The 71,339-nt window shown below is 35.7% G+C and overlaps 3 protein-coding genes across 7 annotated transcripts; 2 read left to right on the top strand and 1 right to left on the bottom strand.

Moving 5' to 3' along the window:
* Positions 1-728: 728 nt before the first annotated feature.
* On the bottom strand, positions 729-10,676 carry LOC123873102. Of its 3 annotated transcripts, XM_045917814.1 has the most exons (6): positions 10,464-10,676; positions 10,275-10,277; positions 4,366-4,456; positions 3,488-3,721; positions 2,637-2,766; positions 729-1,753 (listed from the first exon to the last, which is right to left on the bottom strand). In XM_045917814.1, the coding sequence occupies exons 3-6, from the start codon at positions 4,432-4,434 to the stop codon at positions 1,653-1,655; spliced, it is 534 nt and encodes a 177-aa protein (XP_045773770.1). In that variant the 5' UTR covers positions 4,435-4,456; positions 10,275-10,277; positions 10,464-10,676; the 3' UTR covers positions 729-1,652. The 3 variants fall into 3 exon arrangements, with proteins under 3 accessions (XP_045773770.1, XP_045773769.1, XP_045773771.1); XM_045917813.1 differs by lacking the exon at positions 10,275-10,277; XM_045917815.1 differs by lacking the exons at positions 10,275-10,277; positions 10,464-10,676 and adding an exon at positions 10,357-10,375.
* A 9,662-nt stretch (positions 10,677-20,338) lies between these two features.
* LOC123873434 lies at positions 20,339-21,535 on the top strand. The gene has a single exon (XM_045918279.1). It carries the CDS (start codon positions 20,339-20,341, stop codon positions 21,533-21,535), a length of 1,197 nt encoding a protein of 398 aa, XP_045774235.1.
* Positions 21,536-41,505: 19,970 nt separating this feature from the next.
* Positions 41,506-71,085, top strand: LOC123873087 (transmembrane protein 151B-like). Of its 3 annotated transcripts, XM_045917783.1 has the most exons (9): positions 41,506-41,943; positions 58,578-58,726; positions 59,710-59,766; positions 60,524-60,727; positions 63,355-63,439; positions 66,674-66,839; positions 67,590-67,713; positions 67,792-67,912; positions 68,218-71,085. In XM_045917783.1, exons 1-9 carry the CDS (start codon positions 41,893-41,895, stop codon positions 69,115-69,117), a joined length of 1,857 nt encoding a protein of 618 aa, XP_045773739.1. In that variant the 5' UTR covers positions 41,506-41,892; the 3' UTR covers positions 69,118-71,085. The 3 variants fall into 3 exon arrangements, with proteins under 3 accessions (XP_045773739.1, XP_045773741.1, XP_045773740.1); XM_045917785.1 differs by lacking the exon at positions 59,710-59,766; XM_045917784.1 differs by lacking the exon at positions 59,710-59,766 and having other exon boundaries at positions 60,509-60,727.
* The last annotated feature ends 254 nt before the right edge of the window (positions 71,086-71,339 follow it).

Here is a 71,339-nt window from a genome sequence, read left to right as displayed (position 1 = left end):
AACAAAAATGAAAAAATAAATTGGAATTCGGACATAATTCAGATCTACGGACGTTACGTTGTTCTGTTAACTATATATTTTATTAACAATAATTAATTAAACAGATCAAGTTTAATTTTTGACTTATATTATTTTGATAAATATACAACATTTACTCTAAAAAATTACTTACAGTTATTAGTTAAGTTATTAATGATATAACTAGTTTACTTGACACGATTTCTGTCTAGTTACAGTCAAAATGAACCAACTTGTTTATTTTACATCAACTGCAGCAAGCAAATCACCTGAAGGTACCTATTTACCTAATAGTACTTTTCTTAACTCCGGTTTGCCTTATAAGTACTCAGTTAGTATTCGCATTAAGAGGGGTCTCTCCGTCACTCGCTTCATACAAACGTAGTTCCAATTTCATTTAAATATTAAGCAACCAAAGTCCATGAAATTTTCCAGACATATTCTAGAAACTAATATCTGTGCCTGCGGTGTTTTAGATTTTTCAAAAAAAATGTAGTTTTAAAATTACGGTTGCTCAAAGATTTGTATGTGAATTTTTAAGACCGCGTAACTTTGAAACCGAATATATTAACAGAAATCTGGAAAACCACAGACATAGATATTAGTTTTTAGAATATGTGTGCAAAATTTCATGGACTTTGGTTGCTTAATATTCAAATGAAATTGGAACTACGTTTGTATGAAGCGAGTGACGGAGAGAGCCCTGTTAACCACACAATGGAACCATCAGTTTTCAAATGTACAGCAAGATCAAAAATATTTTCGCTTAAAATATTTTCTCCTTACAAATTTTTAATCAAAAAACTTCGTATTTAACTTGATATATACACATTTGCTTCACTGAAAAGCAAACCTGGTCGTTCGATTATGTCATCAGGTTTTTTCTAAGGGGTGCAAAAAAACGCGGGTATAACGCTTTTTGTCAATGTTTTTCTCCCTCAATATCGCACCTCCGTGGTTTCTACATTTATAAATTTAGTTATTAGCAACTACGTCTTTAAAGGTAGGTACCTAATATTTTATTTAAATAAAAAATGCGTACCTAATGTCGTTCTGTCATTGAGTTAGGTATTTTCAGTCTTTCAGTGTTTCAATTCATAAAAATGAAGACTAAAATGGATTATGCTGCTAATTTGGTTGCCCATAACCTAATATTTAATTAACAAATTAAGGATATCACTACATTTGGACCTAACAATTTCGTTCCATATCGCGGGCGTCAAACCATAGTAAGTAGCATATTATAAATAAAAAAGCAGTTTTCGATTCCAGTATTACCAAGAGACAGTCTCTTTATGATAAAATGATAATGTCGAGTGAACTACTTTTCAAGAAAATTGTGAAATGTTTTTGACGTATTAATAATTGTAACAACAGCAAAAGTTTATATATTATCCTGATATGTAAGAGTACAATGCGGATACACCCTTATGCAATGGTTTGAACTTTTGAAGCCCGCGATACGTTTAGAATGCATAAACACCATTGTCGATTTACTAATCCATTGGATATTTCTAATAATATTTCCCTTCAGTTCACTGAAAGCTCTTTGAGCTCAAAGGACTTGTAACTTTCAATGTAATGCATGTGTTTCAGTTTCATCTATGTACAAAAATGTCTATCTTGTGTTTGTGTCAATATTTGTCCAACACTTCTCCGGGCCGGTGGTAGATGTTGCCAGATCTTATGGCCTCCATCAGGTACTTGACGCTGAACAGGCAAACCAGGAGGAACACTGCAAACAACAAACAGACGAATGTTAATACGTTTATGTATATTTAATCTAAAATGAACTTACAATGAAACTTAAAGTTAGCCTTATCTAATTGCTGTACAAATCAAGCCCGCGTGGAATGGTGCTAAAAATACTGGCTGCATTTCCGCGCTGGACAGCCAGGCTGATCCGTTGCGCATAAAATGCACCAGCCCTCATTATAATACGTAACTATTATTATTGTATCTTAAATTCCGAAGGATAATTTAGATGGATCGTTAGACCATATCATCTAATCTAAGTCGTTTCGTCAAAACTGCTTAACTTTTTATCTTTTCTTTTAGATTTTCAGTTTAAAATGATAGCAGGCTACCTTGAAAGGTGTATGGCAGTTTTATTAAGCCCATATTTACCTACTCCTTAACCGGTTTATACATGGCATCGTACCGGAACGCTAAATGGCTAAAGTTGCCTTTGAAAAATCTACAAATGGAATTTTATCTTTCCTAAATTAATTATTATAGCCTACTAAAGCCGTGGGAACTCTTTGATTTTCCGGGATAAAAAGTATACATAGTGTTATGTGACTGACTGCCACGTGCAGCAAAAATCTGAGATTTTACATATTACGAGTACCTATGTAAGTAGGTTTTGTTTATAACTTAGACAAGAAAGAATATGTAGAAACTCTTTCCGGGTGAAGCCGAGGTGGGTTAGCTAGTTGTTAATATTCGTAAGTTGCACAACCTCTCTATGCAATTCATTCTTATCATACAGATATAGCTTGTAAGAGGTCACCAAGTGATAAGGCCGCCTTTACACCCTAATCTACTGTGTATTCTGAGTATTTTTTTCTTGTGTAATTTGTGTGTAATAAAGAGTTTATAAATAAATAAATACCTACCATCTGATACAACAATCAGGCCTAGTTGAATCCAGCCCGCCGTGAGCGCTTCCCACACGATCAGAACAATAGAGAAGAAAATGTGGACGAAGCTGTACATGAAGAACGTCGTGATTGCGCAGTCGTTAACCTGTAAACAAGATACATCAGCATTTAACCTGTAAACAAGATACATCAGCATTTAACCTGTAAACAAAATACATCAGCATTTAACCTGTAAACAAGATACATCAGCATTTAACCTGTAAACAAGATACATCAGCATTTAACCTGTAAACAAAATACATCATCAGATACATCATCATGACAGCTGCAGGGGACCGGACCACCAAAGCTCATGGGATTTAGAAACTGTCGGTTATAAATTGATATTGAAAGTACCAAGTAAAGACTTTGTCATTGACCTTGAGGATCCAACTCCTCAACCTAATTTTGAATAAGGAATTGCATTCCTAATCCTGGTGATCCCTCGGGATTTTTAAAGGATCGTCCGTTTAAATGTTTTCCCGGGGACGGACTATTACGGTCCTGGGAATCAAAAGTTCCAACGAGATTTCTATAAACCTAAATCCGCGGACGAAGCTGCGGGCATCAGCTAGTCATCATTATAATCATGATCAACCCCTCGTCGGGTCACTACTGAGCACGGATCTCTTTACAGAACAAGAAGGATTTTTCATTATATAGGTATATCGAAAGACTCCTCATTATAACGTGGATTTAAAAAAAAAAACAACAAATAAACAGATAAAATAGGGGTTGAAAATTTGCGTAGTTCACGTGGACAAAGTCGCGGGCATTAACTAGTAAAACCATAAAGAGGAAGTAAATAAGTAGTTCATACTTCAAACCTTGTAAGCACCACAGGTGAATATAGCCGAGAAGATAAACATCAGCAATCCAATAATGACATACGTTAAGTAATATATTATTACAATTAACGTGACTAGATCCTCCTTCTGAGTCCCAAAAATGGTCTCCAATTTTTCGAAATTTCCGAATCTCCTCTCACAGTCTTCGTCTTTAGAAACTAGACTTAACCCCAGTTGGTATAGATGAACTGCTGCCACTGCTAAACTAATTATCTGAAAGGAAAAATTACTTAATTAATACTTAAGTCACTTAAGGGTCCTTAGCAAACAAGGAACCCTTAGATCTATCCGGGGCTTAGATTAGACACTATTAGTAATCTAGTAGGTAGTACCTAGTAGTAGTAGAGAGCTGGAATTTGGTATCTATGAGTATACCGTCATGTTATTAATCTGGCGAACAATGTGGTAAAATAAACTTGTCTATCTATTCTATCTCATGGCGTGGGGGGGGGGGGGGGGGGAGTTTAGTCATACCATTAGTTCCGAAGTTAACCCCTACATACAAAATCACAAAAAATAAAAAGTGTTATGCTATGGCACGGAACCCTTCTTTTATTATTTGTTGTTTTAGAGCGGCAAAAGAAAATATGGTATATACTCCGAAAATTTCACCTACCTCTACTACTCACTCTACCTATGACGGTAATATCATGAGATACAGCCCGCTGACAGACAGACGGACAGACAGACACGGACGAACAGCGTAGGCTTAGTAATAGGGTCTAGTTGGCACCTTTCAGGTACGGAACTCTAAAAAATCGTGTCAATTGCTAGCGCCCGACAAAATAACCATAGCATTTCTCAGAGTTTTAACATACACGAGTACAGTAACGAAGGCGGCAAAAAAAAGTGCTTACAATCACAATGTACCCGAACACAATGTTTCCCAGCCGCAGTGGGAAACAGAAGAGAAATTTTCTTGTCATTTTGCGTCATTCGTTCGTAGTCCTGAAATTAGATAAAACAGTAAATTAAAAAGTGTTTTTAGGGTTTAGGGTCTCCTCTCAGAATGAGAAGGGCCATTGTCCATTACGCTGGCCAAGTTCGCATTGGCAGACTTCATTTAAGTTTGTTGTGGGCTCTTCTCAGACTTGGGCGCGTTTGGAACCCTCGTAGCTTTAGTCTTAAGTTAAGTAATTAATTATCACCACTATCGTATAAATTTTACAATTTCGACCATCAAATGGAGTACAGTTGTACCTACTTTGAATAAATGATTTTGACTTTGACTTTGAACATTATGGAGAACTTTAAGGCATACATTTTTTCACGATGTTTTCCTTCAACATTAAAGCAAATAATATTTTATTGCTTAAAATGTACCTACATAACTCCGAAAAGTTAGTGGTACGTGCCGGGATCAAATCCCCGATCTCCCGAATAAGAGGCGAACGAACCATTAGACTATCACAGCTCCTTAAAATAAGTACATACATATTACGAAATGTTTATTTTGCTACCGCAAATATTGTTATAGTTTTATATTCCATCCACTCATGCATTATCTCATAATGATTAGAACGAATGGGCTGGATAGATAGAAATCACATTCACTCACAAGTAAAACAAAAACAACTATGTTTCACACACCTACATAATAAACAAACAATAAAATACCACACATTCGGTAAGTGGTGTACCACAAAATGTTCAACACCCAATTTGTTTATCAATTTTATTGATTCTATTTATACCACAAATACGATTCAATTTGTATAACTCTTGCTATAAATTCAATGCGCTTTTTGTATACGTATTTAAATAATAATTATTGTATAAAACTTTAAGTTAACTTTTAAACACAACCGATAAGCTCGGGGACAGGCCACGGTGTGCTATTTTAGGGTTAATTAGCTGTACATGTTTGATGCTCATTCACAGCTTCAGAGGATAATGTCTGTTGAACCGGGAGACAAGCTTTAAACACTTCTATCCTATAGGATATTATAAGTACATCAAAGTAATAAAACTCAGTCAAGTGCGTATGGGACTCGCACGTGAAGTTACTGTACCATTGTACAAAAATAACGCTTTAATTTTTTGAATTTTCATGATTTTTCAATATTATAATATAACAGAAATATACATTATGTGGAAAATTCAACTGTCTACCTATTACGGTTCACGAGATACAGCCCGCTGACAGACAAAATGGACAGACAGATAGACGGGCAGACGGACAGCGCAGGCTTAGTAATAGGGTCCCTTTGATACCCTTCAGGTACGAAGCCCTAAAAAGTAATAAAAATCATACTTGAGAAAAATAAACTCGTCACATGTCGAACCTATCGAGATAATATTAAAATGGTCCACTAGGGATGCTGCAAAGCTCGTGGGAAATTTTGAAGAGGTGTTTGATTTAATTTTCCGAAAGTGGACCTTCATCGTAATTCTTCGGCGTTGCCAATTTTATTGATCGTTGGTTTTTTTTGAGCGTTTCGCGTTTTTACATGTATAAGTTATGAAGTCATGAGAAAAGTATCCAATGATCGAATACGAGAAATCACGAGAAAATAAAATTGAGACGTAATAATATGTATCGAGCAAGAGTATTGTAATTTTATATCGAGTTTCAGATGAAAGGTTCTGTTCAGAAAATATTTAATTTTTATCCAGGTAAAGTACTGTTATTAAAATATTAGGTAATAATATAGCGAACGGTTGGCACAGGTCAATGTATGATGGCTTTAAGCCACGGTTCGGCGAACACCTTTGTCAAGGTGCGGAGAGGGTCCCTATAATGCTTTTGAAGCCAAAGTCGGTGTAAAAGAAATAACAAGACGCGTATGTAGGACGCCTATACGGCTTTATACATTTATTATAATGTTTGCATGAATATTTTTCCTAGCAGCTATTGGATTCGTAGGAGGAAGGAAGAATATTAAAGTCTGATTGCTTCGTTGATCTTGTAGATCATTCGAGTCCCGAAAAAATTTATTGAGTAGGTTTATCAAGAAATTCTTAGTACCTAAGTAGGTACTTACGCTAGTCTAAGATTGATGAACATCTGTATGATCCTAGTTTCTGAAATTAGCTAGAATAAACACGAACTCAGGGGACTCGAGGGGACTTTAATTTATAATATCTCTGTAGTGAAGATAACCTAATTTTACTTGATGGAGCGCCTTTCTTCCATGAATACAACAAGACTAGTGTTATTCACTAAATACTAATTTATATGCATGCGTATGCGGGCGTAACACTCCGGGGCATACGAGTATGAAAGAGGAGCGTTGTGATATTAATATAGCATAATAATAATAGTCAGTAGGTATTTGTGCTGCAAACCTAGTTCTCGATGTTTTCTAGGAATTCAGAAAAAAACCGGCCAAGTGCGAGTCAGACACTGACTCTCGTGAGAGTGAGAGTCACTGAGGGTTCCGTACTCGGGTATTTTTTCCAACATTTTGCACGATAAATTAAAAACTATAATGCATAAAAATAAATAAAAATCTGTTTAGAATGAATGTACAGGTAAAGCCCTTTCATATGATACCCCACTTGGTATAGACATCTTACTTTAAAAATTGAAACACATTTTTTTTTAAATGATGTAACCATAAATTCGCGGTTTTCGGATTTATTCCTGTATTTGTGCTATAAGCCAAATTTTATGATTCTAGGTCAACGGGAAGTACCCTATAGGTTTCTTGAGAGACACGACGGATGGACGGAGGAATAGACAGACGGACAGACAGACAACAAAGTGATCCTATAAGGGTTCCATTTTCCTTTTGAGGTACGGAACCCTAAAAATAAGTAAATGCATAGATATATTACTTATCGCTACATAGCTGTTGTAGATACATATAAGTTGTATGTACCAACCTACTGAAGAGGTACTTAATACCTTCAGGTTCGAGGATATACCTAGTGCCCTACCTATAGATATGAGATATATGGAGCTTCGAGCTATAGAACTAACAAATTTTATAAATCCATATTCAATCTATCAATAAAAATTAGTAAGAAAACACAGACATAACTTTTATGGTTATCTACGCACAGCGCACTAATAATAATACATTATTTATATTTATCTACCTAACGGATCAACACGATGATAAACCATAGGAAATAAGTATTACAGCCCATAAAAATATCAAGAAAAACGCATCAAATCGAGTTATAATAATTCAACTCCAGTTACAGACGAGTGAATCGAGCATTATCCGAGACAGCTACAAGAAAGTGGTCCAAAGAAACCATCGAGTATTGGATTCCATCGATAGGTGGGTACATCTTATGCGGGTTCTTTAGCTAGTATCACTTACGTGTAATTTTAAGTCATGTCTACCAAAGTAATTATATCTTTAGAGTGTTTTATCTGATCATTTGAGGCATAAAGAAATTTTTCGGAAATACGGGAAAACCATCAGATGAAATCTTAGTAGTAGAAAACCCCAGATAAGCAAGGCTCATATTTATGTTTCAAAAAGTGAAGACTTTGTACAGTTCACGCACCTTTGGATAAAACGTCACCTACAAGCATGCTTCAAAAAAATGTATAGTAATTATTCAATAATCATTATTATAATATATAAACTAATTATTGTAAAATGGAATCCAACTATCCCATAAAAATTTAATTATAAACAAAAAAATAATTGCACTTTTTAAATATTACTAAATTCTAAGTACATATTTGTTATAATACAGACAGGCAGGTGTAGGTTGCCTTAAGTTATTAACTATACCTACCTATTATATAACGCATGGTATGTGGCAGGTGCGTACTGCGTAGTAACTATTTACGTATGTTATTGGCATATTATGCTGCAATAATTTTGCATCGTAGGACAGACATGGAATTTTAAATGAGTAGCTAATTATTTATTATTATAGCAGGCTCGAGGTACCTTGGTAGAAGACAATTGAGAATAAATATGATTATCTTTAATTCACTTAGCAGGCAGTCGAGAGAAGTATAATACGAGTTTCCCTATGTGTAATCCATAGAAGCATAAAAAAAGCAAAAATAAAGAATTATATAGCTCAAGTAGCAACGTGATACGAAGCTGAAGTGGTAATGGTCGGGGCAAACAGTTTTAAGAACTGATAGACATTGGGGATCCAAGGTGCTGAAATGGCGACCTTGCACTAGAAACCAGAATGTTGGCAGACCCTAAGTGCTTAGACGATACTAAACGAGTCACATTGAGACGCTGTATAGTGTATACGCAGCTTAAGACGTGGAGTACGAAAGCCTCTAAAACAGACCTAAATCTAGCAATGGACATCTAGATATCGGATGATGACGACAAAAAATAATATCTATGGTACACTCTCTCTGTGATAATTTGCAGTTGGTTAAAAATCTCTAATAATGGTTAAATATCACTTGCCTTAACGGTGAAGAAATTCCACATCATCGTGAGGAAACCTGCATGCCCCAGAATTCTTTATAAAGTTCTCAAAGGTGTGTGAGGTCTGCCAATCCTTGCTGGGCCAGCTTGGCAGACTAAGGCCTAAGCGATTTTCATTCTGATGGAGACCTGTGCTCAGTAGTGCTCAGTAGTATGAGTGTGTGTGATCATGAGTTACATTGGAGACAGGTTTTCCTCTTCATCGTCTAATAGGGCTATAATGGACGTCCATATTCAGAGGTGAAATACTAAAAAGAAAGTCAGCTGAGGCCATTAGTGAAGTGGCTCCAACGATGCGCGTCTAAATAAAGGGCTAAGCTCCTTTTAGGGTCGATAAACACCTGTCCGTTTTTATGGTCACTAGCAAAGCAGGTCGCCTCGTCCCTGTTTAAAAGGTTAATGACTATGAAAATGCTATTTATATCCTTAAACTAAAGGCTACAGGACATATTAGGAATATGTAGTTTTCTCATTGTCTGTGTCATTGAGAAACTGCTAATAGTCATTTAAACCTATTGCAAAAGTACCTAACTACGGACTATTCTGAAAAAGGAAACCTAAGGTTCTGTTTGGATTCATTAGATTTGTCTTGACATAATTTTATGTTATGGCTTGAATAAAAGCTTGTTTAAAAAAGATTTTATTCTTAAATTGAGGACTTTATAAGATTAAGCTGCGGAATTATTTTAATCTCTAGAAGCGTAGAAGCTGTTAAATAGGTAGTTTTTAACCTTGTTAAATACTTTGAATAAGGTCGGTTCAAGTTATTTCAATTGAAATTATTATTTTAACAACTAATATATAATTCTATACTATTGACCTCATATTAAACCTTAACTCATTATGACGAGTTATTAAATCGGTTCCGGTTATTATTGTATTGTATGCATATTAATTTGTCGCCCTAATGTTAACACAAGTTTGACAAGCTACTACTGCATACCTATTTAGTTTTTTGTCTAAATGATTGTTTGTTTCCAGAACATTCCATTTTATTGGATGGATTCGTCACGATTCACTAGGTATTTGGATATTTAATTAACTAACTCCTACGACTACATAGCATTTCTGTAGGTACAAGTAGGTATTGTAAGTAGTACTTAATAGTGTTTATGAAAAACTCCTATTTTCAGCAAAATGGTGATGATTTTTGGCAAAAAAAACATTCGGAAACACCGATGTGAGCACTGAGCACTGACAAAACATATTTATATTCATAACAAAGGGTTCGAATTGAGAACCTCTTTCTTTTGAATCAATAACAAGTAGGTAGCCGATGTCCGTTTTCGTCTCCAGAATGCCAGGTATGTTGTATCTTTCTTCTAAATCGGTTCAAGGCTTAGCCGTAAAAAGATAACAGACAGACAGACGCATGTTGCATTTATAATATTCCTACCCACATACTCGTGAGTGTAGGTGTAGATTACTTTAAACGAATGTGTTTCGAAACAACTTTCGACTGTGGAAAACAAAATTACTTACATGCGGGTGCAGCCACAAAATAAATATTGTCCTTTACAAACAGCAAAAACGGTATCACAAACGTTTAAAAAACTTAAAATAGGCAACAACCTTAATACTTAACTTACATTTAATTAAATAAGTAATCCATCATGTTTACTCAACGGTATGGAAAATATCTCACTCAAAACATTGTTACACTTTGTAGCCACTTTATTTTTCCAAATATAACAATGAATTAACGATTCTTCTTTTAAAATTTTTGAATTTCGAATGTTTATTTACGACGCGCCCGCGCACACTACGCTTTCTGACGGTATGAGAAGGCAAACGCGTTACGTCAGAGACGCAACCTATTGACTTGACTTGGAAACGTCAGCCAAGGTCACTAAGGGACAACGACTTTTTTAGTCTTTCGAAATTAATTTTCGGATCACGGCTTGCTGTGAGAAATTTTGGAGACCGTGGGAATTATTTGGGTACCTATTCCATTCTAATTGATGCACTTGTAATTTTTAATTTATAAAAAAAAACGGGCAAGTGCGTCTCGGTCTCGCTCTTTTGGGGTTCCATACATAATATAATGAACATCATATTTTGGATGTATGAAAATTATTTCTTTTCCGAGCTAGAACATCGCAATAAACCATGATAGGAAAAACCTAAAAAATGTTCGTTTGTTTTGGTCACAGCTTACAAACTATTTTATACTAGCTGATGCCCGCGACTAGGTTTGTGTGGATATAGGTTTTTAAATTATTTTGATCTATCTCGTAGGGTTCAGCCAGCGTTTGCAATGTGAGCGCAAAAAAGGGTTTATTCACAGCATCATATTAGAAGCCTCTAAAATTATCATGTTTCTCTACTATATTATGCATGTATTATTTATATATTATATAAACTTTCCTGTTTAATCACTCTATCTATTAATAAAAACCGCATCAAAATCCGTTGCGTACTTTTAAAGACCTAAGCATACTTATGGGCAGACAGCGGGAAGCGACTTTCTTTTATACTACGAGTATGTAGTGATGATTATAAAATATTTGAAAAGAGCAAGCGCCAAGTTCCTTGCTGGTTCTTCTCGGTAGGAAAGGCATGCCGAACCAGTTGTAGATGCATTTGACGATTCAAAAGTACTTGTAAAAGTTTAATTGAATTAAAAAAAAAATTTATCTCATAGGGTAGTATTAGGTGATTTGCTTGGGATGACAATGCCAAATATTATTGTATTATTAAAGTCATTAAAGTATTATCTTATCATTCGGCATATGAAACTAAATTAAAATAGAAATAGAAAGATTTTTCTTCAAAAGAAAACTTTTACAAGTGCTTTTGAATGGTCACTACTTACCTACAGACCTCTTAGCTCAAAAATATTTTTGTACCATTTGTTACTCGTACTGGCTGATGTTAAACAGGCGTAACAATTATTGTAAACATTGGTCAACCTTGATTGTGCTATCTAAAGTCTGTGAGGAGATAACAAGCATTTTTAGTTGATAAGTCATAAGACATCTCAAATATAGATAACACTTATGACTCACAGGGTCACAGGTCGATGAAATCTATTAAGGTTTAAAAGTAAAATAAATAAATAAAAACATTTTTTAAACAAAAGCGCGAGGGCTGTACGGGAAGAAAGGATTTTCAGAAATTGTTATGGTTGTATTTTACAACCTGTATGTTTGTGTGTGTTTATATCTCACGAACGTTGATAGAATTTAAGCGCTGAAACACTTAAATTAAAGTACAAGTGTGAATTAAAAATTTATAACACCCCCGCCAAGTGAAGGTTATAGTAACTAGAAAAGAGCTGATAACTTTCAAACGGCTGAACCGATTTTTTTGGATTATAGCTAAGAACACTCTCGATCAAGCCACCTTTCAAACAAAAAAAACTAAATTAAAATCAGTTCATTAGTTTTGGAGCTACGATGCCACAGACAGATACACAGATACACACGTCAAACTTATAACACCCCTCTTTTTGGGTCGGGGGTTAAAAATGGCCGTTAACTACCTTTAATTAAAGTGCAAAGTCCATACATCTACAACCAGCGCTACACGCGGGAAGCTTGCGGAATTAAAATGGGCGGATTTTTGACTAGCTGTAGGTCCATTTTACTTTGACGTTAGTGTGTTTCGATTCTCGAATTCTATCAACGTTAGGTACACTGATATGTGAGATTTCATACTAAGCATTTTTACTGGTGAGGACTGGGATCGCTTGATTGACTGCGATCGACAAGGCTTGATTGACTGCGATTTGATTTGAATGACTGAAGATTTGTTTCATTTTTGATGACTTAGTTCTTGATTGTCAAGGGCTAAGTCATCAAATAAAAAAATCTTATCCTTAAAAAGGGATCGACAGACACCATAAAAAGAAAACCTGAAAATTTACCCTTTTCTCGCTGACTAAGCTATTTTATCAAAATGTGAAAAAGCAGATAGAAAATTCCAAACGTAAGTAAAAGGCTCTCCATAACATTTTCCCTTAGGAGCGATGCTAGGCACCTGCCCTCGCTAACCCATTTCAAATTACCTTCCGCCTTGTGAAGATGAGTAATGAAGTTCCAAAGGTAAAGTTACCAAAATAGCTCTTGCCAGCTCACTACTAAGAACGAGTCTCCTCTCAAAATGAGATGGGTTCAGTGCCACTTTTAAGAACATTACTTACGGAGAATTCATGACATGCAGTTTTCATTAATCGCTAAAGCAAATGGTTGGTGGTACATGCACATAACTTCGAAAAATTAGAAATGCGCGCCCGTAATCAAACCCTTGACCTCCCGAAAAGAAGACTAACGTCCTAACCACTAGCCTATCACAGTTCTTTAAAGTACAGTACCAAAATATCTCTGGATTAGCTCTGGTTAACCGAAGCTAGTTTGATACCTTTATCCGTACCTACCTAGCAACTTTAGATTTTGAGGATCGGTGGTGGTGACTTCGCATATGAAATGTTAATCAATCGTGTCAGTTAAGCAACATTGACCTAAGTCGGTAATTGGATAGGTGAACGGTTTTGCTTACTGGTTTACTCCGGTAGCAATAGAAAATACGACGAGATGCAATGACACGTACCTAGCAATATTCCCCGTACCATAGCAAAACTCTTCGCACATTTCACAGAATAGACTTTAAACTCCACTTTGACTCGACTTACAGTAAACATGGAAATGTGAGCTTCAGAATATGATGTTACTCAAGGTAGAATTTTCAACAAGCTTACGACGCGTGGACCATCGTGCTTGCATGTTACACTTCCAAGTCTTAAAGTTCCACTGTAAGGAACATGATATAAAATTCACATTTCCATGATTTACTGTGACTAAAATGGAAGTGTAGTCGTCAGCGAGTCTATGTGATGTGTGAAGACCTTAACTTTGCTCGGTAATGTTAAGCTACATTTTTTCTCGAAGCTGTCTGTGGGTACATTCTATAATTTTCTTCACGAAGTGTCATCAGCGTTATGGTTGTTATGAGGTAGCCTAACGACCCCTTATTGCGTTTCATGAGGCTCCAAGGGTGACGGAAATTACCAGGCAGCCATTATTTGTAATGAAAATTGAGCTGTTGAGGATACTAGAGGAAAAATTCTAGGAAACAAGTAGGTACTGGGTTGATACTTCAGCTGGATAATGTTACAGAAACATCTATTACTTAACTAAGCTATTAGGTACGTACGTAGGTAATATTATATACATTGTAAAAGTATTACGCGCTTGCATTTCAACGCTGAACAGCCTGGCTGATTCTTTTCGGAAATCTTGCGGAATCTAAATTACACGTGGTAAATTAAAGCAGAATTCGATTGTACTCAGTTTTTGTAGCCTGTAGTATTTTCCTACCTGGTAGAACGGTACTAATTATGTTAATTTTTCTGACAAAAGCTTTGAGAACATTATGGAGAACTCTCATTGGGTCAAAAATAACCGATAAATCAGTTAGGTACCAATTTAAACGGAATGATAACTTACGAACAACTCAACCTAATAAAAGCTTTTACAAATCCCATTGTCAGACGCTTTAAAATTTTAATACACAACAAAATGTACAAAATAAAAGCATTTAAGAGGCTCTAATAAGCTTAACAAAACAAAAGCTCACTTAGAACAAGAAATAGACAAGGTTGAGGGTTTAAGAGGGTAAGAGGCTAAACGAGGACGCTTCAAAACTTCTCAGGTTCTTATATCGCCTCTCAGACCGCTTCTGTCGAATATAAAAGACATGGCTTATTAATTTTCTTAATAAAATAAAAAAAGTCATAAGATTAGAATCCCCCGCCATAGAAAGAGCTAGAAAATAATACGTTATCAATTCAATTTCAATCCAGAAACTAATTATGGAGTAGGTGACTTCCAACTTAATATTACATGATGGACTGATGAGTAAGAGGATATAGAAGGCTCGAGAGTGGAAGACTCAAACAAAATATGTGACCCAAATGTCGTAGTATTAAGCTTTCACTTTAGATAAATACGTGTGCATTGTATCTACTAGTTACTTAATGAATATCTATGACAAACAATAATAATCTATGGTTATAATCTAGGACAAAGAAATACAGGATATAGACTTAAAAACAAAGGGCGACCTTAGCACTACACTTCTTTTTTATTTATATATTTACCTACTTAATAATCATCGAGTTATTTTTACAGTTGAAAGAATTCTTTATTCAAATACCGGATAAATAACTTTTTGTGCGATGACGAAGGTAATAAACACAGTATAAAATCTATTCATTGATTCACCGAAATTAGATAAAGTAAGCATCCGACTGCGAAGTCAGGAAATTGGAAGACGTCTGTCTGCCTTTTTAGAATTATTGGCAATCGTACAAGCTATCGACGTTGCTAGGAAAAGAATCGAATGGATGCGACATCAAAAAACACTTGGATGAATGATCCAGCATCTTGATATTTAATATTTCATCTTACCTTCGACTTTCACAAAAGAATTTATTTATTCAAAAAAAAAAAATTAAAAATGAATTAGGAAAAGATTCGCAATTCGATGCGTATTTTTTAAATCTAACCTATTCCTTTGATGAGGAAAATGTCCCGATAAAATCTTTATAGCTTATAACTGAAGCACTTTTGCCAGTCTAGGAGTATTTTCCCTTATTTTCCTTGATTATAAAAATTAAGCTTACGTATACCGACCACTCCTACCACGTTATCTTTACTAATATTACAAATACGGAAGTGGCAGGTACTCTCTGCTATCTGTCTGTCTGCTAATTTGCCCATACGTTAACCAATTTTGAAGTTTGGTTCCAATTTGGAAAAGATTTCCTAGAAATGGACTACTTAGCCTACTTTTGGCGGGCGGCAAGGAATTTCTAAAAACCTGATTTCACGGACGGGAATGAAGTCGTGGACATCAAAATATATTTGGTACAGGAATAGTTTGCATCCCGAATACAAATAAAGGCTACTTTTCATCCGGGATAAAAAGTATCGAAAAGTTCTCTTGGGATTCTATGAAACCTAAACCCATGCAGACTAAGTTGCAGTAAAGTTTTAAAATATTATAATACTTTTGTTTTATACTTAAACATTGTAAATTCTGTAACCCATATTTTCATCAGAAATGTATTTTAGGCAAAATCCTACAGGCGTCCCTATAGGCCCAAATTAGTTTACATTTTTACAGGGCCGAATTGATTTTAAGGGCTATCAAAACGATGAGTTGGCTACTCTTCACATCTGGGCTAAATAAGCAACAATTTTTTTCGGAAGTTGCCTGATATTTTCTTAGAGCAATATACTTTAATTGGGTACTTACTACTTACTTTGTCTTACTCAGTGGCTTAAGAAAAATTTTGGCTACGACACTCGCGCAGTTTACAATTAAATGAATAATTTTCACCCAACTGCGGCAAAGCCAAAAAGAAGCGTTATGATTTTAGCAGTCTATGTATTTATGTATGTATTTAGTTCAAGTCGTTTCTCGGTGATTGTTGGCGGTCGTACAATTTGCCTTAGTGTTCCTTTTTCCTTTTGTAGCATGGAACTTTAAAAAGTGCGCGTACAAGAAATAACCCTTTTAATTTTTTTTATTCGCATAGCGGTAATTTTTAAATTTTCATTAGGTATTTGTTAAAATACACACTCTGTGAACATTTCAACTCTCTACCTTTTACAGTTTTTGAGATATATAGCCCGCTAATAGACAGACAGACGGATGGACAGGTAGACGGACAGGCGGACGGACAGGCGGACGGACAGGCGGACGGACAGGCGGACGGATAGCGAAGGCTTAATAATAGGGCTTAATAATAACCCTGAAAAGGATGTATTCGGTCCACAGTCGAAAGGAAATGAAATATTTACCCCGTAACCCGTGGAATATTTCTACGTGACCAATTTCGTTTTACAGCCCATTAGTTCATTCATGCCCGTTCCACCTCAGCAAGCCCTTTGGTTTGATTGAAAAACAAGCTCTTTGATTTGTCACCGTTACGTGATCTCATTTAATTAATTCATGATCGTCATCAACAATAAGTAGACGTCTACGGCTGGAGATGGTCTCTTGTGGAGGCATCTACACGCCACGGTCTTGCGCCGCCTGAATCCAGCGGCTCCCTGCGACTCGTCTGGCGTCGTCCTTCCACCTAGTGAAGGATCGTTCAACGCTGCTCTTTCCGGTGCAAGGTGGCTATTCCAGCACCTTGGGACATATACCAAGCGTAGCTCTCTCCATCGCTCACTGAGAAATGGAGAGAGCTCTCTCCATTGCTCACTGAGAAATGGAGAGAGCTATACTTACTCTATGTGATCAAATCAGTAATGAGGAGATCCGTAGGAGAACTAGAGTATGCGGGTGTTGAAGCTGAAGTGGCAATGGGCAGAGCACATAGAAAAACCAGTCTTCAAATATATCCATGCTAAAAATACCTCGATCTAATGGTCCGTTGTGGCATGATTGAAGGACAAATTTCGCATTATTATAATATTAGTAGGATACAATATAGAGTCATTTACCTAATACTAGCAGGTAAGACCCTAATGAAGCTCGTACTTTTAATAATAATGAAAAACTTAAAAAGACAAGTCATCCGACGAAAGTAGGTAGGTAAGTATCCATAAATTTTTTCCTTGTTCCGTCTTGAACAGCCTTGGTCGCGTTTTTCCTGTTACCTTTTTCGTTTCATTTTGCCATCTCATTCCCGAAGTATTGTGACTTCGTGCGTAAAAAGAATGTGTTTGGATAGGGCATAAAACAAAAGAAGAGTTCACAAAAGCCAGAAAAAATATATTGATTTTGATTGGTCTTCATGTATTGCATGATGACGGTAGGTATTATTGAGTATTATTTTATTTTAAGACTATGGCTATTTGACAAATCGCAAAAATGCTGTACTTTGAAGTGAATTGTTTATTTTTCTAAAGCATTAACAGCTATTAAATACATGCAATTAAAAACTTCAGTTTGTGAAGATTATAAGTACTTCTTTTAATTTTGTATACATTATCCCAATAAATAAAAAAAAACAAGTTGAAAACATTGCTGTTCGCAACTTGTTCTGTAAAAATTTTCTTTAACATCTTGACACTTTGAAGCCAACCTCCAGAAAATGATATGTTTAGGTTTAGCAATCAATTTTAATTGTTAGTTTTATACTAAATGTTTTTCATTTCTTAAATAATCTAAAACTAACCAAAAAACTTCCTGTGCTATTTATTTTCTTGCAGGCGCTCTATGGGATTCAGTGTCCACTGGACTCTCATGACGGGCGGACTGCGCGCGTCATTTCGTCGCAAAATATTATTTAAAATGAATTTAAGCTTATTATTTTTGAATGAAAGTTGTGTTTATAATCGTTGAAAAATAAAATAGGGATTTTTTCATTTCTAAATGAAGCCTGCTTATATACTAAATTTGATTCTAAAGTTACGGTTTTACCAGGTAAATACTCGGAGGTTGTCATAGATTATGATGACAGATAGTAAGTGTTCTAAATAGGTATTATACCTATGTTTTCTAGGAGATAGCGCGCCTCGTCCCGGGTGCCGTGTTCCGAAATGGATTTCGTAGTAGTGCAAGTTTGGTGCAAGCCCCACATGACGGAGGGGTATGCGTCAGGCATTTCCTGTGTACAAAAAAAAGACCTATATTTCGGATCCATATTTCATCACTGACAATATGCACTATTCAAAGACTGGTCTTCAAGCATTGAGGAATTTTGGACGAGAGACATCTCGAAGATTCCCGAAGGCTGCCTGAGTTAGATTTGTCGGCTAGCTAGCTTTTTTCGAAATTGGACTTACTTAGCTGGATTGTGTGTTAGAGCTTTCTTATGAGATATTATATGTACATAATATAACCATGGGTCTCATAAGAAAGCTCAGATTCATGCTGCGGGCAATGGGGAGAGCCTAAAGGTTGGAACGCCATTTCGGGGGCCGTGTTTCCTGCCATATATACCTTAGATACCTGAAAGCCAAGAGTGAATAGGCATCTTCTAGGTAAGCGTGCTCCTACTTGGACCTCATCACTGCTTTCTTTAAAGCATGATTGTCGTCAAGCGCAAGCGCAAAGATTCAGGCGGCGCAAACCCGTAGCATGTGGAAGACCCTATTAAAGACCTATATTCACTGTGGACGTCTGTCGGTTGATGTTGATGATTATGTCTTTAGTGCAAGTAGTTCAGTAGTTTCAGAGTTTATCGATAACAAATAAACAAACCTTTCCTCTTCATAATATATGTACTTAGTAGCGCAACCTTGGAAAAAATCTCGTGGAAACTCTTTGATTTTCTGAGATAAATGTCATTTTACCTGGCAGCGCTAATAAATTTTATCACTGATAATAATTCATAACCGTTAAACCTAAGAGTCAAAATCTCGTTTTTCTAGTCGAGTTCCGTAGGCTCTTTGAATCCACCACATTATTATCCCAAGAAAACCTACCATTAGATGTAGGAATAATGGTAAGAGGTCACAACCCTCAGCAATAAAGAATACGATGCGGAGAGAGATGTCAGTCTCTAGGTCTTTAAATGTATCCATGCAAAAAAACCACGTCGACTGGTTGCTCCGTTGCAGTGTGATTAAATATTAAACCAACAAACACACTTTCGCATTTGAAATATGGCCAGTGATTATAAGAAACAGTTTAAATCTCTCTCTGCTCTCTGAGAGACGTTAGGCAAAGTGAACACGAATTATGACACTTCTGTGTTCTTATACAAGCTTAGGTCTCTCAATTTTGTCAATTAATGTCAAATTTCTTTCTCAGATCAAAACCTAGTAAGTGGTTTAAATTCAAGAGAAGTTTAGGAACACACCTTTGAGAACATGGAAAACTTGCAGGTATGCAGGTTTCCTCACGATGTTTTCCTTCGCCGTTAAAGCAAGTGATATTAAATTGCTTAAAACGCACATAACTGAAAAGTTAGTAGAACGTGATTCCAGGATCGAACCCCCGACCTTCGATTAGGAGGCGGACGTTCTAACCACTAGGCTATGACAGTTTTTAAATTAAAGGGGTTTAAATATTTTAGTGTGAAGACTTGCCTACACATTTATTCATTACATTGCATCATTTTCTTTTTTAGGGTTCCGTACCTCAAAATGAAAAACGGAGCTCTTAAAGGATCACTTTGTTGTCTGTCCGTTTGTCCGTCCGTAAAGAAAACCTATACAGTACTTCCCGTTGATCTAGAATCACGAAATTTGTTTTCAGATTTATTCCTTTACTTGGGCTATGAGAGTTGAGACCTATCTACCTGCCCATAATTCTAGGTTAACGGGAAATACCCTATAGGTTTTCTTGACAGACACGACAGACGGACAGACGGACAGAAAGACAGAGGTCAAAGCGACTTACTAGCTTTTAATTTTACTTTAATGTGGGTGTCCTTACAATATCAGTGCGGTTGCGATCGCGTTGTTGGGTGGACGTGCGCTGCGCTGCGCACTGTAGTTTAGTTCACTGTGTGCACAATGCATAATGTTATCTAAGACGCTGGCCCAACTCAGAAGATATGGCGGGCCAAGCAATTATCATAATTAATGAATTTCTTACGTTTGTGCAGAACAAATTGGACATTCTAGATGAACAAAGCATCACCCAAATTTGTAGTACCAACTTTACGGACGCAGAAATTGAAGCTGGAAAAAGTATTTTGTATAACTCGTGCGGTGATAAAGTGAGACATGTGCAGCGCAAAGGAGAAGACAAGAAAAAACGCAATATCAAGGACGTTATTAGATTACTAAAAGAAGTGGACCCCGACGCGCAGCCTAATTTTGTTGCCAAAGACATCAATCGGTTGCCACCGGTTTCATTTGACCACGTTGATGTCACGCGACTTTTGAAGGATATGACGGGTATGAAGAACGAACTCTCAGAATTTCAGACGAAAATGAGTGCGGAGCTTGCTGAGATACGCAACTCCGTTGTTGAACAAATACAAAAGTTAAATATGACGACTCCTAAGAAGAGGAATTCTTCATTAATACCTTTGACCCCACCATCACTTGTGAGTGCACAGGAACCTACTCTTGCGACAACAGCACGGAGCTCGATTACCCCGAACTATCGTAATAACGTTCATAAGAGAGTAAGTCCAACATCACCGTCGAAATCGCTTCCGCTTGTGGCAGTACCACCGCCTGCACGCACACACGCGCCTTGCACCGAAGTGGCGCATACGCCTACCTACCGTGACATCGTATTCAAAACGGCTCGACCGCGCCAAGCAAATAGCGCACGAATGGCTCGTGTAACTTCGGGTCAATCCAGCGTATCAGCTGACGCTGAGCCTGTCATAGCGAGACCTGCATCGAGTTATAAAGAAACAATGCCGGATGATAAAAATGCGTCATTTACGGTTGTAGTGAATAAATTTAAGACGCGCAAATTAAGAAATATGCGAGGAACCTCAGACACGCAGTGTAAAATTCAAGTAGCGGATACCCAGTGCTCCATATATATTTCTCGTGCCCAGAAATCGGTCTCTGTGGATAATATTTTAGAGCACATTGCTGACATGGGTGAGGAATGCATAAGTGTCGAGCAACTCAAACAGAGAAACGAAACATCCTTTAACTCTTTTAAAGTTACGATACCTACCCGAAAACTTGACATCTTTTTGGATGGCAAGTTTTGGCCTGCTGGGTTGGTATATAGACGGTACAAAGAACGATACACGAAGAACGCCACCAAATACAATCGATAATGCCAGTACAGTCTAATGATCTACAAACTAACATAATCCGTATGGCTTCGCTTAATTGTAAAAGCATTAAGCGTTCCATAGATGCCGTAAGAAAAATTTGTAAAACCGCTGATATTATCGCTCTTCAGGAAACGTGGCTTCTCCAGCACGACCTCAACTTTGTACATCAAATAGATGATAGTTTCGCATCATTTTCGAAATCATCCGTGGACTCCTCAGCTGGGATATTGCGCGGACGTCCCTACGGAGGTTTAACTATCATGTGGCGTAAGTCTCTTTTTGATAATGTGACCGTAGTGGATTGTGAGAGTGATAGGTTGGCGGCGGTCAAAATTAGTTCTGTGGATCGCCATTTATTACTCTTCAACGTATATATGCCTGTTGATATAGAAGATAATTTGCCAGAGTTCACGGACATTCTTGGCAGGATGAGTGCGGTGATTGAAGAATGTGGGATTGAGACCGTATTTATGCTTGGTGACTACAATGCACACCCCTCAGCTAGATTCGGCAAAGAGATGCTGTCATTTTGTGAGGAGCAGACTTGGGTTTGTGCAGATATAGATGTATTAGGAGCAGACTCTGGAACGTTTTCCTTCCTAAGTGAGTCCCATGGAACGACCAAGTGGTTGGATCATTGCCTGACAACTATTGCCGCAAAAAATACAGTTGTGTGTGTGTGTGTGGATAATGGTGTTAGTTGGTCTGACCACTTCCCACTATTTGTTAACTGTGATATTAAGCTAATGACTAAAAAAGTAGATAATAAGGAGTGTAATAATGATAACTTACATAAAGACATAAGATGGGGACAGAGAAATGCAGATGAAATAAATATGTATACTAATTTATGTACTGAAAATTTTAATAAGTTACTCGAATCTAGTCACTGTGATACAAACGACTTAGATAGTTCTAACGATGTTTTAGATTTTATTAATAATTTTTACAATAATGTTATTGGTATTTTAAAATATGCAGCTATTAATAGTAAATATTCGGGATCTGGTGTACACAAATTCCGCCATAAAAAACAACTAGTTGGCTGGAATCATCACGTAAAAGAGTATTATCAAACTGCAAGACTGTGTTTTAAGTTTTGGATAGACTGTGGTAAGCCCAGTAGTGGAGAAATATATAATGACATGACAAAGACTCGTGCTATATTTAAAAAGAAATTAAAATGGTGCCAGAATAATGAGGAAGCTATAAAAATGGACATTTTAGCGACGCATAGAGCTGACAAAAATTTTACACAGTTTTGGAAAGCGACTAAATCATTAAATAAAAAAGAAAGTAGGCCAGTGAGTGTCAGTAACGTACAGGACAGCAGGGAGATAGCCAACATGTTTGCAAAACATTTCTCCGTGAAACCATTAGACGTTGCACATGTGCTCCACTCTCAGCCTTTGTCACCATCACCTAAAACAGTACACTTTAGTCCAACTGATATATTCCGAACGATTAAAGATATGAAACGTGGTAAATCACCAGGCCATGATGGTCTGAGTGTTGAGCACATGTTATACGCTGGAAACAAATTGTATGAGGCCTTGTCAACGCTCTTTAATATGTGCATTAAACATGGTTATCTTCCTGCAGATATGTTAAAGACGGTAGTGGTTCCTGTGCCAAAAAACAAGACGGGCGATATGTCCAGTATAGCTAACTATAGGCCCATTTCGCTGGGGACAATTGCCGGCAAGGTACTTGAGCGGTTGTTGCAGCCTGAACTGATGAAGAATGTACAGATTAGTGATGCTCAGTTTGGTTTTCGTCCCGGTCTCTCTACAGACTCGGCAATTCTGTCTCTGAAGCACGTCGTAAATTACTATAAAAGTCGTGATACATCGGTGTATGCGTGTTTCTTGGATCTGACTCGCGCATTTGATCTTGTTAATTATAATATATTATGGAGAAAAATGCGCGACTCAAATGTACATAGCAGTATTGTCGGGCTGATGAGATACTGGTATGAGAACCAAACGAACATTGTGCGTTGGGGCGACACAGCCTCTAGTGAGTTTAGACTAGAGTGTGGTGTACGTCAGGGCGGTTTAACCTCTCCGGACCTGTTCAATCTATACGTTGATGACCTGATTGAGGAGCTAAGTGGTACTGGCATCGGTTGTCATATTGACGGAGTTTGTTTTAACAACTTAAGTTACGCCGATGACATGGTGCTGCTTAGCCCCTCAATAAACGGTCTCCGTAAATTAGTATCGATCTGCGAAGGTTACGCCTTGAGACATGGATTAAAATACAATGTACGCAAATCAGAAATGTTGATTTTTAGAGCTGGTAAAGGCCCGGAGAGGATACCACCAGTTTTGTTAGATGGAACACCAGTTCAGGTGGTGCAACAGTTCAGGTATCTCGGACACATGTTAACGGGATCCCTGAGCGACGATTTTGATATAGAACGAGAGCGAAGGTCACTGGCAATACGGTGCAACATGCTCGCTCGCCGATTTGCTCGGTGCTCTGAGGATGTTAAAGTTACATTGTTTAAAGCTTATTGTATGAGTTTTTATACTTCACAACTATGGATCAATTACACCAAAAGATCTTTTAACATCCTCAGGGTACAGTATAATGATGCCCTTCGCATTTTATTAAAAATGCCAAGGTATTGTAGTGCGTCGGGCATGTTCGCCGACGCTGGAGTCCCGGACTACTACGCCATTATACGAAATAGAATTGCGGGTTTCTGGGAAACAGTCCGCAATTCTAAAAATAAGATGCTTAAAGTCGTCGCTCAGGCGTCCCCTGACAATGTGTTCTATAAACACTGGCTACGGGTACACCAGATCCCTAACGTAAAATGACTAACTATTTCATTTTAAACTATTTTAATTTTTATATTATATTTTGTATTTTTTACTGTTTATATGGGTCCCTAACCTGCAATAAAACGATTTTATTTTATTTTATTTATTTATTTAATACAACGGGACATACTATGAAAGTTAGGCTTATGACATAAAACGATTTTCGGAAAAATGACATTTACTTTGTTTTGATATGGGGCGGTCGATATAATTAGGTACTAGGGTAAAGGCTCGAGTAAATGAACAGATTGGACGTTTTTACATGTATTAAGAGCTGGAATAAAAAACCGGCTGATATACCTTTTTTAAATATTTTCTTACAAATTCTTACACTGTTTTCAATTTCAATTTCAAAACCGTGTTCCGTTCAAACCGTTCAAAAGTGCGTGTGTGTCCATGTGTGTGTGTGAGTGTGTGTGAGTATATACTTGTCTGTATGTTTGTACGAGTGTTTGTGAGTGTGGTATTGCGTTGTATAACCACATGAGTAGCGAACAGAGTCAAAGCTTCATACAAGCGCGCTACGATAGGTACACTACTACAAGCTTGAGGCGCGTGTGTGCGTGAGCACAGGCGCTACGTCGCGTACGGAGAGAAATCGGTTTATACCGGCTCGGCCTGTGCTCAAGCTCAGGGGCTGCAGTACACGTCGCGCGTCGTGTTTTCATTTAATTTAATGTTAATGATAATAATTTAAATAGTGTTTAAAATCTATTTTCTTGAACTGTCATAGATTTTGTTCAAAATCAATATCTGAGGATCCCTAGGATCACAAAACAGGAAATTGTTACCAAAATTTAAAACAGGTGGCGCCATTTTGAAATTCTTTGTTAATTGACCGATTCCGTTCAAAATCGATATTTAGAGCTCCCTGGGATCACGAAATAAGAAACTGTTACCAAAATTTAAAAAAGTCGACGCCATTTTGAAATTCTTTGTTAATTGACCGATTTCGTTCAAAATCGATATTTAGAGCTCCCTGGGATCACAAAATAAGAAACTGTTACCAAAATTTAAAAAAGTTGACGCCATTTTGTAATTCTTTGTCAATTCACCGATTTCGTTCAAAATCGATATTTAGAGCTCCCTGGGATCACAAAACAGGAAACTCTTACCAAAATTTAAAAAAGTCGACGCCATTTTGAAATTCTTTGTTAATTGACCGATTTCGTTCAAAATCGATATTTAGAGCTCCCTGGGATCACAAAATAAGAAACTGTTACCAAAATTTAAAAAAGTCGACGCCATTTTGAAATTCTTTGTTAATTGACTGATTTCTTTCAAAATCGATATTTAGAGCTCCCTGGGATCACAAAATAAGAAACGTTTACCAAAATTTAAAAAAGTCGACGCCATTTTGTAATTCTTTGTCAATTCACCGATTTCGTTCAAAATCGATATTTAGAGCTCCCTGGGATCACAAAACAGGAAACTGTTATCAAAAATTAAAAAAGTCGACGCCATTTTGAAATTCTTTGTTAATTGACCGATTTCGTTCAAAATCGATATTTAGAGCTCCCTGGGATCACAAAATAAGAAACTGTTACCAAAATTTAAAAAAGTCGACGCCATTTTGAAATTCTTTGTTAATTGACCAATTTCGTTCAAAATCGATATTTAGAGCTCCCTGGGATCACAAAATAAGAAACTGTTACCAAAATTTAAAAAAGTCGACGCCATTTTGTAATTCTTTGTCAATTCACCGATTTCGTTCAAAATCGATATTTAGAGCTCCCTGGGATCACAAAACAGGAAACTGTTATCAAAATTTAAAAAAGTCGACGCCATTTTGAAATTCTTTGTTAATTGACCAATTTCGTTCAAAATCGATATTTAGAGCTCCCTGGGATCACAAAATAAGAAACTGTTACCAAAATTTAAAAAAGTCGACGCCATTTTGAAATTCTTTGTTAATTGACCGACTTCGTACAAAATCGATATTTAGAGCTCCCTGGCATCACAAAATAAGAAACTGTTACCAAAATTTAAAAAAGTCGACGCCATTTTGAAATTCTTTGTTAATTGACCGATTTCGTTCAAAATCGATATTTAAAGCTCCCTGGGATCACAAAAAAGGAAACTGTTACCAAAATTTAAAAAAGTCGACGCCATTTTGAAATTCTTTGTTAATTGACCGATTTCGTTCAAAATCAATATTTAGAGCTCCCTGGCATCACAAAAAAGGAAACTGTTACCAAAATTTAAAAAAGTCGACGCCATTTTGAAATTCTTTGTTAATTGACCGATTTCGTTCAAAATCTATATTTAGAGCTCCCTGGGATCACAAAAAAGGAAACTGTTACCAAAATTTAAAAAAGTCGACGCCATTTTGAAATTCTTTGTTAATTGACCGATTTCGTTCAAAATCGATATTTAGAGCTCCCTGGCATCACAAAAAAAGGAAACTGTTACCAAAATTTAAAAAAGTCGACGCCATTTTGAAATTCTTTGTTAATTGACCGATTTTGTTCAAAATTGATATTTAGAGCTCCCTGGGATCACAAAATAAGAAACTGTTACCAAAATTTAAAAAAGTCGACGCCATTTTGAAATTCTTTGTTAATTGACCAATTTCGTTCAAAATCGATATTTAGAGCTCCCTGGGATCACAAAATAAGAAACTGTTACCAAAATTTAAAAAAGTCGACGCCATTTTGAAATTCTTTGTTAATTGACCGATTTCGTACAAAATCGATATTTAGAGCTCCCTGGCATCACAAAATAAGAAACTGTTACCAAAATTTAAAAAAGTCGACGCCATTTTGAAATTCTTTGTTAATTGACCGATTTCGTTCAAAATCGATATTTAGAGCTCCCTGGCATCACAAAAAAAGGAAACTGTTACCAAAATTTAAAAAAGTCGACGCCATTTTGAAATTCTTTGTTAATTGACCGATTTTGTTCAAAATTGATATTTAGAGCTCCCTGGGATCACAAAATAAGAAACTGTTACCAAAATTTAAAAAAGTCGACGCCATTTTGAAATTCTTTGTTAATTGACCAATTTCGTTCAAAATCGATATTTAGAGCTCCCTGGGATCACAAAATAAGAAACTGTTACCAAAATTTAAAAAAGTCGACGCCATTTTGAAATTCTTTGTTAATTGACCGATTTCGTACAAAATCGATATTTAGAGCTCCCTGGCATCACAAAATAAGAAACTGTTACCAAAATTTAAAAAAGTCGACGCCATTTTGAAATTCTTTGTTAATTGACCGATTTCGTTCAAAATCGATATTTAAAGCTCCCTGGGATCACAAAAAAGGAAACTGTTACCAAAATTTAAAAAAGTCGACGCCATTTTGAAATTCTTTGTTAATTGACCGATTTCGTTCAAAATCAATATTTAGAGCTCCCTGGCATCACAAAAAAGGAAACTGTTACCAAAATTTAAAAAAGTCGACGCCATTTTGAAATTCTTTGTTAATTGACCGATTTCGTTCAAAATCTATATTTAGAGCTCCCTGGGATCACAAAAAAGGAAACTCTTACCAAAATTTAAAAAAGTCGACGCCATTTTGAAATTCTTTGTTAATTGACCGATTTCGTTCAAAATCGATATTTAGAGCTCCCTGGCATCACAAAAAAGGAAACTGTTACCAAAATTTAAAAAAGTCGACGCCATTTTGAAATTCTTTGTTAATTGACCGATTTTGTTCAAAATTGATATTTAGAGCTCCCTGGGATCACAAAATAAGAAACTGTTACCAAAATTTAAAAAAGTCGACGCCATTTTGAAATTCTTTGTTAATTGACCGATTTCGTATAAAATCGATATTTAGAGCTCCCTGGGATCACAAAATAAGAAACTGTTACCAAAATTTAAAAAAGTCGACGCCATTTTGAAATTCTTTGTTAATTGACCGATTTCGTTCAAAATCGATATTTAAAGCTCCCTGGGATCACAAAAAAGGAAACTGTTACCAAAATTTAAAAAAGGTCGACGCCATTTTGAAATTCTTTGTTAATTGACCGATTTCGTTCAAAATCGATATTTAGAGCTCCCTGGGATCAAAATAGGAAACTGTTACCAAAATTTAAAAAGTTGGCACCATTTATAATTCTTTGTAAAGTGACTGATTTCGTTCAAAATCGATATTTAGATCTATCGATCGATATTTAAACTAAGCAATCACAACAAAAAACAAACTTTGCCATCTTGTTGAACAAATACCTATTGTTTATTAAATTGTATCCTTCTGTGCCAACCCTACCAAAATAGTTATAAATTTTGTTCGCTTCTTAGAAGCTTTGCCTCTGTTCGCTACTCTGTGGTATAACACCATGTTAGTAAATCTTAGTATATTTTTAACCGACTTCAAAAAAAGGAAGAGGTTCTGAATTCCTCGGTAACTTTTTTTTTTAATGTATGTTCTCCGATTACTCAAAGACGCCTGGACCGATTTGGATTTTTTTTTGTTTGACTGGTATACTTCGCAGGTGGTCCCATATAAATTTGATGAAGATCTGATGAATATCTTCCGAGATGGAGAACGGAACTCCTCAATGGATAAGAGCAAATTGCTCGCGATCAGTGTAATATCTTAGTAAACAGTAGGGTTTTAACTGGGTATGGCATATTATAGTACAGTGGGGCCACTAAAAATTGTGAAATAAAAAATTTTCAAAAGAAAAATAAAACCGACTTCAAAAACCACAATCACTAAAATTATTTTTACTTTTTAGTGTTTGTGGTTTTTGAAGTCGGTTTAATTTTTCTTTAGATTTTTTTTAAATATTTATTCTGGTATTCTTCTTTCTTGGATAAGGATCCCTCTTGGGTATCCCCATTTCTCTCTGTCTTTGGTACTATCAAGCTAATTTTCTCTCGCGATTTGCACAATAGCATTAGACCAACGCGTCTTCGGTCTACCTATTTTTCTTTTACCTGCTGGACCTGGCCAAGGGGAGATTTTTCCTGTCCTTCTTTCATCTGTAAAAATCGATACAATATGACCATTTGCATTTCAGTTTTAGGGCATGTCTCAAGGTGTCTGTAGGCTTTGTCTTTTTTCTTATGTCTTCAATTCTCACTTTGAATATTTTTTCCTTAAGTTATGCTCCTTGCCATCGCCCTTTAGCAAGTCACTATTTCTTTTTATATTCTTTGTCTGGACCCATGTTTGGCTGGCATAGGTGAGGCATGGCAGGATGCATGTATCTGTAACGGATCTTTAAAGATGTACTGGGTAAGCTCCTTTCATTCTTTCCTTTTGTGCCCAGTACTTGTTCGAACTGATGTTAATCCGTCTGTCTACTTCCTCTTCTGCACTTGTAACGCTGAATGAGACTTGTTTTTTAAGATACATTTAGGAGCATAGGTATTGTAGTTCCAATACTTAATTGTATTTATTTGCCTGTTACTATAAATATGGCGGCTGATTGAATGAGGCCGATTGTTGTACCTCTGCGAAACTGTTCAAAAATAGTAAACTGAAGTAAGTAGGTACTACTTACAAAATTATGTCGCTTTTCATTGATAAATATGGATTTCGAAAATTTGACCACATTTCCAAATTTCGCGATATATAAAGTGGCTTCCGATTCCGAATCATTTCACTGGCATACAAAATTCAACTTTTTTGTTTTATTAGGTTTTGAAACTGTTTCTTACTAATTTGACGTCGCTGATTTCAGATCTACTTTAATTTTTTACACAGCAGCTCTAGTTTTTGAGATACAGGTACCCCCATATTTTGCACTATACTCACACTTTGTATGTTCACACTTTATTAAGATCACACAAGTAATTTCCAAAATTTATCGAGGTGAACATCAAGAAGAACATCTGCAAGTTATTCCAATCATTTTTGTACCATTTGGTGGCGAGTACGTATTAAAGAATGTCGTGCAAGTGTGTCTAACTTTGTAAAACAAGCATACTCGGGCTACTTTGAGAACTCATTAGCAGCTAACAGCAAGGCCTGGACTCCAAATTTTTATATGTGCGTTTATGAGCAAATAAGAATAGACCCTACTTTTACTAAAAAAAGTCTTATAATTTGGCGCGAACCATCTAAACACCATGATGATTATTATTTCTGCATTGTGAATATAACCAGAAGAAACAGCAAAAAAATTGTTCCAAGCGACTCTATTGTAACTTGCAGTCTACAATTAGAACGATTCTGACTTCTGGTGATAAATCTGTACCTCAGCCCCAACCCAGTACCTCCAATCTACTTCAAGAACTTTCAGAAGGTAGTGACGATGTAGTGACTTTTACATCTCAACTTAGACTATTCAATCAAAATGATTTGGACCACTTAATGAGAGATCTTAGATTGTCTAAAAAGCATCAGAACATGTGGCTTCTCGACTCAAAGGAACAAATCTGATAACATGTGTTACGGTATATTGTTCTCACTACTCTCAAAACATTCAGCAGCTGATGTTGCACTTCCAGCGACTTGGGTGCAACATGGGCATTAAGTTTCATTTTCTCTGTAATCATTTAGACTGTTTTCCAGAAAATTTAGGTGACTTTCAACCTAAGATAACTATACCAAAGGGGATAATATCATATGAAAGGGCTCTATTATACATTCTAAAACAGGTTTTATTTATTATTACCTATTATGTAAAATAGTGTTTGATTTATCGCGCAAAATGTAGAAAAAAATATACAATAAGTCAAAAACTGTGAAAATCTGTCAATTTTTTTTGAATTCCAAGCCGAAAATATATTTAAGAATTTATTTATTAATAGGAATCGAGAGTTTATGCACTAGATAGAGTTCGTTCATTCACTGAAATTCCCAGTTCATTTTCTGGCAATTTATCCTTTTCTTAAATAAAATAATTTATAATAATTAATACCACGCATTTTATTTGATTTTTTGATATTTAAATAATTTAAGAGTGTATACCTACTGTGTATAGACACACAAAATATAAAAATTAGATATAGAACGATTCTCATATACCTTAATTTTAGGTCAATGTCAGGGTAGTCCTTATTCGTTCATGTACTGGATCTTTTACCCTCCTACGTCAAAATACTAAAAGTCCGCGTAAATTTCGCAGATTGAAATGTCTGCTTGATTAATTGTCAATAGAGGGTCATGACATGTCAAAATTGCTAGTTTGAAGGTGAAATCGTCTATGTCATTCGCAATGGTTTTCCTCTTAACTCTTTCAGCAGGGAACAGTCATTGCTACATATCTGTCTTACACAGCTTAGGAACGTTTGTAACGCTTTGTCTATGAAAAAGCCGTGAAAAAGGCTTATCACGCTTGTTGTGCTAGCACTGCAGAACTTTAATGATCTAAATAACAATCGAGTTAGCTCACATTCAAGCTAGTTATAACTGCAAAAATGGACACACGGACATCAGCTACTTTTATCGATTTTGAGTAGAGATATCGTTCAGTTAAAATAAAGCATATTTTGTTGCGTGAATTGTTTCTCATAATAGATAAAAAATCGGTCAAGTGCAAGTCTGACTCACACACGAAGGGTTTTTTTTTTTTTTTAATATTCATGACGGCCATTTTTAAATTTTTATTATTTGTTGTTATAACGGCAATAGAAATTCATTCTCTGAAAATTTCAACTCTCTACTAGGTTGAAAACGAGCCCGTTGACAAACAGACGGACGGACGGACGGACAGCCGAGGCTTAGTAATAAGGCCCTTTGGTACCTTTCAGGTGCGGAACCTTGAAAAACTAACTAGGTACCTACGTACTTACGCTACGTTTTTAACAAAAATAAAGATTTCATGCCCACTTACCTGGGCACTTTATTCCAAAAATATTATAGCCGTCATAGTAGAAACTAAAGAAATGTAGGCAGGTAAAATGAATTAACCCCTATGCAATTCAGATCCGCCCAAGCATGTACTCATAGTTAGCTCAGTTGGCGCTAAAATACTGCATAGCGCATACTTTCCCGTGACCTTGTGGGATATATTTTGGCAGCGCTGCCCAGTCGATACTTCTGACTCATTTTTAAAGTAACAATGAATTAATTTACAAAAGTCTCTTCAGTGAATTACTATAAGCTGGCCTATATCTAGTGATTTAGCAGGAAGAAAGAAGAGTTTTATTTCTTTTCCTCTCACTTAATCGTACCAAAGTCAATTCTTTAACTCCCAAAATAGCAGCTGTTATTATGTTATATTTTGTAGATACCTACATCGAGCGTTTCAGATACCTTAGAGTGCCAAAAACTGTTTTGATTCGATTTTTGGCACCCAGAGGTGTTAATATTATTGTGTAAGTTATTGTGTTTCAAAAGAGAAGATTTCAATTGCATCATTTCAACCGATAAATTGACGACACCCGCTAGATACTTTAGAAAACTAGAGGTTCATAATTTCGTGAGAATTTTTTTAATAGTCAGTCATGCATAAATCTTAGTTTATTTAACCTTAACCTTTGAAGTAAGTAACATGAATATGGCCCTGTGCAATCCACGTTTTGTCATAGACTAAACTACGTTGCTTACGACTTTCGAGAATCAAATTCGAGAAAAATTATGTGCACTGTGTGCACTAATATGATGCGATGATGCCGATACTATTTAGGTGGATTTTAGAATATTAGACAGAGAGCGTCAAACTTGTAAAAAACCGGCCAAGTGCGAGTCAGACTCGCACACTGAGGGTTCTGTACTCGGGTATTTTTTCCAACATTTTGCACGATAAATCAAAAACTGATATACGTAAAAATAAATAAAATTCTGTTTTAGGATGTACAGGGAAAGCCCTTTCATACGATACCCCACTTGGTATAGTTATCTTATTTTGAAAATTTAAACACATTTTAATTTTTCTTTAATGATGTAACCAACCACAAATTCGCGGTTTTCAGATTTATTCCCGTACTTGTGCTATAAGACCTACCTACCTACCTACCAAATTTCATGATTCTAGGTCAACGGGAAGTACCCTATAGGTTTCTTGACAGACACGACGGACAGACAGACAACAAAGTGATCCTATAAGGGTTCCGTTTTTCCTTTTGAGGTACGAACCCTAAAAAAGTAGATCGTGATGTTATTTCATATTATGTACTTCAATAAGAAAAATCCAGACTTGACTCATCAGACGCAGTTTCTAGTTCAAGACCAATAAAGTATTATATAGGGGTGTTATTTAGCGGCGACGCTGTATGGGAGGACAGGGCGCCGCGGCGCCGCGACACCATGGCGTCTACGAAATAGCGCCGGAGGATTTTCGCAACTATCTGGCTCATGTTCAGAATATTTGTACTTGTACCACTTTTTCAAGGGCAAAAGATTTTCTCTGCATCCATACTAATACCTATTATAAAATGTGAAAGTGGGTCTGTCTGTCTGCTAGCTTTTCACGGTTCACCGGTATAACCCATTTTGACTGGTACAGAGATATCTTGCATTCCAAGGACGGGCATAGTCTACTTTTTTCCTGGAAAATCAAAGAGTTCCCACGGGATTTTTAAAAACCGCGGGCGGGAGAAGTCGCGGGCATCAGCTGTAAGTAGTAATGAATAAAAGAAATTGCGACCTTTTTAGCACAGCTTTTTAGTATTCATATCTTTTATTAATAGATAGGTATAGTACGCGACAGGTTGAGATGGCGTGGAGAATAAGGCGGGAAAGGGGGGGGGGAACACCCGCACAACGGCTGCGCTAACCCGGTGCGGAATAGCGCGGGTGACGTCCCCGATTGCCATCTCGACCTGTCGTGTACTACAGGTACGTATTTTTAATTATTAAAATCACTAGTCACTATACTTACACGATCGTGCCTTGGGTTTCAGGTCAAAGAGATATTCACTTCAAGAGGCCAAAACAACATCAAAGACCAAAGTTCTGACTGGAGGGCAACTCTTCGTCTTTTCAATGTATTTTCGGAGCATTTAGCTTTTTCAGACATGAAAGGCTTGGATGTTATCCGCGGAGAGATAAAGCATTGCAATTTTCAGCATAAAGAAAGCACCAGAGGCATTTTTATTGCATTTTGTATCTCGTAAGAAACAAGATTGATTTTTGAATAGACGCCTTGGTGACATCAACATTATGAGTAACCCATCGTCGATCCACTACCGAACACAGGTTTCGTCTCAGACTGAGAAGGGTTTAGGCAATAGTTCACCACGCTGACCCAGTGCGGATTGGCAAACTTCACACACCTTTGAAAGCATTATAGACTCTCATGTAGTTAGGTTAGTTATGTAGGTTTCTCACGATGTTTTCCTTCGCCAAATCAAGTTATATTTAATTGCCTAAAACACATACCTAACTCTAAAAAGTTAGGGGCGCGTGCCACGAATCGAACCCTCGACCTCCGAATAGGAGGCCTATATCTTAACCACTAGTCTATTACACAGCTCATAACAGCTAGGAATCACATAGGGTTCAATATTAATGTCTAAAGGTGTCACTAATCACAAAACTCGTACACCACAATATTTATTTTTTGTTTATTTATTAAGGAACACTTACAATATGCATATATTACTTCATTTACTACATATTTACACACTATTACACAGATATGTATATCAATAATAAGTGTACAACGTTTTGTAAGTAAATATCTAGTTTAAGCATCTGACTGCAAAGTGAAATCACATAAAATATATGTAATGATGGATTGCACTATTAACCTCATAGGTAGATGCCTGATCTAATCAGTCTTGCTTTGATTCCTACCTCAGATATAGTTGCTTGGAATTATTGCGAAAGCTAGTGAGTACCAGTATATAGAAACGGGAAAGCTCAGTATGTAACTGTGCGTCCCCGATAAGTTTCAAAAGACTAACTTAACCTTTACTACATGGTGTGTTTGATTTATCGATAAATGGAGCTAAGACTAAGAGCCAGAAAGTTACTTTCAAAAGCGCTTTGAAGTAGCACATACTTATGGAATTGTCTGGAGGTACCTTTAGACTTTCTTAAGAAAAATCTTTTTGATGAAACTTAAAAGCGCTTTTCCTAAAGTTCCATAATATGAATCAAAGGTATCCACTCAGATTTCAAACATAAGGATGCTTCTTCTAACATATTATATGGTATACCTACCGTTTAAAATTACTCTTTAAGAAGTATTCCACAAAAAATTCGAGCGTTTCCACTTGAAAGTTCAAACAATATCAAAGTTCAAAAGTTCAGTTCCGAAATGATCTTTTATAAGAATTTTCGAAGCATTTTGGCTTTGTAAACATGAAAGACTCTTTCGCACAAAGATAAAGTATTGCAATTTTCATCGTTACGAAAGCCAAGCAATTACTTGTTTATTGCGCTCTGTATCTTAAAAGAGACAATTCATATTCTCATATTTTTTTTCGTATTTCTCATATTGCAGAGAGGGGCTTAAAATATTAAGGTACTAAAATAAACTACCATATTGTTGATAGATGTACCGAACCACGAACGATATTTGGTCTTTCGCTTCAAGTTAAGCCGTGAAAACAACGTACTAGTGTAGAATTTACCTATTATGTAAGTGAAAAACTCGCCGCATCTTGTCCTTGTGCATCTATGACAGAAAAGCAGCCATATCAAAGAAGAGCATTTGAAAATATAGTAAAATCAAGCTAAAAGCTTGGCTAAAAGTTGTCTTTATAATATAAAGGTGTAATTTTTTCATACATAAAAATACCTCTTACATAAAATTACTACCAGCAAATGATTTTCAGTAAAAACACAAAGTGATAGATTGAAAACCATTAATACAATATAAGACGTCACGTTCCTGTAGAAAAAATCAATTTACATTCCAAAATACATGTCCTTGAAAAATTATCTACTTTGAATAGCATAATCTTATTATGTAAAGAGGAAATGGTAGCCATGAGTGCTGACTTGTAGAATAGGACACTTTTCTTATTGCAGTAACAGACAACTTATAAGATGAAAAAAAGTTTATTTTTTTATAATTTGTTTATTTGTTCATAGTGTACACTGTCCTTACAGGGAGTCCTAATGCGACAGTGTACTCTAAGCTAAAGTATACCTACTAAAAAACCAGTAAACGTAAAGGCAGCTTTCTGATCTGGAGCCTAGATATGAGGCTATCAATAGCTTAAATTAGACACTCGTACTAAGCCAGCTTGTGGCACAAGTGTTTGTATCTCAGAGATAGATATATATCTAGGCTCCTTTTATCCCAGAAAATCAGAGTACCCGCGAATATTTTTTTAAATCAATCCACGCGGATGAAGTCACGGATATCATCTAGCTACCAGATATAATTCTGTTCGACAGCAGGCCATACACCGACAAAATTACTGTGGTAAATCCTGGTACTTAATCGAATGATGGTCACCCTTAACTAAGTAGACAGATATTAGAGACACGAGATTTTAAGAATTAACGTTACGGGCCCACTCTTGCTACGTCTGTATAAACTGCACCTTAACCTGTAAAATCAAAAAAGTAAGGTATACCTTTAAGGGGTATCCGAGATTTATTTCTGTTTTCATTATTCTTGCGAACTTTGAAACAAGTATCTGTATCACCTAATGGTACATATTATCACGTTTTGTGATGTTGGAATGTGGTTTATCAATCGGACATACAGGGACATACAGGGACAAACACTGAGGTAAGTCCTAGTGCTTCACCAAATGATGGCCACCCTGAACTAAGTAGGCAGATTAGTGCAACGAGACACGAGCTTTTGAGCATTAACGTTACGGGATTCCGCCTCGACTGTTACACATCTTATTTGCTATTCCACGAGATTTATTCCTGTTTCCATTATTCTTGCGATACTTCGAGACAAGTATTTGTATCCGTAAGGTATACCTTACGTTTTTTTGATTTTACAGGTTAAGGTGCAGTTTATGCAGACGTAGCAAGAGTTTGCCAGGATTCATATCGTTTATAGATTTTCGACGCAGCATTGCGCACACCACGTTTATGCTATATTTATAGAGAGCACATTAAATAAGACATAACTCTGTAACATAACTCTCTCTGACATAAGTTATTTCAGAAGTTACTTTAGCAATATAACCGCGTCTTCACCATTCTGTATACCTAGTTCCTTTTCTTTCTTCCTAGTACAATGCTTAAGTGTGTGTAATAAAGAGTATCTATTTTTTATTTTTATTTTTATTTTTATTATTCAATTGTAATCAACAGCGTTATACAACATAATTATTATAATAAATCTAAGTTAAACTTAAGGCCACATGAGATTACCTTCTTAAAATTAATTGACAAGTATTTTAACAGAGTATACAATAATATAAAGAAAAACAATAAAAACAAAGAGATGTACAAAAATTAAAACTGTGTGTGTGTGTGTGTGTGTGTGTGTGTGTGTGTATGTATGTGTGTGTGCGTGTGTGTGTGTGTGTGTGTGTGTGTGTGTGTGTGTGTGTGTGTGTGTGCGTGTGTGTGGTGTATATGATTGTGCGTGAGTGTGTGCATGTTTAGTTGTTAACTATTTTTTTTTTTTTTTGCGAAGATGGAATTCCTTTTTTAATTTATTTTTTGTCAGGTGAAATAAGTCGAACTCAGCATACTGCTTATTATAAGTGCGTGCCAGGCGCGGAATTATAGAATTTTGACCATAATTTGTGTTGGATTTGGGAACATACAGAAGGCGCGTGTGGCGTGTTCGTAGAGATTGTGCACTAAATGAAAAGGCTGACAACAGGCTAGGACAGTCGATCGAGCCAGTCAAAATAGCTTGCAGTAATAGCATATCCAGCTGTTCTCTTCTTTGTTCTAGCGAGTCGATACTGTAATACGAACACGCTTCCTCATAACTATTGAATTTTTTAAAATCTTTAAAAGCTAAGAATTTCACAAACTGCCTCTGTATGCTTTCAAGCCTTTGGATATATATTATGTATTGGGGCGACCAAATACTACACGCGTATTCAAGAATACTCCTGACATACGCAAAGTAAAGTGATTTAATGCAATCCACATTACTAAAATACTGAGTTACCCGTTTGATGAAACCCAGTTGTTTGTAGGCTCTATTAGCTACATTATCGATATGGTCAGTCATTGAAAGTTTTGCATCAATTTGGATACCCAGATCTCTAACGGTGGTCACTTTGGGTATACTTGTCCCATTGATTCTGTAATCGAATTCAAGTGTATTAATTTTACGAGTCAGAGTTATATGGTGGCACTTTTTAACATTAACTGTGATTCTGTTCCTCGCATAGTATTCTGTCAGAGCATTAAGGTCTTGCTGTAACTTGTGGCAATCTTCAATGGAACGTATTTTAACAAACACTTTTTTATCGTCCGCAAACATTAGGTATTGCGCATGTTGGAAGCAGCTTCCAATGTCAAATATATAGGCGTTATATAAAAGAGGGCCTAAAATGGACCCCTGGGGTACTCCTGAGGGTATCATCACGAAGTTACTTCTAGCACTACCCGTCACGACTGCTTGCATACGCTTTTTAATGTATGAAGTAAACCACCGGAGCAGGCTCCCATTTATTCCAAGCACGCTTAGTTTTTGAAGTAGGATAACGTGATCTACGCGGTCGAATGCTTTTTCGAAGTCTGTGTACACCACATCCACTTGATATCTCTCATCCATGCTTTGTAGTACATAATCCGTGAAAACAGCTGAATTTGTAACGGTAGAACGGCTCTTCATGAAACCGTGCTGCTCGTAGGGAATAGACCTAGTTATAATGGGACATATATGTCTGTAGACAACTCTTTCAAATATTTTACTCATCACGTTTAGGATTGAAATGGGCCGATAATTTTCTATTTGGGTTTTTGATCCGCTTTTATGTATAGGTACTATAAGTGCTTCTTTCCATATATCTGGGAAATTGCCAAATACATTAATGGACAGGTTAAAAATTATGGAGAGTGGCAGTGCTAAATTGTTAGCACACTTAGTTAGAAAGACGGGTGGGATGCCATCACTACCCGCTCCCTTATTAGTTTTTAAATTTTTCAGTAGTTTACAAACTTCATCTTCACTCACAATAATTTTGCAAATGGTTTCGTTATGGTTTAAATTTAGAGAACTTGTTACATCGTACGAGCTCGCCGGTTTTACGAAGACACTCTCAAAATATTGGCTGAATCCATTACAAGCTGAAGTTTCGTCTGTGTATGTAGTATTTCCAAGAGTGAGCTTGGTGGGATATCCTTGATCACTTTTTCTTAGGGACTTTGTATAAGAGAATAGAAGTTTAGGATCTTTGCGGATGTAGCACTGCATACGCTGAGTGTAAGAGGTATGGCATTGTCTCTATCTATATTATCTATATGGATACGTGTTATGAAAGTGGAAGGAGCCGAAGAAAATAGCGTACATAACCGCTTACGGTAGCAATATTTACTAGACACACAATGCTCTCTGTAAAGGACTGTAACGCTGAACCTGTCTACTTCCAGCTGTTTTATAGGATAACATCATCGTCTTCAACCGATAAACTACAGCAATAAAATACAGCAATAATTGTTCCTATCTACTTAGCTGTATATTTCACAAAACTTGATGAGCGGGAAAACGTCAAAACACCTTCGTAGATTCACCGCAGATAATATAAGTGGGGACTGCCATCACCTCGCCTCCACGAGCGTGGTGGTATCCATGAGGATTTCCCCACGTATAAAAAAAATATAGGGACTTCCAGTGCCAACGCTACGTTTTCCGGTGCGAAGTCGTCATTCTAGCTTCGTCGTACTATATGCTACATCATACTAATGAACGTAGGTACCTACGTGTGGAAATACAAGGAAAAAATTATTCGGAATAGCGAAAGGAAGGGTAGGTAATAAAACTTCGTTTTACGCGTAGCGGTACACCGTCAGAACCGTGGCATATCTTTCCCCACATGAGCGAGATCTATCTTTTGTCTAGTATCTTTTTATGTTGCAAACAACTGCGAACATTTCTCTCGGTTAAATTAAATGGTTCGCGCAGGACAAAGGATATTCTTTCAACATTTTTTTGACGCGGTAGAAATGAAATACTTTTTTGACCTTTTTGCTGTGAAATAAAAGCGACACTTTTCCATTAGAAAAATGACGCAAAAAAATTGTTTTACTTACTGTTATTTTTTATTCGATGGTAGAGGCTTTTGACTGCGATCTTATGAGGTGGTTAGTAAAATGACAAAGCCATGGATGTCCAAAATAATTATTTTTATTATAAGTATTTCTATGGGCAATGCACTCAGGAAGATAAAAATAAGTTAAACTGGGTGTGGCAGTTTTATTAAAGACATATTATGTACCTTTAATAATGAAACAATCACACAATGAAAGTAATAAAACGTTTTACCTTGTCTTAGTATAATTTGAAACATTGCTAATTTCCTGCAATTATAGCCCTCGCATTCAAACGTAATTCAATAATTGTCAACGGCTGGGTAGATCATTTAAGGTGATTGCATACTGAGAGACGAACCCCAAGAAAAACTGCACCGCAAGGCAGAGGCGCAAAGTACGTCAAAGGAGTACCTACTCATTATACAATCTTTATAGCAGAGGTACAATATATTTTCTCATTCTCTCTCTGTGTATTCCTCATTGCTGAGGATCTTAACACCTTTCCGTTAATCGTATACCTAATGGTTCGAGGTTCGCTCCCCAATCAGTACCCCTAACCTTAGATTAAGGATTGGCTACGCGCAGCGGAGACCAATCTTTAATCTAAACCTCTAACTTTTCAGAGGTTGTTTTAGCGGTAAAGAAAACCTGCATGCCTGAGAGTTCTACATAACGTTCTCAAAGATATGTGAAGTCTGCCAAAAATGTACCCCTTGTGGCTCGCTCCCTGCAAGGACTTTTGGCTGTGTGAGATCTCCTTTACGGGCATTGTTATCAGATTAGTCCTTGTATATTTCCATATTCATTAATGTTAACATGATTAATAACTACGCCTTGGCTCTCAAGGATGCTCAGATGAAAAGAATTTAAGTCAAGGCTCAATTTACAAAGATTTTTTGCTGCCCCAGCTTTATTTTTATCGAAAGTTATAAAGACGCTTTTGACATTTTTCCTAATTTTCCTCTTTCACTCTTTCTCTTAATTACAGTAATTAAAACGTACAGTTAAATAAAATCTGCCTCATAAAGAGCCTTTTTTCGTCATAAAATGTTCCGTAGAATTCTCGTTAATCAATTCATCGCCGTGCAGCGGGTTTTATTTTGTAGAAAAGCTAAGGAGTCCAAAGGCTTTCAGTTTATTTACTTATGGGGGTAACTACAAATAGTGGCGCTTCCAGCCGTTGAATAGAATTATACGCGTTGCCATAGTTACAGGACGCCGCAAAGCTTTTGCCCGCCCTCCGCAGACCGCAGTAAGCTCCCGACCGTTGCATTGTATGGACGCTTATTATAACGCTCTTGTATTCGATGTTATTCTTAATTTGTGAATACGTGTAATTTTTTTAAATTACTAACTAATTACATTCAGTAAGTGCTGCTTTAAAAAAAATATATACAAAAGTTTCAGAATGACTGTTTGCGGACGCATAACTTTGTTAGGGCGAATTTGGATGCAGTTGACGTGTTTATCTGTGAGGCTCAGTGTGTTGTGCTTGTAAGCCATGAGGGCTTTGTCGATACAATTTGTGTGTAATACAGAAACATGACGTCACAGGAGCGAGCGAATATTTTCTCCGACGATGACGAGGATTTGGTAAGTTTCGCGGTACGGTTGGGGAACAAAACGTTGAGACTTTGGCGTCACTAGCAGGCGTCAAATGTTACCTACATTTGACTCTAGGTGACCTATGAAATAACTATTGTTCTTTGGTTTCGCGCCACCCATAGCCTAATACAATAACGTCGATTCAGGATCAAACCAAAAGTTCCCTCACTCTAGTTCACTCTGGTACGGTTATGTAAGCAGGTATCCCCGGTTTTGGGCCCGATCCAAGAGGGGTCGAATCTCGACGTTGTTACATAAACTGGAATCTGCAGTACCCACTGAATATTTTGCTACTATAAATAATGCAGTATTTCTGAGGCTTGCAAGCTACGAGGGGAAAGTCCTACACTTTTAATACGTAATTATTGTATATTGACGATTCCATACTCGAAGGATGACAATGGGTCCCTGTTACTAAGCATCTACTGTCCGTCCGTCTGTTTGTCAGCGGGCTGTATCTCATGAACCGCAATGGGTAGAGAATTAATATTTTCACAGAGTGTGTATTTCTATTGTCACTAAACAACAAATAATAAAAAACAAGATGGTGCATTTCAAAATGGCCGCCATTCGAATTTAAAAAATTAAAAAATACATGCACAGTGTTATATTGTCTTATACAATGACGAATAATACAGTTCTTCTTTTCTCTATAAGGCACAAGTTTACGTTACATAATAATTTCTGAATTTAATTAATTCATAAAATAATAAGTACTATAGTAAAATATGGTAAATAAATAATTTATAACAGTTCATAAGTAGTTAATTTGATAAAGATGATTAAGTAATGGTTTAACGTCGCTATATTATCTACAACTTGCGATAGGTTTCTACGAACTGTCGACATTCGTAGCACTTCCGTAGCATGTGCGGATCCTCCAAACATTTTATGGCTAAGGTATAGGTATCCTTTACGATTCCATTTGTTATGGAAGCACGTAATATTGAATATTTTATTTCCTGAAACAGATTCAGTTGTTCATCGTTGTTTTCTAGATGTTTTTGGAAGAAACTTTGTCCGCCTAAGTTACGGTTTTTTAAAAATCTCGTGGGAATTTTTCAGTTTTTGAGATAAAAAGTAGAATATATCCGTCTTTGGGACGGTTACGCTATCTCTGTACCGAACAGATAATGCCGTAATATGGCCATGATTTAATTAGCGTAGATTTAGGTTTTTAAGGATCTGTAGGAACTCGTTGAAAATGTCCTCAATAATTCCTATATATTCCTTCGTCCATCACCGGGAGCAATTTATCCTGTACCCATCAAAATGAATTAGACAGATGGGATGTGAAAAGCTAGTAGACAACCCACACGTTTTCGCATTTAAAATATAAATTTGGATAACATTCTTTGCACAAAACAGCTAATTCCATTATTCTTATCTTTTGCTAAAGTTATTTATACGCAAGCCGTTGATGTTCAGTTCAGCCTTCAAACATAGCAATATTATTATACCAACTTACTAAACTTGGCTTTGTTTTCGAATGAAAACGTGATATCCATAATATAACACGACCTTGGCAACGTTCACATTTATTTCAGAACGTGTTCAGCGTGGAGTTCTTCCATATGCGTTTTTAAAGACTAATAAAAGACCGTAACGAGGTCTTAAGTGTGCTCCACATTTTTATGTATTCGTAAGTACCATATTTAGTATGAATACTTGGCTGAGAACATAGGTACTAATAATACAACTAGGTACCTATACAAACTTACTACTATCTTTATAAATATTATAAAATGAAGTTACATATTATTGTAAATTGAATATGTACTTGAAAAGAGCAACCGCCGAGTTTCTTGCTGGTTCTTCTCGGTAGGAACGGCATTCCGAACCAGTGGTAGATTTTTTTTGACGATTCAAAAGCACTTGTAAAAGTTTAATTGAATAAAAACATTTTGAATTTGAATTTGAATTTTGCAAACCCTGTTTTTTTTGGAGAATTCAACTTCATCATCATCATCATTGTCAAGCAATCGCCGGCTCAATATTGAGTATGGGTCTCTTCTCAGAATGATTAGTCCACCATGCTGCATGCTGGCCAAGTTTTAATGTACATATTATTTATGGAAGCACTAGGACCCCTAGTGATAAATAAACGAATGACACATCAAGTAAACCTAAGTCGTTTTTTTGTAGTGTCAAAAACAGACCTCCCAAACATTACTTTTTGATAATTTAAAAAAAGTGCAGATTCGCATGCTTCACTCACCATTAAGAATTTTATGGAGAACTCTCAGACATGTAGATTTTCTAACAGTGTTTTACATCACCATAAGAGCAAGTGATATTTGATTGCTGAAAACGCACTTAGATCCGAAAAGTTAGAAGTGCATGACCAGGATCGAACCCGGAAACCCCGAATAGGAGGCCAATGACTTAACCACTAGACTATCAACATTTACTATTATAATTAAAGTGATATTGTATATAATAATTATATATAGTGACATAATAAAAAATCATTTCATTTTCAGTAGTCACGAGTCACCCCACTCTGAAACTGGAAAATAAATATTTCATTAGCAGACCTTTTCAAAGGAGTCACTCACTCATTATTTTTTTCGTTTCAATGTTATTAAGTTACCTTCGGAGTGGGAGGTCGTAATTACGGCTCGTGTTTTGTTGTAATTTATGATATCACGACCTTAATGATGCTTTGAGCAAATTCCTACAACAAAAATGAAAAAAAATATTATATAAAACTGTACTTAGAATATCCTTTAATTTTTCATTATACTTATTATATTATTCATGAATTACAGCATTACAGAGTTTAATGGTTGTTTAGCCTTTAGGTCGTTACTTATAGATATAATCTTTCCTCTAAACAGGTTATTTTCCGTACAATATAAGAGTTCGAATTGAGGTCATCATATTTACGATTCTTATTGAGTTCATCTACTACCACAATTTTGTTCAAATCATAAAATACAAACTGATACCCACTAAGTTTTGTTTCTACTGTGGAAATGAAAACTATCCTACATCGTCCTCCAGGATGCATTCTATCTCCTGCTAAACGTCAAGATCGGTTCACCTGAGCAAAAATTACAGACAGAAACACTCTCGCATTTATATTTTTGTAAGAATTAGTATGAATGAAGCTATCACGCTATAAACTGGCCTAACAAGAGCCTACATCTTGTGCCTTCGATTATTTAATGTACTGACCGCACCTCTAATTTCCTTTGAACAATGATTGATTGGTTTCCAAAGTTGCAAATTAAACAACGTTTATCCATTTACGTAACAAGATGCCTAATTGACTTAAGTTGTAATTGGGACCGAAGACAATGATAAATAAGGCTTTATCGAGATATCTGCCTAAATATTGTCGGAAAGTTTAAATGGTCTGCGGTAGTCTTTTAAGTCATCTGTGGTCGATATCAGCACCCTTTTATACTACTCGGTCAAGCTAAGCTTTTCACCTCGCGTCAATTAAGTACGTCTCACTGACGCCCATGAAATGATCGACCCATGAAAATTTTCCTTCCTAAGGAAAAAAAGATTTCCAATTTAGGTATTATCAGCATAGTCGGCGTACAGACCAAAATACCTAACGATGATTTTCAGAAAATTGGTCCGAAAAACTACCTTTGTTTCGGATGTCTAGAATTTACCCTCCTATGGAAGAAAAAGGATTCCAATTATCAGCATCGGCGGAGTGATACTTAGACCAAAATAACGATGAAACTTTTTCAGAAAATTGGTCCGAAAAAGCCCCTTTGTGGATTAGATCAAATTAACGAATAGGTACTTTTCTGGGTTAGATTAGATAAGATATCGTATATACCTAATTGACGTTAATTTCGGCATGTCGAAATACCTACTATCGTATTTCCGGGCACATTAACTACCCTATAAATACCCTCGAATGACCTCAAGGTTGGCGAATTGCTGCGCAAGGAAAAAGGTTTCTAAGTTAATTTTCTTTTCTTAGAAAACTATAATGCTCAAGTTCGACGATTTCTCTTTATACGCCTTAATCCTTATTGCGAAAATATTACCTATACTCTTAAAATGTTCTAATTTGTTGTACTTACCTACGATTTAAAAAAGTTGAAAACTAAAACCCGACTGCGATCGTCTTAATAAACGCCGAAATATTATTAATAAAATTATGTTTCTGTCGCTTGGTATATTTTAATGTTGTAGTATATTTATATTTATGAACTCAGAATTGTCTCCTCTTTCATTTGTCATCTCACTCGATACAATAGCAACAAAAAAAAAATTCGGAGACCCCCACTTTTTTTCATGTAACATCCGTTAGGTCAATTTTTTTCGTATAAAATGTAGCCTATGTCACCTGAACCTTTACGACGAATCGATTGACACCTCATTCATCAAAATCGGCCCAGTAGAACACACAGAATCTGGATACAAACATACATACACACATACATACATACATACATACCTACACTGCTAAAATCATAACCCTTCCTTTTGGCTTTGCCGTAGTCGGGTAAGAATAAATTGGCACTATTCGGTTACAGAACCTTAAAAATCGTGGATTGTTTCGCGTAACTCATTTAGAGCTTTGCTAAGCGAAGTTTACCTTCAGAGATAACTTTGTGTGTTATACCATTCGATTATATTCACTTTTATGTGAGTAATAATGTCTCTTATCTACTATAGCGTATTAAAACAAAGGGTTTGAGCTATACAGCATAATTTACGAAAATTGGAGGTTTTATAACAAATGTAATTCGAACTCTAAGATAAATAACTTATAACATTATAATATTTCTGTTAAGGCGTTTACTATAATAAGTAATAACATGAGCAACTTATATAATCGTCGATGCTCTTGATTTGACATGTTACTGTTTATTCATATCGAAATGTGTATTTCTATTATCGCTATGACAACAAATAATACATGGAGGACTAAATAGGTACTTATTTACTTTTTATCCCGAAGAAACAAAGAGGTTCTATAAGATTTTTAATAACCTCATTGAGGGCCAAATCGTGAGAAAAAGTTAGTACCCAAGTCTAGGTACACTTCATAAGTCAGTTCACCGTGTTAGAAAATCTCTAAACGGTTCGTTAAATCTCAATGTATTTAAAGGTAGGCACTAGAAGTACAAGATAAAGGAATAAAAATCACAAAAGAGGCAGTAGGTAATTCTGTTAACATTCGCCTTTGAGCTTCCTATTCGAGCCCCTGTTTGACCCCTGAAGGGCGCCTGCTCATTGACATTTTACTCAAATTTATGTTCGAACTTTAAGGGTCCTTGGTAAATTCGATTTTATCTACTCTGAGATCATTTGAATATAATTGAAGATTGGCTATTTTTTGTGTGTACTTTTTCACTTAAGGTACAGAAAACTGGAGTGCAGCTCTACAACTCTACGATGACGACAACCTATGAGTAATACCCTAAAATTCACATTCACAAGTTTTTTATATATATCCTAGACTACATAGCCTCTTGGTAGCCTTATATTAACTGTGAAACAATATTATCCATTGTCTTAGTTTCGTAGTGACAGAATACAAGACAAACCTACCTAACCGTAGGTATTATTTGGATGAGATTAAAAATGGTAGGTTCCTTAGAGTTATAATTTTATGGTAGGTACGCTAAACGCGCTGTTCACTTTCTTTAATTACTAAAATCCATTAACAGGGCTCTCTCCGTCACTCGTTTCCACTCGTTTCATACAATCGTAGTTCCAATTTCATTTGAATGTTAAGCAACCAAAGTCCATGAAATTTTGCAGACATATTCTAGAAACTAATATCTGTGTCTGTGGTGTTTTAGATTTTTCTAAAAATATGTAGTTTTAAAATTACAGGGGCTCAAAGATTTGTATGAAAATTTTAAGACCGCGTAACTTTGAAACCGAATATTTTAACAGAAATCTGGAAAACCAGATATTAGTTTCAAGAATATATGTGCAAAATTTCATGGACTTTGGTTGCTTAATATTCAAATGAAATTGGAACTACGATTGTATGAAACGAGTGGAAACGAGTGACGGAGAGAGCCCTCTTAAAAAGAGACATTTTATTCAACTGCATTTAGGTAAATAGGTATAGGTACATCGTATTTCGTATACCAATATCACCACGATTTAGCTGGCTCACTGCTGAACAAGGGTTTCCTCTCAGAACTAGAATAGCTTAGGGCATTGTTCACCACGCTGGCCACGTGCGGATTCCCAAACTTCACACACCTTTGAAAACATTACGGATCTGAATCCTGGTGATTTTTCCTTCGCCTTTTAAGCAAGTGATATTATTAATTGCTCAAAATGTAGCTCCGGAAAGTTAAATTTGCGTTTCCGGGGTTGATAAGTACATGCATACGAAACTATTACTTTATAGTGGCCATGACACAAATATGCACGGTCTTTTATATAAGGTCACTTCCAAGGATAGCTATGTTTGTAGTCAATCGATTTCTTTAACATTATTAGGTCTGTGTACCTGCATACTTATACTTACTTATCAAGTGATTGACCACTTTTATTTAATAACTCCATCTTCTAACACGGGCACCTTTATCATTCTCCCACTATCTATTCATATTATTTTCATGTGGTCCTTTTTTGCCTTAGATTGTTTCTTTTTAACCTTTGCGCGTTCTTTCTTTGATCGCGTTCTACAAGAAAAGTTGTATTTTTCATTAGGTTTTCACAAAGTTCTAAGATATTATTTTTAACTTTTTAATAAGTTCTTTCAAAACATAAGTGCTAATTTAGTTAAGTTAAATTCTTCAAAGATTATATATTATTTTGTGTAGTTAGGTATCTATGGGTTATTTAAATGAACAGATAGCAAAATATTATAGGTTCTAAGATGGGTAGGTCAATCTAAAGATTTAGATCGTCCGAGAGAAGATCTAATTAAACTTGAGTCCGATCCTGGAGTTTAGATTAACTTATAATCAAATCACTGACGACTACAGCCTCTTGCCGTCGCACCATTTCGAGACAATTACTTAATTACTTCAAGTGGCTTCGCTAATTTGATGATAGAGCCTTTTAACCCCCGACCCAAAAAGAGGGGTGTTATAAGTTTGACGTGTGTATCTGTGGCGTCGTAGCTCCTAAACTAATGATAATTTTTAAATTAGTTTTTTTTGTTTGAAAAGTGGCTTTATCGAGAGTGTTCTTAGCTATAATTCAAGAAAATCGGTTCAGCCGTTTGAAAGTTATCAGTTTCTAGTTACTGTAACCTTCACTTGTCGGGGGTGTTATAAATTTTTAATTTACACTTGTTGCTATTTATTTTATACGGATGAAACACGCCTGGCAATGGCGGCAAACAATGGAACTCACGTACATTGATGGTACTAAGTCAGCGACCTTCCGAATTTTTTTATCCTCCTATTGGGGAGGGAAACTCCCTCCCCAGTCCTAGAATATTCTGAACTTGGCTCGAAATGAGTGCTTAATTATAAGCTTATTACCATTTTTAGTCACTAATTTAGATTTATTGCTCTAATTTTCCTTGTATCTCTATTCATCCCAGAATGTGAGGACATTAGTAGGGGTACTGGGCTCGAAGTGGGTACATATTTTAGGCTCATCAAATCACCAAGTTACTATTTAAGTTTAATTTTTTCCTAGTTCCCATATTTGATAGGTTGTCCATCACAATCCAAAGGCACTGAAAGATAAAATACTTTACACAAATTAAACTCAAGTCCGTTATCAAAGTTCAGACTGGCTAGTAATCGAATATGCTAACGATCCCCTTGCTACCTTAGTTGGCTATTTTGTCATTCAAATGGTTTCAGTTCAAACTAACTTGTTGTTCAAGATTTAATTATCATCCAAGTAAAGCAACAAATCGCTCGTTTCTAGATTAAGCAAGATGGAATCACTTTGTTGGACTTATAACAGGCAATTATTTAATTGTATGTGTGTGTGTGTGTGTGTGTGTGGGTGTACGTGTGTGTGCGCATGTGGCTGCGTGCGTATGTGTGTGTGTGCGTGCGTGCGTGCGTGCTAACAGGTAATAACACTAACTGTCCACAATTTGTGTACCCAAATAAATATGATTTGATTTTATAATAAGCTAAGTTAATAAATTAAGTTTTGGCCTACTCTTCCGCGAGCTGTGTTTCCTACCAATTAAGTACAATATGGGGTATCTTTAATTCGGGTTCCCTCGAGGTTCCCGGTTTATTGCCATCGATGCTGCATTTAGGAAATTATACGTAAATCGTTGCTTATTGCAAGCTATAGGCACACTAAAGGCACAGATGAAATAATAGGTAGTATGAAGCTATGTTTACGTTTATATGGAATCATTGTAAAAAAGTATTCTTCTATTATCGCAGCCACGTCAAGTGCCTAAGTAATTAACTTTTAGAGTGCTTTGTAAGTAGCGTTGGATTCACAAGAGGCCGTCAGCATATTTAATTATAAACCAATCTGAACTCCGAAATACGACTGTAGTCTATTTAAATGACCTTCTACTTTTTTGGAGGACCCTAAAGCATCTATATGCCTTAATTTAAATCGGCTACAGTAGGGGATTAACTGAAAATTTAATTCAAACGAAGCTCCCATTTTGACCTGCTCACAATGGATGGAAAATTTATGTGATTAACTTTTTGTGGAATTAAAGCTGAAAGGTAAGCTCAATTGATTAACTGTTCGCTTCATCGACGCAACCTTTGCCGTGAACAGTTATTTTGATGTATAAAAAAATCAATAGATTAAAATCGACCATTTCGGAATAACTCTGTTTCATCCGTCTCTCATACATATTGGATATTATATTTTAATACTATACCCGTAAACTTTTTTTCAGTTTTGTACCATCATAGCTCTTATGTGATTCATCATAAGGATGAGTTTATATTAACTAAATAGCATTATATCTGGCGCTGAATAAAGACTGTGCGATCTAAATTTCATATATCGAGCTGCCTTATAATATTACGAAGCCTACTTCAATTCAATTTTTTTTGTGGCTGTGAGAGTGGAGCCATGCAGTTATACTAGGCCGGACTCCTTGGTTTGTTAAATAGGCCGTACTGCTGTTTTAGCTAAATTGCACTCTATTGAGTTGTAACAAGATATTTCAATCTTTGCAGAGTGAGCCTTCTACACCTACGATGTACTAAATAGATATTTTGTGGTCTTGGTGATTGTCATTAATTACTCAACTTGGTCAATTTGCGCTGACCTCAATAAAGTAGAATTGAAAAACAAAAGGGGTAATTTTTGTTTTGTATGGACCTTAAATCATAGAAATAGTATCTACAAAGTATGTGATATAAGAAAAACAAAAGGGGTAATTTTTGTTTTGTATGGACCTTAAATCATAGAAATAGTATCTACAAAGTATGTACTACCTAATTCCATGCCCTAACAATATTATTTATTAAAAAATTACACAGCACGTAGAATGTAGATTCTTCGAAAAGAAAAGGTAACAAGAAGTATATGTATAAAACTGAAAATCAAAGTACATCTACTCGTAAACAAAATATCAAACACCTATATAACAACCATATGAGTTCAATTGTGTTTAAAATTTAAAAAGAATCAATTACTCAGTGATAACAAGTGTAAATTAAAAATGTATAACACCCCCGACAAGTGAAGGTTACAGTGACTAGAAAAGAGCTGATAACTTTGAAACGGCTGAACCGATTTTCTTGGATTATAGCTAAGAACACTCTCGATCAAGCCACCTTTCAAAAAAAAAATCGGTTCATTAGTGTAGGAGCTACAATGCCACAGACAGATACACAGATACACACGTCAAACTTATAACACCCCTCTTTTTGGGTCGGGGGTTAATAAATATAGATATAAATGACGCGAAATGTTTCCATGACTAGTTCAAAGTCGTTTATATCAAATGCTGTTATACAATAATAACGTTGGTACTAGGAATTCACTTTAACTTAAAGGTCAAGAATATTGGATTTCAAAGGAATGAATGAATGGATCACAAAAATAGTGTAGCACTTTTTCTTATTCTTTGGAATAAATAAAGTAATGAAATTCTATCTCCAACGTTTTATTTAATTTTGCTTTGTTGAAAGCATGTTATTGGCCTTACTTAGCGTAGACGTCCGCTTTTTGTTTGGGACCGATTTTATCGAACGGTGAACACAATAAGTTCAATTTTACGCCAAATCATCACACAATGTCTGTTGCGTTTTCACTCGTGCACTCCTTTCCTTCTCTTCATCATAAATCGGATTTAATCAGTTTGAATTGGTCTAAGATTGGTCAACTCTGATATTTCTACGACTTTTTTGTGGGATGGCATTTTAATAATAAATGTCTTGTATTTTATACTTGTCAATTATCGGTCGTCTGTGGTAGCAGTAAAACTTCGTTATAAAAAGTTTAAAAGATCCCTAGTTCCCACATAGACTACGTAAGTGCTACGAACTTTGTACCTACTGCTCGAGCTCTACGTTTAGCTGTAAACTCTACGTATGTAGTTACGGCGTAGCTTGTAGAGGTAAAAACTTAAAAGTTGGTTAACATTTATCATTTTATTTTGTATGGATAAAGTAACAATAAAATACTACCTGATAGCTGCAACTTCGTCCGCATGGATTAAGGTTTTTAAATCCCATGGGAACTCTTTCATTTTCCGGGATAAATTAGCCTATAACATTTTCCAGGATATTAACTATATCCATGCAAAAAATCATATCATGCCAATTCGTGGCTCCGTTGCGGCGTGATTGAAGGACAAACAACCAAAAAGACACACTTTCGCATTTAAAATATTAGTATGATGGGTAGTGATAAAATCTTGTTTTTGTTATAACTCACAAAACTGATAAAAATCTAATAATTCGTATCTCTTTTTGTCGAAGAGCACATAATATCGCTAGCAACATGAACTACAGGTATGAGGTCTAATAAATTGTAAAGATACCCCACTTACAACGGAAAGTACCCTATAGGTTTTTTTTACAAACACGATAAACGGATGGACGGACAGACAGACTGACAGACGACAAAGTGATCCTATAAGGGTTCCGTTTTTCCTTTTGAGGTACCGAACCCTAAAAACCATTAATATCTATTATTATTAGACTATAAGTAGGTACGTGCTGTTGGGTTGGGTCACGCGTCACTAAAATTGGATGCGGGGGTTGAGTTTAGTATTAGTTTCCGTTTCTACCGATATAGAAATTAATAAATAGCCTGTCAAATACAAGTTGTTTGTGATATGCAGAATCCGATTACTAATTAATTAATAAGTATTTCGTTTGCTTTGTTATACTACGACTTTGGAGTAGGTACTCAATTTGGTTTGCCAGATTCTGGTTTGCGATCGAAATGAGGAGTTGGTGAACCAGAGTAGGTAATCACGTAGCTTAGAGTCGCTCATAGTAGGTACTAAAACCGGCCAAGTGCGAGTCGGACTCGCACACGAAGTGTTCCCTACCATCTTAAAATATAACCACAAATTCGCTGTTTTTGGATTTTACTTTTTACTTGTGCCAAGATATTACTGCCTGCCGAATTTCATGATTCTAAATCGACGGGAAGTATCGTATGGGTTTTAATTCCCTTGACGGTTCTTGACAGACAGACAAACAAAAATACAGACAACGAAGTGATCCTATAAGGGTTCCTTTTTCTCTAGGAATATATGGAACTTTAAAAACTGATAGTATATTGGGCTTCAAAGTTAATAGAAATACAGAAATACATCAAAATACAGAATTTAAAGCTCCTCCACTAGGTGGATGGATGATCTAAAGCAAGTAACTATGAGCCATTGGATAGCATAAGACCACATAATACCTTGTTCTGTGATTGCAAGAGAACTTCGTCCAACCGTCGACACGGACGTCTGATAGATGAAAAATTGAAACCAGCTACTAGTCCCAACAACAAGTTCCTTCCTGCTCAATAATTCTTCGTAGTAACCTTGGTCCATGAGTACGAAGCTATGAATAGAAGTGAAATAGCGTGTAATACGATTACGTAACAAAGCTTGGGCGTGTATCAACAAGCATGTTATACTTGCCACTCGTTGCCTCGGCCTCGAGAGCTGAACATAAGTGTGTTTACAAGCTTTTGCCCGTAGTTTCCCATACTCTATTAAACTTTTCGAGTTACCGGGAACTGTGCTTACATATGTTATTTAGTATGTAGACGTCAAATTATGACGCTTTCCCAAAAGTAATCTCCTTTAATGATAGATTTACGCATAGTAAATGAAGTTACCCTTGGTGCTCAGACTGATTAATATACATATAGAAGCCTTATAACTAGACCCCGCGATCCTTGTGGCATTGACATAAGTAGAGGATGCACTGGCACACATTGGAATTGATTACGTTTTGGAAAATTGGAATAAATATTCTTGGTGTAAACCCTTTGACTTTACTCTAAAGCTAAATCCTTATAACTATGTATAATAATATAAAAGGCTTCACTATCACAAACATATCATTATCAGAAACATGAAGATATTTTTAACAATACCTTTAGATACGTAGGAGGATATATAAAAATTGTCTTTTTGTATTCTCCTTTATTACTCCCAATCAGGTTTTGGGAAATATAATATTATTAAAAAAAATTGTAAAAGAGAAACAACATTTTTCTGTCCCTTAATTTGTACTTTACCTAATTAAATTTGAGTGCACGGTCACGGGAACAAAGGGGACTCAAAATTGGGTCATCGGCGAATTTTGGTTAGCGGAAATAGCTGAAAAGCCGCGTCATTTATTTATTATATATAGCCTATTTGACTTGTTTTCCAGAATAAAATTAAAGTTTATAAAATAAGATCAGTATATTTTAAATTAGCTGAATAAGATGTAGCTAATTTTACCTAAAGTTATTAGGTGCTCAAATGTTAGTAAATTTAGGCCACAAGATTAGGTAAATCTTATCTCTCAAAGAGCCACATTTAACTTTCTGTCGTTAACGACAGAAATTTAAATGTGTGTTGGTATATAACCAACTCTTGCTTACATAACAGTCTTTGCTAACTAATCTCTTAGATAGATAATAATTTACTGTTCAAGCTCATTTAATCTGTTTGAATATCTACTAAAACTGTTTGAATTGAAGCGAACGTGCCGTGAAGATGTAAACAATAGCTTTTGTTTAATTTTCCTATCTAAGAGGATTATGTTTCTTTATAGTACAGGGTGTGGTAGTAAGGTTAATGGATTACAGACGGGCAAATGCCTCCTCCCCCATACAATAAAAGAATATAACGGCTTAGACCACCACATGCCTCTATTATTGCTGGCTATTGGACTAATAATGGCTTAAAACGTAAATAAGTCCGATTTAGAGATGCGTACCTAGAGAGATGCTAAAATGGCGACTTTACACCGGAAAGCGTAGCGTTGGAAAATCTCCCACTAGATGGACAGATGACATCAAGCGAGCCGCGAGGAACCGCTGGATTCAGGCGGCGCAACCGTAGCATGTGGAAGTCCCTACAAAAGGCCTATTCCCAGCAGTGGACAAAATTCACTCTAGAATACGAAGACGAAATCAAGGCTCGATCTATATAAATTCCGCGTAAAATTTTATCGACGTTAATAAAGTTCCATTTTGCGAGAACGAGTTTCGGTCTCTAAAGCTCATCTGGTCCATAAATATTTGTCCCCGGAGAATCCCCGGGTATTATTAAGGTAGTGTAAATAAGGCCAAGTCCATACGATCGGCTCTCCACGGCCTACGTCAACATATTTCGAGGAGGGGACGAATACACCTCGTAGTTCGTACCCGGGGTGAAGTTGTTTAGGTCTATTGAGTTTGTGATAAAATATTTATTGGATCCGCTAATAAAAGTGTGATATCCTATTCCATGTTTTCTCAATCCAAATGGGAATCCAATTTCATAATAATATTTCCATGTTCTGTTACACTGAAAATGTTGGAAATGAGGCCTTCATAATTTTGTGCCCTTAGCCCGCTCCGCAGAACTCTCCATACACAAGGTAGTTTAGTTCTCAGTATTTTGAATACTAATCAATCTAAAACTCGCTAAAATTTTGTAGATCCATTCTAAAAATAAAAATTTGTGTCTTTGGTTTGCCAGATTTCCGTAAAAATGTGTAGTTTTATAGGTACTCAGCCTTAAAAATTGGTACAATTTTTTGAAAGCTCTTCTATTCTCACTTGTATTAAATGAGAATTAAACAAAGAACGTTTGTTCTAACACTCTAAAATAAACTCCTCTTAATCATAAATTATGATTTAATGTTGCGAAGTTTTGGATATCATTTTCCCTAATTTTGTAATATACGATCCGTGTTTGTTTGTAATTTGTATTGTTCCGATGATTATTTGGCAAAACGATAACTCAATGCCAGTTGAATTTGCAGCACTAATTACATTTTCTATCAATTAAATTTTCTATTCTTCACCATTTACATTTACATTAAATCCAGGATAAACAGTAGCCTATGTCCGTCTCCGGGATGTAAGCTAACTGTGTACCCATCAAAATCGGTTAAACTGTTGGACCGTGAAAAGCTAGTAGACCGAATTAATTAGATAACAATTTAATTTTTGCGCAATAATATAGGAAGGTAATAATTTTTTTTATAAGTAATGCTTGCTCCACTATCTATCAATAAGTTCAACTTATGTGTAAGATTTTTTTATTATAGTGCGAACGTTAGAATACTATAATAAATAATGAATATTTTGCAAATATTCAGATTTAAAATCGAAGTTACATAATAATTCACTGAATTATTACGGTGTCATCGCGCGGTCAACGACACACGCGTACCCAAACATCATTGCATTCTTTTATGAGACAAAGGTTTTGCTTGAGATGCAATTTGTACATAGGTACAAGGAAATTAATATGAAGTTAGGAGAATTTTTATTTTCTTCGTAGTGAAGCACATACGTTTTCGTCTAGTTTCATGATAGTTGTGACGATTAAAGACTTTACCCGACTTTGACAAATTAGGACTCTGCAAACCAAAGGCTTGATCACCCTTCGGCTGTAGAAGTGCTAGGTATAAAAATAATAGATATTTTAAATAATGTTCAAATAGTTACTTCTGATTGAGATATATTGACGTAGGAAGGTGATTGTTATTTATTTATTAATTAATACGCGATATTTTGCGCATATTTTGTACCTCCTCATTCAACTATATATTTGTCTAGACTCTTGATCATTATCTACCGCGCTGGTGTTAGTGAAAGACCTAGAATCTTTATGAAAAGTTGAATGTTATTGAAGTACTTATTGAAAGAAATAAGTTTGATGAAGATTATGAGAGTTATGAATAATGCTTGAAAGCATGTTATGTTAAATATTAATTAGGAGAGTACGCGCCGCGTTTCTTATTTGTTTATTTATTTATATTATGTGAAGAAGTAACTTGAATGGAATATGAAGAATAGAAGAGATTTATTTTGACTGTCCAGGTGATATAAATTCCTGAGATGTTAAAAAATAATATTAGGGTTCATACAATAGAAACCCGAACGATGATACGATAGCTGTCTACCTATGATGACGACTTGATAAGTAAAAGAATATTTTGAGATAATTAAATCGATTAGTGGAATCGATATCTTAGACATATAAGGTACTACGATGTTACTATGATTTTTCAGAACTTCACGTTCACGAATCCTTGACATGACGTTTAATGATTTTCTGTTTATAACATAGATTGAAAGTATGCCCATACGAAGTAAGGAATAAGATAAATTGCACTTGAGCCATCGATGCACTTGAATACAAGAACTTGCGGTTAAAAAAAAATGTTTTCGTAGTTATATAACTTTACTTTTAAATTATGGTTAGATTTTATTTTTGTAATTGTATCAGCTTTTCTTCTCATTCAGAGTAGCACCTAACATTTTTTTTTCATTAAGAAGAGGGGTAAACAGGGTACATTTTCAGGGGAGATGTAATATGTAGGTTGCTTACGAGTTGAATTTGAACAAAAGGCGATACAAAATTATTTAGGTTAGATTAAGAAATATCTTTAAGACAATAGATAGATATAGATAGATAGAAACTCTTTATTGCACACAAAAACACATATAAGGATAACAACACAGTAAGAAGAAAACAGAAAAAAACAATTGTGTGCAAAGGCGGCCTTATTGCTTGGAGCAATCTCTACCAGGCAACCTTTGCTGAAAGGAGAAGTTCTAGGAAGGACAATAGCTTATAAGATTTTATTATAATTACTGTTAGTTCGTTTAACGAGTCGATCATAAGCCTCCACTGAATAAAGACGTCACCTACAACGCCGTCTCTCCTTCATTTAATACCAACCAAAAGTTTAATATTTCAAGTCAGAAAAATAGACAGACAGTCGAACACACTTTCGCATCCACATCACACTTCACACTAGGTAATATTATAAAAGCGAAAGTTTTTGTGTATGTATGTGTGTTTGTTACTCTTTCACGCAAAAACTACTGGACGGATTTGGTCCGGAAATTTAGATTGGTAGATTATACCATAAATTAACACATAGGCTACTTTTATCCCGGAAAATCAAAAAGTTTCCACGGGATTTTTAAAAACATATATCCACGCGAACGAAGTCACGGGCATCAGCTAGTTTATGATATTAAATAGTATGAATGGATATCTTTCTTATAAAGCATTTATAATTAAATGTTTGTTTATTTGTCATATCTAGCGTCCGCGTCAGCAGAGCCTGGGCGGAGTGCTGAGGCGCGAGGGCAACTGGAAGTGCTTCCTCCTCACCCTCATGATCGCAGGCTGCCTCGGCTCCGTCGCGTGGTGCAACACCGCAGAGATCGACCGGGAACTCATAGACCTCAACACGTGAGTTACATCACTACATTTTATAACACATACTATAAGTCATAACGCGTTATAAAAGTTGAAACGGCGTAGTATTTACTTAAGGCCGAAAAAAGTAGGTACGTAGCAACGCGATGCGAATTTACTCAAACGAGTTTATGTATACACCACAATCGCAAAAGCTTTGTAAATATGTTTTATTAACAAACAAATAAATAAATAAATGAAAAAAATTTGCAACGTCGAAAGTACGCTACGGTGCGATTGTATGACGCAAAGCAACTTGCTGCCATGGTTAGGTAAAATCCTATTACAATGTAAAGGATTATTTAAATATCAAGATAGCTTGGGAACGAGTTGCCAAACTACTTTTGATATTGTAAAGTGGCAATGATAAAAAAAGAATATGCAGCTGAGTTTGTTGTGGGCTCTTCTCAGGCTTGGGCGCGTTTGGAACCCTCGTAGCTTTAGTTTTAAGTTAACGTCGGTAAATTATCACCACTACATCATTCTTTGACAATCAGAAAGTGTATAATAGTATTCAATTTGAATAAATGACTTTGACTTTGACTTTAACTATAATTATTCACATCGTGTCGCATCGTACTTTTGAGTTTTGGCCTTTAAAACGCGAACCTCATGTGAAGCTTTATTTATTTCGACTTTGCCAATTTATTATGTTTATTAAAAAACAAAAAATGTATTCAAATAATTTATAAATAAATTAAATAAATAAATAGTCTTTAATTGTTCCCAGTGAAAGTTTGTAGACTAGTTTTTCTTGTAATCCCTTGGTGCTTGAAACTAGAGAATAGAGACATAGACGCTAGACAAGTAGAATCAATAAATTTATCAATCGATACCCTTGTAAAAGAAAGGAAATTTTATTTATAAAAAAAATAGTATTAGCTATCTGATATTTATTATTTACGCTAGTTAATGAGCTAGGAGCTTTGTAGTGTATATTAAGTAGTTAATCCAGTAACACAAGATAACTCCCCTAGGCTATGGAGGAAAACTAGTCACGAAGTACTTGACAACCGACTGCGGGCAGAGTCATGGTAAGAGGCTTAGTATATTTTGGAAATTGCTTTCTACTTTCTTTCAAATCACTGCAGCAATGATCTTCAGCAACTCAGCCACAGTTTTATTACAGTTTAGCAATCATACAGTAGGCAACACTTCCCAAAAATAGGCCTCCTACGTCGCGTGTCCCCACGTCCTTCACTTTTAATCGCGTGATTCTTATTTTAGATCATGGACGTTAAACTTGACAGTTCTTGTATGAACTGCTTCATGTCACGTAATATTTCGAGTAATACTCTACCTAAATACGATGTCAATGGCATAGAAAACCAGGGGCTTGATTACAGTAAAATGACAGCTACAGTGTTGAATGAATATTTTTTTACTGTACACCACAAAATTAATACAGAAAAAACACATACAAAGCAAAACAAAATATATATAGGCAGATAGGTACAATTTGGCGGCCTTATCGCTACCTATCCTAACGATCGCGATCATCTCTGATTGGCCAACACACGCTTAGTATTGGCAACAAATGCTACAACGCATTGCTGCAACAAGATTACCACAAAATCTGCCAAATTTTCCGGAACCCACCTACAGGGCAAACTCGAGTCGATGAGTCATCGAACCAATAGCTGCTGCAGACGTAAGATGACCACTGTTGAAAGCACTGTTATATAATATATAAACTATATGATTGCTAAACTATGGTTCTTTACTCTTTCGCTAAAAATGTAATTATTTGCTTCAATACAACTCATCTGCTCATAGTTTCTTGTCTCTCAGGTACCCAATAAAGAGGACTGTTCGCGAGTCTCCATGCGATGTCGGCTACGCGTACATACCTATTGCGTTTGTGCTGCTCCTGTACTTGGTGTACCTGGTGGAGTGTTACCACAGTACGGCGAGGATCCAGCTTGCAAAGCGAGTGGATGTCGCAGCGGTCAGTGCGAGGGTTCACTCTATGAGGACGGCAACCCCAAGGGTCTGGTAAGTCTGTCTGTTCAGTCAGTATCAAGTAGCCTGAAAATCACTATTGAAAATCTTATTTTTAACCCCCGACCCAAAAAGAGGGGTGTTATAAGTTTGACGTGTGTATCTGTGTATCTGTGTATCTGTCTGTGGCATCGTAGCGCCTAAACGAATGCACCGATTTTAATTTAGTTTTTTTTGTTTGAAAGGTGGCTTGATCGAGAGTGTTCTTAGCTATAATCTAAAAAAATTGGTTCAGCCGTTTAAGAGTTATCAGCTCTTTTCTAGTTTTCTTGTAGCAAAGAAGGTTAGATAACCGTTAGGTACATAATATTGTCAATAGACAAATGTCAAGCTGTCAAGATGGACGTTGCCTAAATACATAATTATTTATTTAAAAATGATGTTTTGGAAAACTCAGATACTTTGGATCGTCGGGGGTGTTATAAATTTTTAATTTACACTTGTTGATTATAGAAACGCGCCTATAGTTTTAGAAAGAAGTGTCTGACTTTTGATCCATCAACAAATGTGAAAAAAGCGTCTGGAGGCCTCTTGAGAAAATAATAACTTTCGTTTCTGTATTCGGCCTTATTTTAATCATTTATTTATTTACTCATGTGTCTTAATATACCTAACATTTAATATACCTATAGCATGTAATATCTATACTCTGATGTTTTATAATAATTTTACCTACTCTTTCCTATTATGAAAATCTTTTGTAATGTTCGCTCTAACTACTTCAGTCACACAATTATGAAAATCTTGCATCATTTTTGCTGTTTTTCCCTAAAGCAGTTATGGAAAAGTTTTCAGCATTTTTGCACGTTGTACCATTAGTTATCAGTAAGTTTCGTTTCACTGGCTGAGTGCTCATATACTTACCTACCTACTGGGCAGATAAATTGATAAGGCTGTAATATGTCATAAAAGCGATTGTTAGAAAATATCTTATTTGTAGGAGTATACCTACAGTATGACAAAGTTATAAAACTGTCTTGTTACGTAACAATGCAACCTTGCAAGAGTCGTTTCAAAGCGATTTTTCGGAATTGAAACGGAATTGTTTTGCTTATTCTTATTCATTCAAAGAAGTTTCAAAGCAACAACTGTAAAATCTTATAAAACAAATCCGCTCAGTGTATTTTGAATCCCTGCATTTTCATAGTTGTTGAGATATCGTTCTGTATGTTTCATTCAAAAAACGAGTCAAACTGAGAACCTCCTACTCCTAAAAAGGTAGATAGTTCCGAAAAAACGTATAAAGACCTACCTACGTCACAGATTAGATAATTTTTACCTAACTGTGGCGAGGCCCAAAAGGAGGGTTATGTATTTGAGCTGTAGGTACGCATGTATATCCGTTTCTGTGTCCGCTCGTAACTGCTCAACAGCTCAACCTATTTTTGATTAATGATGTCATTATATTCATGTTTTTTTAAACCTTTTTAAATTAAGTACCTACCAACTTCTTTATTAAGTGCCTACAGTTTAATGATGTGGGTTGATCATGACAACAATGATGATGATGATAGTTTAATAATATTAGTTACATATAGGTATTTAAATATTATGTATCTTATTACTTAAACAAAAACAAATTAGCAAGCTGTTCTGCCAAAACTTAATAAGTAGGGGAAAATGTCCGAAAAGGTACTGCACGAAAATTTTAATTTCACGGCACCCTTTTATGCCATGTATGATGTTGTTACAATGGCACGTAATTAAAGCGGCCTAAAATACTCGACTAAAATTAAAAATTAAAAATTTACGAATTTTTCATGGCCGGCGGATCTATGTAATTCACTCATACAACGCAGAAAAATTACTATGTAGATATGTATTTACTTTTATCACTACAGAAAGTCATTATAAAGTAACTTTTTGATATTTTGTGACCGGTCTATAAACAGATTTCAGAAATTTGAATATTTTGAACTTAGCATTGACATATTACGTCCCAACTAGTTAAACTTCGGCATGAATATTGTAGCTCAAAACTTTCTCTACCGACCAATACCAAGCCCTCTAGGTATAATACCTATATAATGCGGTTTGAGCACAGTGTGGTTTGAGCTTTAGGGGCTAAACCACAGGATATCTATGTGCTAGAGAACCAAGCAAAAAATATTAGAAGGATAGATTTATTCACTGTAGTGTTCCGAGAAAAAAATGGCAATAAAACAATGTTAGCCGCTACAGGATCAAAAATCTAACTACCTATAGCGTTATAAAAAAAAACTATATAATAAGTATCAAAAAAACAAAAACAAATACGTAAATAATTTTTTGAAAAAAGCAACAAAGATTTGGTTGGTACTGTTTCCGATTAAAACTGAATATTCTCAATATTTTGAGCACTTTTATGGTTTCTTCCTATCAAAGAAATCGTGACTAATCGTGTTTCTATTTCATGACGAGTTTAAATTAAATTATGATAAAGTTAAGTTTATTATTAAAAAGTTTTTTCTGCAGTAATTAATTATTCGGCAAGTTACAAATTACCTCTTTGTCTCGGATAACTAATAATAATCCACCATATATTATGATTCCCTTGATGAAGTAACGAAGATTAATCGCTATCGTACCTCACTATTATTATAAGGTTACATACCATGTTCTATAGTAAACTTTTCTTCCAGGTGGAAAGCGATCTGCTACCATTACGTTAGGAGAAAACGACAAGTCACTAGATACCGTAACGGGGATGCCTACACTACCACACAGGTAAAGTAGATGAAAAGTAAAAATGTATACCTTAAGAGGGGTCTCTCCGTCACTCGCTTCATACAAACGTAGTTCCAATTTCATTTGAATATTAAGCAACCAAAGTCCATGAAATTTTGCAGACATATTCTAGAAACTAATATCTATGTCTGTGGTTTTCCAGATTTCTGTTAAAATACGATATTACGGATACGATTTAGTTTCACGTATTTTAATAGTAGGTAAGTATACCACGATAGGAATCAGTAGGAATATACATGTGACGGGTATACCAGTGTGTAGTTAGTATGGCCAATTAGTTTCCCCACGTTCGTTCATTACATTGTCCCTCTCATTGACTCGTATTCCTTCCGATCAATAAAATACGTTGATTCAAACAATGGGTAGGGAGAAATTTTCATCGAACCAAAAATTACCTATAGGCAGGTAGGTATAAAGCTGTTCAGGTTCTGTTCGGGCAATCTATTATTATACATAATTAATAATAATTATATACAGGTGAAAATTTACAATGTTCTCTTCTACCTTCTTCCACTTGTGGTTGAGAAAGCACACCATCCATGTTAGTTTCTCTAAATTGACAATTTAAAAGTCAAAGTCAAAGTCAAAATCATTTATTCAAAGTAGGTACGATTGTACGTACTCCTTTTGATGGTCGAAATTGTTAAATTTGTACGATATAGTAGTGATAATTAATTACGTAACTAAAAACTAAAGCTACGAGGGTTTCAAACGCGCCCAAGTCTGAGAAGAGCCCACAACAAACAAAAGCGGTAATAGCCCAGAGATAAGATAACTACTATAAACTCAGACGTCAAATACCTAGTATACACGTCAATTTCAAAATGATTATGCTTTCATCAAGTGCAAAGCCAATTTATAGCACAAAGGTTTATGCAGACATTTATGATTTATCCAGTCGTGAGAATTGTGGAGCTTCTCAGTTCTCTCCTGGATTATAATAGCTACTGAGAAATGCATAGCTTTTCGCGTATAATCTTCCTTCATAATAGAGTTCCGTTTTAGATATGAGTTGTACCTACTATAATCTATCCACTGAGAGAAGTTAATATAGGGTCTCTATAAGGTACATAACATAGACTGACAAAGACAAAAAGTCATTTACCATTTTGAGTGACCAACCAATTACAAACGAACCTGTTTTCTGTACTACTCTACATACAGGTACAACAAGAAAACAGTCGAAATTCAATTTGAAAACATAGGTGATTTTGATTGGTTGGTCACTCAAAACGGTTAACGCCCATTGACTTTTTGTCTTTGTCATTGGTATGAGATTACGTAACAGAGAGCTCTAGCCCTATTTTAACATCTCTTTGAGTAGTATATGTTAGTGTGTAATACAATATATTAATGACCGAGCGAAGTGAGCTCTGCGATCCGCGAATCTACCTTGGTGAATTCATACTTTGTCCGCCTTTGTATTAGTTCAGAGCCCAATTTGATTGAGACTCAAAGTCGTTGTTTTAGATTTCTTTCATCTTGGCAAACAATCTCAATGTCCTGCATTCTATCTCATAAGCTCCAAATACTGTCAACTAGGTCCTGCAACTGATACGTCAGTACAAATAAAAACTACTAAAAAGCAAACCTTTGCATAAGCTCCAATTTCGGATGGAACCACTAGTTATAATGTTTTTAGAATATACCTTTAAATATAGCGATACAATAAATCAACAGACACCGGCCTGCCTGTATCAATCAAGAGGCAGGGTGCAACGGGAGCAGGTAAGGCTGGCTTTGGCTAATGAGCTCGATTTCAAAACATCTCTGCTAAATCTCCCATAATTCGTGCAAATACATACGACATATTATCCGCGCTTTATGCAAAGCAGCTTTGCCATGAAATTTCACAAAGCTCGCTTGGCAATTGGTACACCAAAAAGATTGATTATATTATTGGAAAAGCACGAATTAGCCATTAATACCTACCCATGACTTTTGCGGAGCGGTAAGCGGTGCGGTGTGCGGTATACAATGAATCTAGAGTGAATTTATTGATGGTGTATATAAATAAATATAAATAAATAAATAAAAGTTTATTCAGCTCAACAAAATCACAAACAAAATAAAAAATAAAAATACAATTCATACAAATTATTAACTAAACTTAAAACTAGAAAATACTAAGACCAATATTGTGTCTGTGAGCTAAAAAGCGATATCGAGCGTTTTCACGTTCAGACTATAAAAATGAAAATATTTTCTACACATTTTACGCTCGTTTCTGCGTACGTGTTTAAACCCACGCTACATTTCGCGTTTCAATAAAACGGATGGGTGCGCGTGCACTCATTTGGGCGTGTTTGCGTAGCAATATGTATTGATGTATTTCACTGCCCGCGCATATATACGAGCTTATAAGCGCGTCTAAGCTCATACGAGATGCGCGTGTGACAAAAGGCGTGCCTGTGTATGTGCATGTAAAAATGAGCTTATACGTGTATAGCGCTAATCTGAAACTAAATCTATTATATTGCTTGCGTTCACGCATTGGAGTGATGCAAACGTTATAGGTTCCATAATTTTTGGTTGGCCGTGCTGCGCGCATTTACCACTTACAACTAGCGGAAAATTCATGGGCAGGCCGTTAGATATCCAAGCCTGACATAATATTAGGCTAGATGACCTGAGTGCACATTGGCTACTGTTGCCTGAGCGTAAAGCAACTCTAGTAGCCTAAGCGTTTGAAAAAGCAGCTCAAAAATCTCTACGGAAATTTTTCAGTGTGGTCGCCCGAGCCACCTCTGAGCTTTTTGAGCGCTTGCGAAAATTGACGGTTTAAAAGAATCGATCGCTCAGGTGATAGTTGCAAATGGACCCCCAGTCAATTTATTATTATGTACATTTATGATACTTAAGTAATTAAGACGGGTTTATAAGTAGTGCACTCCAAACAAACGTAGTTTGGCTGTCATTTAAATATGTTTTAGGTAAGTAATAATATCTGTGCCTGTGGTTATCCAGATTTCCGTTAAAATATTGAGTCTCAAAGTTGCACGATATCAAGAAGATCTTTTACATACAAATCTTTAAACCCGTGTAATTTTAAATCTACGTGGAAAACTGGCAAACAACGGACATACCTATTAGTTTCTAGAACGTGTCTACAAAATTGTATCAAGTCAAGATAATATTCAAGTGAAAACCAAACTACGTTTATATGGAGTAAGTGACGGAGAGGCCTCTGTTAATCATAAAACCTTTTATCAGGTGTATTACGAGAGAGTGAACACCCACAGTGCGAGCACGTCATTCGCACACGCATGCTGCGGGCAACGTGACGCATCTAGAAATCTTGTTTTGGACACGAATACACCCATCACTAAAGTACGCTTCAGCAAGGGGTTTGCTTTCGCCAATATCGAAGCAGCTAGTGGTAAGTATGCAAATACATCACACTAATATTATAAAGGCGAAATTTTGTGTGTATTTATGTGTGTATGTATATGTATGTGTGTGTGTATGTTTGTTACTTCTTCACGCAAAAACTACCTAACGGATTTGGCTGAAATTTGGAATGAAGATAGATAATATCCTGGATAAGCACATATTATGCTACTTTTTATCCCGGAAAATCAAAGAGTTCTCACGTGATGTTGAAAAACCTAAATCCACGCGGACGAAGTCGCGGGCATCAGCTAGTTTTTATATAATTGTTATTGAAATTAAAAGCTTTCATCCAAGTTTTTCTTAAAAATCTTTTTGCTCTATTATGCTATTGATATTCTGAGCTTGGATTGCCTAGAACGTATAGTTTTGTAGAAGAGGGGCCACCAAAGTGTGGTTATATTATATGAATAATTATAATTGATAATTTAATGAGCTTTAGCTGCAAGTGAAATTCAATCATTGCAATGCCTTGTCTAAAGAGATTAGTAAATCTGAATACATAGTAGGTATTATTATAATTGATATTGCATGTACTTACGTAAAGTTACCTTTTCATTCATTTATTGAAAGCCGATTTTAATCAGACAGCTTATTGATATTTGGGGCGCATTTATAAAAGGAATTAATTTTAATCATATACACATCTATTATTATTAAAACTACCGTATTTAATCATTTCATTTTCTTTTCACATACAATTTATGTATGTGTACCCTATACAATTTTTTTGTTTCAGAATTCGAAGACCAAAGGTCAAGATTTTTCGCAGAACATGAAAGATTCGATGATTTTATGGAAATGCGTGAAGGATTAGATTTAATAGGAGTTAGTTCCTTCAAAGAATACATGGTAGCTTACAGGTAGGTAACCAAACATATTTTATTTACAGCAATAAACGTTTTTTAACATAGTTTCACCAAACACTTTTTTCTTCCTAGGGATTCGGATCGGTGTCCCTGGTACTCATCTCAATTACTCTTTTGGACGCTATCCTGCCTTCTTCTTTCCTGGCCTCTTAGGATAATTATAGAATGTAACACCGCGTATGTACATTATACGGTAAGTTTTAGTTAATATTTAACATATTATATATTTTTTTAGATTAACACATAGGCTTTATTGAAAATATTACAATAAAACTTAAAGCTAGCCTTATCTAATTATGTACTATACAAATCATGCCCGCGTGGAATGGTGCCAAGAATACTGGCTGCATTTCCGCGTTGGACAGCCAGGCTGATCCGTTGCGCAAAAAATGAGCCAGCCCTTCTGTCACCCGATGAGGCTATTATTTTGACATACATATTTTGACTTCATATTACATACATATTATTTGATATCATAAAAACTAAATTTTGTTGCAGATAACAAAAATTTTTGGTACAAACTACGAATTAGACCCTAGTCGACAGTTAGATTTAGAAACACATTTGTCGGATACATTGCCACCAGTTCCTGCCACAAATTACGCTTGGGCGTTAGCTGACGAACAAAGTGCCATTCTGTGTTCTGCTGCAAGACCTCCACGGACACTTCCTCTATCACATGCATCTACTGTAGACAGCCTTGAATTATTCGCCGCTATTCGGGGCAACTGTGCCATTGTACCATCATACTCAGAAGCTATGCGCATCGATGCTGCCCTTAGAGAAGATCCAGCTGAGAACACTTCTAACGCTGGAGTCTTAATAGACATGGAGCCAGAAGAGAGACCAAATCGACCAACGATAAAAGCAGCTTCATTTGATGAACCACCAAGAAGGCCTAGAGTTAAGATCGCTAGTACCCATTCAAGTAACAACATTGCTGGTAGTGCTAGATCTCATGAAGCTAAACTACAGAACAGAAGATCCTGGGCGGGTGTTCTAACAACAGCTCGAAGTGCACGGCAAATTTTAGAAGACTTTACGAATAATTCTGTTAACTATCAACCTATACCTGAAACTCAAGTAACGAGAAATGGAGAAAACACGATCTATTTCTCTAGAGAGTTATCGCCTACTTGTTCGAGAGATCCATTCGGTGGCCGAGCATTAACGACGCCGACTGATGAGCCTCCGTCTTATGAAGAGGCGTTAAAGTTACCAGCTTTGAAGAAGTTGACGAGATCTATTACTGGAACAGATTTAGCGGGTCCTAGAAGAGCTTTCCTAAAGGATGTCTTATCTAATAGACGATCTTGTTTAGAGGGTGTTGGTGTTTTAGCGGGGACTAAAGTTGTTAGGTTACCGTACAGTGAGTCAGGTGAAGAAACACCTCTATAACGCTCCTATTTTCGAAGACTTTTTATGGTGCAATAAAGTTGTATTTATAATAAGAATTTATTTAGGCGATACATGTTATTAATAGAGGCCACATAAAGTGAGATTATTAAGTTATTTGTAAGCTTAGGAATTGTTATGCGCTAAAGAGCTTGCCCGGTTCTAATTTTATAATACTTAAAAAATCTATTGTAAAAGACTTGGAATTGATTATTTACAATTTTTTATCGCAATAGAGACTAATCGTCCAAATATGATTTCATAAGACCTTCGTATCAAATCTACTTTCTAAAGTCCTAACTCTAGATTATTTAATGAGAAAAATCTAGTAATGATTCTTGTAAATATTGCTTATTGCTTACATCTTTTATAGAATAGAATAGTCCTATTCCTAGTTATCTTTATTAGTCATACCTATATTTTTTGACTGTACTTCAAACTTGCTTGGTACTTGCTTGCTGATTTTCATTATCATATTTTATTTATTTTTGTTACTTGCTAATAATATTGTTGTAAATAAATGTAATTTTAAGGCAGTGCCTTGTATTAAATCTAGTGGTAGGCTTTATAATATGCTGTCTTCTAATGCTTCCAGTTTTTTTTTTATAATTTGTGTATTTTGTTTTGATATTTGTTTGTAATTATTCAATGATCTGCAAAAGACACAAACACAGAAGTTCACATATAGAATTAAGGCTTAACGCTTTTTAAATTATTTTTTATCGATGACTATTAATGTAAACATCTTTAATCGCACAATTTTTATAAATGATTTCTTACGTATTGAAACTGTTTAAATATAGATTTTACTACCCAAGTATTGTATTTGCCTCATTGTAATTTAGATGCTTTCCAAACCACACGTTAGCTTAGAATTTCTAGTCAACTTTCGACAACTATGGTGCACAAATTCCTTAAAATAAATAATGATTAGATTAAGTTGTTAAAGTTATGTTATTACCTAATTGTACATTGCCAAAAGTGATATTAAAGATACATAGTATGTACATCTAAAGAGTCTAGTTCAATTATTTTAGTGAATATTTGATAAAAACGGGCTTTTTAATGTTGTAAATGTTATCTGAAATATTTAGATATAACAAATATTGACTTGTGTAAAATGCAAACTACACTAAGAGTTAGTAGGTACCATACACATAAATTATTTCTGAAAAATGAATTGAAATTTTTGGTTTCAGTTCTACAATGCAAACTACTATTCTACTATTGGTTTTTACACCGTTTCGGGTTGACCTAAATTCTAGTACTACATAATACAATTTTAACGAAACCTATTTTGTGAAAAAAAAAATGTAAGGCTGAAGCCTAGCTACCTAAATACGGTATTTTACACAAGTCAATATTCCCACAGGTTCATTGTAAATATTACCCAGGTATTAAAATAATAAAAAAATGTTATATAAGTTATATAAGTGCCAACAAACTATATAGAATTGAAGGTAGGTAAATAAATTTTTCTCAAAATGTTTAGAATGCTGCAAATTCTAAATGTCAATTATGAATATTTAGGCTTCGTACTGACAAACTACTAAATGGCTAACTCATTCTCGTTCATGATCAATAAGATGTTAGCGTTAGATGAAACTCGTAGATAACACGCTTCTTAGCACACGTTTTTATGTTGAAAAAGTTGTTTCATCTGTCAGTCCGAAGGTTCTACATTACAAAATTCATTTTACCAAATTCACCTAATCACGCGAAATCGATAATCTATATCGATTTTGCAATTAGAATATCTGATTTTTGACTTGAAATACTTTATTTTTCCAACATAACTACTATTTAATTAATCTATTCTATAAAACGCTTTTAATTATTTATTTATTTACTCAAAGCAACAATTATTGTACAACTCGTAATGTAAGGTAGTCTACGCTATATAAATAAAATATTTTCGATTGTAAATTATGGGTGGACGAAACATGTTTATTATTTTCAATAAACGTTATGAGTAAACATTGTGTTTTGATTGTCACTACATAGTAGCGATGGGCGATTACTGCAAAAAAAATCAATGAATTGAACCGCTTCTGTGTAATAGCGTTGGGCGATTCTTTCTACTACACAGTAATCAAAGCGGTTACTCTTATTACCCATTTCGGGCTGGCGTTGTGGGCTGGGTTCGGTCGGTGAAGCAATAAAATTTTAGTTCATCAGCTCTCGACCTATGTATAAAAGCTCTTACATAATACTTCAGGACAAGA

Source organism: Maniola jurtina, chromosome 16 (assembly GCF_905333055.1).
Source record: "Maniola jurtina chromosome 16, ilManJurt1.1, whole genome shotgun sequence".
NCBI lineage: Eukaryota > Metazoa > Arthropoda > Insecta > Lepidoptera > Nymphalidae > Maniola > Maniola jurtina.
This window is presented reverse-complemented; position numbering and strand designations above follow the sequence as displayed.

Bases quoted from the DNA above. Each gene is read 5' to 3' on its own strand.
- LOC123873434 (XM_045918279.1), top strand. From the start codon at position 20,339: ATGGCGGGCCAAGCAATTATCATAATTAATGAATTTCTTACGTTTGTG.
- LOC123873087 (XM_045917783.1), top strand. From the start codon at position 41,893: ATGACGTCACAGGAGCGAGCGAATATTTTCTCCGACGATGACGAGGAT. The intron at 59,767-60,523 runs GTAAGAGGCTTA...CTTGTCTCTCAG, and splicing joins CGACTGCGGGCAGAGTCATG to GTACCCAATAAAGAGGACTG. The intron at 60,728-63,354 runs GTAAGTCTGTCT...CTTTTCTTCCAG, and splicing joins ACGGCAACCCCAAGGGTCTG to GTGGAAAGCGATCTGCTACC.
- LOC123873102 (XM_045917814.1), bottom strand. From the start codon at position 4,434: ATGACAAGAAAATTTCTCTTCTGTTTCCCACTGCGGCTGGGAAACATT. The intron at 3,722-4,365 runs GTAAGCACTTTT...TTTTCCTTTCAG, and splicing joins TGTTCGGGTACATTGTGATT to ATAATTAGTTTAGCAGTGGC. The intron at 2,767-3,487 runs GTTTGAAGTATG...TCTTGTTTACAG, and splicing joins TCACCTGTGGTGCTTACAAG to GTTAACGACTGCGCAATCAC.